This window comes from Podarcis bocagei, assembly GCF_964188305.1.
Source record: "Podarcis bocagei genome assembly, chromosome: 3".
NCBI lineage: Eukaryota > Metazoa > Chordata > Lepidosauria > Squamata > Lacertidae > Podarcis > Podarcis bocagei.
Genome location: NC_138127.1, coordinates 43,595,715 through 43,667,803, shown reverse-complemented (window position 1 = coordinate 43,667,803; position 72,089 = coordinate 43,595,715). Strand labels below are relative to the sequence as shown.

The 72,089-nt window shown below is 43.0% G+C and overlaps 2 protein-coding genes across 5 annotated transcripts; one reads left to right on the top strand and one right to left on the bottom strand.

The window, feature by feature from the left end:
* Positions 1–17,671: 17,671 nt before the first annotated feature.
* On the top strand, positions 17,672–45,116 carry ECHDC1 (ethylmalonyl-CoA decarboxylase 1). Of its 4 annotated transcripts, none has more exons than XM_081187789.1 (6): positions 17,672–17,846; positions 27,420–27,641; positions 30,003–30,145; positions 34,840–34,892; positions 36,604–36,684; positions 44,694–45,116. In XM_081187789.1, the coding sequence occupies exons 2-6, from the start codon at positions 27,422–27,424 to the stop codon at positions 45,097–45,099; spliced, it is 903 nt and encodes a 300-aa protein (XP_081043915.1). In that variant the 5' UTR covers positions 17,672–17,846; positions 27,420–27,421; the 3' UTR covers positions 45,100–45,116. The 4 variants fall into 4 exon arrangements, with proteins under 4 accessions (XP_081043915.1, XP_081043912.1, XP_081043914.1 ...); XM_081187786.1 differs by lacking the exon at positions 17,672–17,846 and adding an exon at positions 17,854–17,988; XM_081187788.1 differs by lacking the exon at positions 17,672–17,846 and adding an exon at positions 18,011–18,209.
* Positions 45,117–49,270: 4,154 nt separating this feature from the next.
* On the bottom strand, positions 49,271–64,863 carry RNF146 (ring finger protein 146). Its single transcript, XM_081187778.1, has 3 exons — positions 64,334–64,863; positions 54,235–54,388; positions 49,271–51,019 (listed from the first exon to the last, which is right to left on the bottom strand). The coding sequence occupies exon 3, from the start codon at positions 51,016–51,018 to the stop codon at positions 49,969–49,971; it is 1,050 nt and encodes a 349-aa protein (XP_081043904.1). The 5' UTR covers position 51,019; positions 54,235–54,388; positions 64,334–64,863; the 3' UTR covers positions 49,271–49,968.
* Positions 64,864–72,089: the final 7,226 nt, after the last annotated feature.

Genomic DNA, 72,089 nt, shown 5'->3' with positions numbered 1-72,089 from the left:
TTTTAAGATAAGATTAGTAACAGCAGATGAGTTGTTATTGAAGACAGCTGCCTTACTATTGTGAATAGTAAGCAATGAGCAAAGTACTAGGCATATCCTGAGTATGCTTTCAGTTCACTGGAGCAACAGGAAGCCTGGCTGTCATTGTTCATGAATGAAGTATGGAGCCTAATTGAGCCTGGAATCTTCTGACATACCCAGGTAGATGTGTGTGGGCTCCTCAGCAAGCAAGTTCACATGGAAATGTTGTTGTGGGTAGGACGTTTGAAAACCACAAATAGACAAGATAAGATATCATATTACTGTACACTCTTTCTTTCCTTCTCACCTTTCAATTTGAGCACTCTCAAGGTCCTGAACCTTGAAACTAAGGGTAAGGTAAAAAAACAAAGCTTGAAACTAAGGGTAAGGTAAAAAAAAAAAAGGTAAAGGACCCCTGGACGGTTAATTCCAGTCAAAGGCGGCTATGGGGTTGCAATGCTCATCTCGCTTTAGGCCAAGAGAGCTGGCATTTGTCCACAGACAGCTTTCTGGGTCATGTGGCCAGCATGAATAAACTGCTTCTGGCACAATGGGACACCGTGACGGAAACCAGAGCACACGGAAACCCCGTTTACCTTCCTGCCATAGTGGTACCTATTTATCTACTTACACTGGTGTGCTTTTGAAATGCTAGGTTGGCAGGAGCTGGGACAGAACAATGGAAGCTCACCCTATTGTGGGGATTCGAACCACCAACCTTCTGATCGGCAAGCCCAAGAGGCTCAGTGGTTTAACAGGAATACCCACCCTGTAAGGAAACTTGATTCAGAAAGCTGCCTAAAAAAAGCTACCGATTCATACCCTATTCAATTTGAATGACTAAATTAGGAATTCTCTGAGTCATCTGGGAGTCCTGCCTAATTCTGTGATTCTTAATTCTGGGTTGCACAGCACTTCAACTCTCTAACCCAATTTGAAAAAGAAGGGTGAGTTATAATTTAACATTCTTCCAGAGATCTGCTATTAAATCTGATACATTTCTTGAAGGAGATTATTTGCATTGGTCTGACAATGCTGTTTTCATTATAATCAGATGGATTCCAACTAAACTGAGCATCCACTCTTTGCCTGCTGGGCGGAGGTGGGGAATCAGAACCAGCCTGCAGCGTGACACAAAGGCGGAAATTCAATAAGACAAAATTGCACTGTATACCAGAGCTCCATTATTTGTAGACTGTAGCTCATGTTTTTCTTCAGCACTGAATTGGAATAGTATGGTTTGTAGTAAAACTAAGGACAATGTCATTGTGCAACAAAGTTAGGGGAATAGAATTTAGAATAAGCATTGGCACTGGCATGTGTAGTAAAGTAACGGATGCAAATCAAGGACACAATCCAGACAAAAGTAAACATATCAATGGAGAAAGAGAATGGAGAAAGAGAATGCCATAGTTTAATTCTTTCCAAGAGACTATAGTTATAGTCCTCACTCCACCATGAAACTCACTGGGTGACTGTGGGCCAGTCACCTGCTCTCAGCCTAGCCCACCTCACAGGGTTGTTCTGAGGGTTAAATGAGGAGGTGGCAACCATGGGTGCCGCCTTGAGCTTCTTAGAGGAGAAGGTGGAATATAAATGTAATAAACAAATAAACACATTTAGAAGTGTGTTTAACCTTACTGGATCGTGCTCAGAGAGTTCTGGATTAGTTTTTTGCCTTTACTATCATCTCAAGAAGGAAATGAGTTCAGACAAGCCATTAAAAGTTTTTAGTGGCTATGTGGTGGAAAGAAACAAAGCAAAACAGAAAGGTATCGTCTCATTGCGGTGGTGCGCCATTTCAGTAGGACTGTTTCCCATAACTGTTGTATAGCACGTCTTCATAATGGCTACATAGAGCTGCATACATATACTGCTAATAGCATCAATAACATTTCAGAGTCCTTGGGCGCTGCAGTCAATGCCCTGGATAAATGAAGTCAACAGATGGTCCTGCTTCCTGATCTGTACTGCATAGTAGAAATAGCTCACAGGCAGCAACCAGTTCAATAGCTAGGCCTTTGCCGTTGCCACTGCTATGGAAGTATGGTATATTAACAGTGTGTTGAAATGATGACTTTAAATATATTCATAAATTTAGCTGTTAATCATTTCTTGGGATTCAGAATATGTTGTTTACTTTATGCAGACGGCATGACGTAGCCAATCTACTTTTAATGCCATCTCTAAACCTTGTTCTCCTGTTTTAAGAGATACAAACAAGTCCACAACAGGCATTTGACAAGACTACACCACACATGCACACACAAAAACATTTCCCTTTCCTTCAATGCTAGGGGCAGCCTGTCAGGCACCATCAGGTATCAAAGTCTGATCTACAAGTTGACCAGGTGTTTTCTCTCCTCTCGAAAAGTTCTGTGCTTAGAGATTGGAACACCAAATACTGAATCCAGCCCAGGGCACCAATTCCCTTCAAAGGTACAGACTCAAATGTCATATGCACATCATTCTTATACCACTTTAACAGTCATGACTTCCCCCAAAGAATCCTGGGAACCAGTTTGTTAAGGATTCTGGTCTCACAGAACTACAGTAAACTGTAAGCTGCTCTTCATAAATAAATATATGAGTGCTTTAAATGGAAGGTGTTCATGTGACCAAAATCAGATACCGTATTTTGCGCCCCATAAGACGCTCCGGCCCATAAGACGCACCTAGTTTTTTGGGGGGGAAATAAAGGAAAAAAATTATTTCCCCCCCAGGCGCGGGGCTGGGGCAGCCCGAGCTTCCCCCGACCCCAGCCCGCAAACAGGCAGCTCTCTGCAAGCCGTGGGAGCCCAGCGGTGGTTCCCGCTGCTTGCGGAGAGATCCGCGAAGCCTGCCCGCGCTGGGATCAGCGCGGGCAGGCTTCGGGATGCCTGCAACTCTCCCCAAGCAGCGGTACCATTTCCGCTGCTTGCGGAGAGATCCGCGAAGCCTGCCGGCGCTGAGATCAGCGCGGGCAGGCTTCGGGATGCCTGCAACTCTCCCCAAGCAGCGGGAACGTTCCCGCTGCTTGCGGAGAGATCCGCGAAGCCTGCCGGCGCTGGGATCAGCGCGGGCAGGCTTCGGGATGCCTGCAACTCTCCCCAAGCAGCGGGAACGTTCCCGCTGCTTGCGGAGAGATCCGCGAAGCCTGCCGGCGCTGGGATCAGCGCGGGCAGGCTTCGGGATGCCTGCAACTCTCCCCAAGCAGCGGGAACGTTCCCGCTGCTTGCGGAGAGATCCGCGAAGCCTGCCGGCGCTGGGATCAGCGCGGGCAGGCTTCGGGATGCCTGCAACTCTCCCCAAGCAGCGGGAACGTTCCCGTTGCTTGCGGAGAGATCCGCGAAGCCTGCCGGCGCTGGGATCAGCGCGGGCAGGCTTCGGGATGCCTGCAACTCTCCCCAAGCAGCGGGAACGTTCCCGCTGCTTGCGGAGAGATCCGCGAAGCCTGCCGGCGCTGGGATCAGCGCGGGCAGGCTTCGGGATGCCTGCAACTCTCCCCAAGCAGCGGGAACGTTCCCGCTGCTTGCGGAGAGATCCGCGAAGCCTGCCGGCGCTGGGATCAGCGCGGGCAGGCTTTGGGATGCCTGCAACTCTCCCCAAGCAGCGGGAACGTTCCCGCTGCTTGCGGAGAGATCCGCGAAGCCTGCCGGCGCTGGGATCAGCGCGCGCAGGCTTCGGGATGCCGGCAACTCTCCCCAAGCAGCGGGAGCATTCCCGCTGCTTGGGGAGAGGTCCGCGAAGCCTGGAGAGCGAGAGGGGTCGGTGCGCACCTACCGCTCTCGCTCTCCAAGCTTCAGCGAAAGCCTGCATTCGCCCCATAAGACGCACCCACATTTCCCCTTCATTTTTGGAGGGGGAAAAGTGCGTCTTATAGGGCGAAAAATACGGTAAGTCCCAGCAAGCTGAACCAACAAAACTTCAGCTACAACTACGCCAGCTTGTTTTGACTATCAATATATTTGGCAATATAACTGCAAGGTGAGGAAAATGTCTGCTAGTGAATTTCTGCCTGCCATGCAGCTGGCAGAAACAAAGAAGTGATATTTACTTTCTGCAGCAGCTAAAAAATGAGTTTTAGGATCTGGTGTTCTGGTTCCTGCTCATTGCACGTACCTGTTATATTGGTTAACATTGGTTTGCATCAATGTATTTGATATAATAAGGATGTATTGAATATGAATTATAGTTAAGGTCAGTGCTTTTTTCGGGGGGGGGGGACGCAGGGGTATGCATACCCCTAAACATTTTGTGAATCTAAGTTTGGCCTCATTAAGGGGCAGTATTTCAATATGAGTAGGAAAATGAGAGTACCCCTAAACATATTTTTTTTAGAAAAAAAGCACTGTTTAAGCTGACACAAAATATTAGAGGGAAACTGTGATAACAGGGAAAGGCTGGCATTGAAGTGTGAAGGTCAAAGGTAGGGGGAACTATAGTAGCTAACTCATGCAGACTGTATATGTTTAGTTCTCTTTAATGAACACATTTTATTGGCTCAGAAATAGCCTTGTTTACTTAATAGTTGTGCTGCCAAGGTTATTGAAACTTAAAATTAACTCACCTCATGAGCCAGCCCAAGTTGGTAGGTCTTTCCTGAATTATGCCAGCAATGTTGAAAGAGCCATCTAGGTTACAGTCCCATATTAAAAATAAAAGCATGACGGAATGGGAGATGATTGTAAATAAACTACTGTGCACACATATGCTATCATCTAATGTGGTGTCAGCCTTTTCCTGTAGCAAGACATACACGTGAACCAAACACAATGTTGGGGAATGAGCAAAGGCAGCAACCTTAGTTAGTTATTCGCCATATAGTGAATCCTACTTCAGTACTGGCATTGTGGGACTGCACTACCCTTGAGGGAGGTCAGCAGGGTAGCTATAAAGATGGAGGACAAGGTGCATGACACACAGCATGGAAATGTAGTTAGAAGGGACCCTAAGGGTAATCCATGACAGATGGCCATGCAACCTCTGCTTAAAAATCTCCTGGGAAGGGGAGCTCACCATCTCTCATGGAAGTCTGTTCCATTGTCATCCAGATCTTATTGCCAGAAAGTTATTTCTGCTGTTTAGTCAGAATCCCTTTTCCTGTAAATTGAATCCATTGGCTCGGGTCCTAGCCTCCAGAGCAGGAGGAAGCAAGCTTGTTCCATCCTCCATCTTCTATACTTCTGTTGATGCAGCCTAGAATAGGATTAGCTTTTCTTTCTTTTTTTCTTTTTGTTGCTGCTGCTGCATTACACTGCTGACTCATGTTAATCTTGTGGTCTACTAAGAACCTCTAGTTCATTTTAGTGTCCCCCATCTTATATTTGTGCAGCTGTTTCTTCCTGGCTAAGTGCATAATCTTACATTTGTCCCTCTTGAAATTCAGTTTGTTAGTTTGGGCCCAGTTCTCCAATCCGTTAAGGTCATCTTGATTCCCAGTTCTGTCTTCTTTGACACTTTCTACCCCTCCCAGTTTGCTGTTATCTGCAAATTTGATAAGCATCCCCTCAATACCTTCATCCATGTTATTTATGAAGATGTTAAAACAACAACAGGCCCAGGGCAGCCCCCTGTGGCACCCCGCCTGTCACTTTTTTCCAGGATCTACATGTTAACCCTTCCTGTGGCTAATGCATGAGTAGCTTTTACATGCCCTTGATTTTAAAATCAGTTGGAGTAAGTGTTGGAAATGCAAAGAAAAAGAAGGTACTTTCTGTCATATGTGGTGGTCTTGCAGTAAGGTTAAAGCTTACTGGGAAATGATATATAATGGATTGAAAAAGATGTTAACATTTGTAAAAAAAACAAACTCAGAAGCTTTCCTTCTGGGAATTATAGGAGTAGAACTACCTAAACAGTACAGAAATTTATTCATGTATGCGATTACAGTAGGAAGAATGTTATTTGCCCCCAAATGGAAAGAAGTCCCGATGAAAGAAGATTGGATACAAAAACTCATGGACTATGCAAAAATGGCGAAATAAAGACAACACATTTTTTTTATAAAAGAATGGAAATGGTTTATTGAATATGTACAAATAAATTGTAAACAGGTATTATAATAATCTGCAATTTCATAAGAGTAAATAACTAAAGTAGGTGAATAAAATAATAAGTTAAGTTACTTTAGAATATGCAGGAAATGATAAATATAAATTTAAGGAACCGCAGAAAGAGGAGGAAGTCAGTCAAGTTTTGAAATGTTAAAATGACTGTAAAACTATTGAAATGTATATAACTGAAAATCACAAATAAAAAAATTAAAACAGAAGGAGGTTGCCAGCCATTAATCTGGCATCTCTAGCTGTCCCTTTAATGGTAGTTTGATATTCAGGGTCATAGTTATATCCATTTCATGAAGACCTTCACCCACTATAGCCCACATTTCCCTTCAAGCCCTGACTTGGGGCCAGAATAGTTAAAGGACTACGGGTGGCTATGCACACTAGGTGTCAGACTTTACATTGGCTGCCTTCACATGGAAAAGTGGGATATAAATGGAATGAATACATTTCTGCAAATTGATCTGCTGCGTTAAAGACACAAGAGCACATCAGGTGGCCTTTTTGCTCCATTAGGCATCCTAGCAATTTAACTCTTGCAACTTTGCCTGGAGGCTCTGCGATGTTTTCAAACAGAGAGCGCATAAATATAGTGTGCTTGTAAATTGGCACATGCAAACAGAAATCTGTGTCCTCTTTTCTTTTCCTTTTTGGACAATGTCATACCCTCCAACAAGGCCCAGGGGAAAACAGGGACACACGTCTTTTGGGGCTGTGATTTCAAGGGAGCCAGGTGACTTGTGCAAGAGCATAGTGCCCCAAAATGGGATGTCCCACTTAAATCAGGACAGCTGAGGGGTATGCAATGTGCAAGTGACCACCCTACTTTTGATTTTCATGAGCAATCTCTCAGAATGGATTCTTTCTAACACACACACACACACAGAGAGAGAGAGAGAGAGAGAGAGAGCGCAATTGACTAACGGAGGTCTCTGCATGTAGTTGATACTAATCCAGCTGCTTATCACAATGCTCCCCAAGTCCCATTGATCTTGATGGATGTGTGTGATAGGCTTGCATATGGTCTATTCCTTGCATGCAACAGAAATGGCTGGAGCCAGCTAGACCAATCCTCCTGAGGAAAGCCTTTGAACATCTTTTCATTGTATTCAATAGGCAAAGGGTAGAGGAGATACATACTTTGACCCCGAGTTTGCCCCTTCTTTAGAAGGCTGGGCTGCCTTTTCCTCCCAGGGCCAAGAAGACAGGAGCCTCCCTGGTGTGAGAGGGCTATATAAATAATAGCATTTATTACTATGAGACATTGACATTTCGGTCGCATAAAGAAAATGCCCTTGGCAGAGTGGTCTATTCTGAAGTATGAAGTATTGTAAGTGATAGTGGGATTATGTGTTCTGTGTATACAAATAGCAGTCACCTTGAGAAAAAGGAGAAGGTGCCAAAGATTAGCTTTCTCCAAGCGGGTGCCCCCAGGTGTGGGATCTCAACTCCCTCTGTCCCAGCAAATATGTGAATCAGTGGCCCAAAAAAGTTTACTTCTCCCTTTCCCTGCCTACTTTCCTCCTTGGCAAATGCCCCTCCTTCCCTGAGGGATTTAGCCCAGCCACTGCCTCCTGTTGCTCCTTTCCTTGCCCTTGGCTTATTTGTAGAAATGATCTCTGTGTGCGGTCCTTTCAGGATGACATCCTCCTGCTGCCTCCTGCTGAAAGGCCTGCAGAATAATGGCATCAAAGAAATAAAATGCAGAGGATGTATCAGCCAGCCTCAATTCCTCAGTGTCTATCACTTTATTATCTGCAACACTTCTGCTGCATAAATTGAATATTAGTTTCAGAGCAGACTGTTTAACCAACAGTAGAAGGGAATCAAGGCTATTTCTACTTCACATGGTATTACTGCGTGTGTAATATGAGACTTGATATCCATTAGCAATACACTTGCAACAAGCATTGTAGTTACCTATCCCTTTCCCTTCCTGTGGGGATGGGCCATAGCTCAATGGTAGAGCATCTGTCTTGCAAACGGAAGGTTCTGTCCCCAGTAGGGCTAGAAGAGACTCCTGCCTGAAACCCTGGAGAGCTGCTTGGTTCTTACTTATTAAATGCCTGCCTCATCTTTTCTCCCAGTAGAACCCAATGCCTGCTGAATGGTAGCAAGAGTTTCCAGGGGCCTTGACACTTACCCAGGGTTTGCTCCCTTGGAGAAAATGAGGCACAACGGAGGCGAGTGTCTTTAAGAAATATGGTTTATTCACACATATTTGCACCTGAGTTTTATGGAGTGCAGAACATTACACCCCCAAGTGCATCTCTTGTTGCTCCTCTCATAGTTTCAGCAAGCTTGGATCCAGAGCAGAAGCCAGCCATGCTCCCCGTTCTCTGCCTCTCCCAGCCAGCATCACGTGGCGTTCTGGCCCCTCCCATCTTCTTCCCAAAAACCCTTGCTCAAAAACCAGTTTTAAAGGACACCTTTTTTCCCCTGTGGTGACATCACACCCTCTGTTGCCCTGACAAACTCCCCCTCCCAACTCTGCTATTGTTTATTGCTAACTAGCACACAGCTAGAGGAACGGAACCTGCCTTCTTGTCTAATGCTGAATGTCTCACCTTTCGTCAGGGTAATGACTCTTCAATCGCCTGTCCTTGCTGGCACCTCTCTAAGCCAAGCTCCTGAGGAAGCTGGCTGGATTTTTTTAGGTCATGCTAAATCCATTGATCAAACCCCACATTTACTAATTTCAGCAATTGTGGGGAGAACCTGGCACCCAGGAATTTTAGGTGATCCTTGCCCCCTGCAATCCCATAACTAACAATTGGACTATAACTAAGTCCCATAGCTTTCAATAGCAATGAGCTTTGAGGCCATAATATTTCATTGAAATCCATGCCTTGTTTTGTGTCGAGTTCAACATTGAAAAACAGAATGCTGCACCATTACTCATTCATTGATTTTTGTCGCTGTGCCCGCTTCAGGCTGCCAATGCGTGAAGGGAATCACAAGAACAGAGAGCTGAATGCCAGCTTCTTGCCAGCTTCAGACAAGCCTCTGAAGTACTAAGGCAGTTTTCCTCTGCTACTTCCCCCTATACTGTTCCAAGACTTACCTTCTGCTTTCACTTTGTAAACCTGTCATTGTAACTAATGCCTCAGTGCTCCTGTTCTTCCCTGACATGACTATATATGGGAAGAACAGAGAAGCTGCCCTCTTTGTGAAATGAAATAAATGTTTAGTATAACTGTCCAGGGAGAGAAAGCTCAGGGCTTCCATGGTACGGCTTACACAGTGCAGCTGTACAGCTGCAGAGGGTCAGCACTGGGAAATGAAGAGCAGGCATGTAGTTTAATCATTAGAGGGAGGGGGGATCTGCTAAAATGTAGCAGACACAATTCTGATGAAATTGGACAGGTGCCTGATGCTGAAATGGCAAAACTCTTCTGAAAACATTGTCTTTCTGGCTGTAGAGGTTGAGCAGGCTTCAGCTAGGAAATTTGCTGCTGAACAGAGGCAACGTTTGAATTGTAGGGGGGGGGGTATTATGTATTTAGGAGCACAGTTGTATGGCACTTTTTAAAGCCACATGCACCTTGAGCATGGTGTGGCAAAGAGAAGTCACAGCAAGGACAGAATAGGCTTGCATGGCAAGTCTCCTTTAAGAAACTCTGTCTTCCTGGCACTGATATGCCAAAGTGTGAGAAAAGCTATGTAAATACAGCCTTAGGCATAGTTCAGACATAGCATTCCCAGTCCAGTAAACCATGGTTTGTCACCTTGAATACGATATATGTGCCTGTATGCTCCTTTCTCCCTTCCTTTTTCTCTTCCCCTCTTAAGCTCAGTTTAAGGTATCTTAGTTTCTTAAAGTAGTTTTCCATGGCATCCAAATAGGAAACCATTGTTTAAGACAGAGAACTAGATCTGGACAGAATTAACTAGAACTTACAGACTTTGGCTAGGGCAGAAAAGATTACACGTAAATTGAGTGTGTCCAGGGGGCTAGAGGATCCAGAATGCTTTTATGTAATCTGGTGAGATTTTATTTCCAATGCTTTGGCCTTAGATGCTCAACATTCACGATCCATGCTAGCACAGGAAATATGGATGTCTTGGTTTATATTGGTGTGCCACCATTTATTTCTCTTGTTTATTGTTTATTTGCTTTGTATACAGTATGATGTAATTATTGCAGATATTAATATTGTGCAGTTTGAAGTGACTGGATGCATAAAAACTGAGTCCTTTTGGAATGAAGCATTGTCCAGACCCATTGGATTGTTCAAAACTTTACTTGCAGAATGTTCTCCTAAACAGAACAAAATGCAGTAAATGATGCATCCAAATAATTCCAAGTCCTGCACAGGTTCATCTTCTTAGAAATAAACTTATATTCAGAGCTGATAAACCTCGCTCTCTCTTTCACAGGCTCCATTAGCTTGTATTCCAGCCCGTTAAGGTATGCAGGTCCTGGAGAGGCATCTTATTCTCATAGAGCCTGAGAAAAAAGACTAAAGGCAACTCCCTTTCAAAATGGAGATTTGCAACGAAATACCTGATCTAAGGTTAAACACCCATGCTAGTAGAGAATAAGAGCAGTTAATTATCAACCAGTTAAAGCACAGAAACCACTTCTTTAGCTTTAGTGGAATTTTCCAGTTAAAGCCTTTCAGCAATAGCCATTTCTCATTTCCGTGTCAATTAAACAAATATACTTAACTGTAATACCCTCCAACTGCACTTTTGAGTTGTTTGTCATGGTAATATTTTATTTTTTAAAAGAATTAGCTCTGACCAACTGCACTATGGAGTTCTCGATCAGGAACGCCATAGTATGGCCAATTCTAGCAGGACTTTTAAAGAAATAACTAGGAATTCACTGTAAGGACTTTGATTGTTCCTTTGCAGACATGTCTATATCTGCCTCACACCTGATGTCACATGTGGAATGTATTACCCCCTTTTTTCCTTTGCTTTGATATTTCTTACCTGTGTTCTGCAATGATTTTGTTTTATTCTGTATTTAATAAAAAAGAAAATACATAAAAAGATGGCATTTTGTCTCCCTGCTGAAAAACTATTTGCTTCAGTTTGGGGGGGGGAAACGTCACATTGTGGTTAGCTGAAAAAAGAAGCAAATGCTTCCTATTTCCTTCACATGGCTGCAATGAGGATGACAGGGAAGGAAGGAGTGCACATGCCCAAGGCTCCTTCATATACTGAAAATATCTGAACACAGTCGAAGAAATTAAAAGACCCCTATTTTGTATTGCACATTCTCTCCTCCTCTTGCACTCCTCCCCTTGTGAAAAGTACATTTTACACTGAGGAACAAAGATAATTTAGGGAAAGAGAGAAACAGGAAATGGATTTAGCAGACAAAGCACTAAAAGTTTTTCTTTTTATTATCTCATTGTGATGAAATAATGCAGCAGTGTCCTATCTTACCTGTGTAGGGTTTTTTCAAGCAAGCTGTTAAAAGTTTCTACAAACTAATAAATGATCAGTACTGTTAAAGTATATAGTGAATGAACTCACAGCGATCTGGCATCGTCAGGCTTTGCTTCCAAATACACTGTTCAAGAGCTATGTGCCACCTAGTGACCTTGTGGGAAACAACAAAATATGAATGTGCATATGTACATAGCATGGGAATCAGAAGGTAGATAATGTCTCTTCCAGAAAGAACTTCCACAAAGAAAATTTCCCTAAATATTGCCATCTAGAATGAAACTGATAATTTGAACCCCCCCAAAAAAGAATTCCTAAACAGAAAGATGGAACAGAAAGCAACAGTGATCATCATTTAATATGTATACTTGCACGATAGCTCATAGCTGTTGCATAGAACAGAAATGAGCAGAGAACATGCAAGAGCATAGATTATTCAAATGTTATTTCTTCTACTACAGAGATAGCTACTTTGGCAGAAGCCTAAGTACCTGATCCTTTGCAACGGAGCAACTGCAGACATGTAGGATTGAAAAATCCCAACCAGGTGCCCTCCTTTGGACTACAACTTCCATCAGCCCCATCCACCTCTGCTGGCTAGTGGTGGGTGGTTGTAGTTGTAGCATCTAACGTCTGGAGGGCACTAGGATGGGGAAAGAGGTTCACAGAGATGCTAATTTGCAGAAGAGAACACCTTGAATCATCAAAAAGAACTTGTGTCACTATTGTCAGCTGTTCGGGCTGAGATGTCCAGATGGTGAAGGGCAGCAGAAGCCCCCCCCCAAAGAAGAGTGGTGGGCCAAAGAGTGGGAAGAAGAAGAAGAGTTTGGATTTGATATCCTGCTTTATCACTACCCAAAGGAGTCTCAAAGCGGCTAACATTCTCCTTTCCCTTCCTCCCCAACAACAAACACTCTGTGAGGTGAGTGGGGCTGAGGGACTTCAAAGAAGTGTGACTGGCCCAAGGTCACCCAGCAGCTGCATGTGGAGGAGCAGAGACACGAACCCAGTTCCCCATATTACGAGTCTATCGCTCTTAACCACTACACCACACTGGGAAGTGTCAGGAGCTTAGCCTACACTTGAGTAGGACCCTGGTAGAGACACATGCCCGACTGGCATGTTCTCTCCCTCTGGGTCGATGGTTCAGGAGCTTCAAAAGCTTTCTTCAGCTCAAACATCACAGTGACCGATGCCACCCGACATTGGCACACTTAGGGATCCACAGAGTTTGCGCAGTTGCGTAACAGACCTCAGCAACTCAGCATTTTCCTAATCTACTTTATTTACATATAAACAGACACGGAGCACTGCAACATGGCTCCCTCTCTCTCTAGCATCAAACAGCAAAGAGAAAAAGGACAAAGGACAATAATCGCACTTCACGGAACACAGTAACACAAACATCCTGTCTCCATCACATCCCACTCTGTGGAGTCAAAACATATACTGTCATGTGAAAGGCAACAATCCCATGATTGCAATCATGGAGCAGGAATTATAACAGGAAGTAGCTCTCTCAGAACACTTGACTCATCATAGTGTAATAAGAGGTGTGGCTAAATATGGTAGGTTTAACACTGTATTGTTGCCACTCTCCAGCTACGTAAATACAGAAATAACACCCCCATCAGTTCCCAGTGACCCACACCATGCTATGGAGGGGATATCTATCAACAAGTTAATTGTAGTATGGATATATGAATTATATGCTCTGTAATTTCTATTTGTTTCAAAGCTGGAAGCTTTTAAAGATGTTTCTATTTTGTACCTCTTAGTAACATCATACATGGAAATGCTGCACATGGAGACAGAAAAGCAGCCCACCTGCTATTCTTAGCAGGTTTTGTTTGAAAGCATACGTTTAATTTATGGAAACAAAAGTGAGAATTGGAGCAGCCTTGTGGGATTTGAAGCCAGTTTCCCAAGAGCATTTGAATGTAAAAACAGAAAACAGAGGGGCCTGCTGGTTTTGAGTTAACTCTACATTTCCTGAAGAACAGTGTGGAATTCTCTGTGTGAAGGGGTCCCACTCGTTTTTTTGCAGGCGGTGTACCAACAAGAAAGAAAACCACACTTTTAGGAATGTCTGTGCACATTTGGGTCTGCCAAACAAACCCCCTCCCAAAGACTTTGTATCTTTTACATATGTGAAGACATGTGAAGAAAGATAAGAAGCTGCCTCAAACCAAGTCAGGCACTTGGTCCACATAGTTCTGTGCCATCTACACTGACTGACAGGAGCTCTCCAAGGTCTCAGGAAAAAAAACATTCCCACTCCTTCCTGGAGATGCCATCAGGAAAAGAACTTGGAACCTTCTGCATGAAAGTCAGATATTCTACCACTGAGCTTTGGTCCTCCAGAGCTTAACTGGTCCTCTTTTCTCTCTCTGCTCTTCCTACACCAAGACATCCCCACCTGTGGCTTTTGCTTCTCAAGCTCTAGCACCCGCCGCTGTCCAAAGGTTTCGTACCCCTTCTGCCTCTTTCCCTTGTTGCCCTTCATGCCTGAAACTGCTTCACTCCTGATTCACAGAACTTCCTTCAGGTTCTGCCTCAAAACTCAGCTTTTCGAAGGAAACTTTGGCACAACCCAGTCATCCCAGTGCTCTACTGTAAGTGGAATAACTCAGGCATCCCCTTTCCCCAAATGAAGACTCCATTTTCCTCTGTTGCCCTACACAACCATGTGAATTATAGACTGTAAGCTTCTAGGGGCAGAGATCTGTCCTCGTGCACCCTGGGAATGTCATTCACATTGATGGTGCTGTAGCAATCACCATACTAAATTCCACAAGTGTTGTTTCTCCTCATAGCTGCAGGATTTCTGATTGACAGCTGCCACATGTAAGTCTGGGTGTGTCAGTCCTATTCATGATTACTGTACATATGAGCTTAGCCTTTTTTGTGATTGTGATATTGCAAAACAGTAGTGCTGCACATTTAAAATAAAAGGCGGCATGGCCTGTTCTTGTGCATGTAACAATTGACTGATGTGCAAAATGATACTCCTTTTCCCAAGCATGCAAATGGAAATGACCACCTATATTCCCTACAGGTATATTGGACATGTGAAAAGTTAACAGCCCTAATCGCCATACAGCTTCATGTTCAGCTTGTATGCAAGAGAACTGAGAGTGGAGTGTGGACATTGTTCTACCCAGTGGTGGGTGTCATCAAGTCTCTATTTACATAACAATATAATCATAGTCAGTGAATCAGGAAATGGCTTTGAGAATTGGCATCACAAGGTTTCGTAGGTAATTTTCACCTGGAAAATTAGCAACTCAACCTAGCCCAAGATTTATCTTGTCCTGCATTTTGATATAAAATTTCTGGGTTCAAAAGTTTAAGGGAGCATCATTCGAAGTTTGAGCAGTACACTACTGTTTATTTCCTTGGGGGAAGGAGACATGTATGACCAAGGAGCTGTTGTACTTGAAACACACTAAAATGCTTCCATTTCAAATTCTGCAGATACCCAATACGATTATTCAACATATTTAGTATTCATATTTATAAAAGTATTTCTATACCACCATATCATAGAATATCAAAGTCGTATATTATACTATCAAAAAAGAAAACATTCAATTAAAAAACAATACAGATAATCATTATGGTGACTGACTAATCAAAAATTAAACAGCTGTAAGCTCAAAAGGATTTTAAAAAAGACACCAGAAAATAAAAAGAGAGGACAACTGCTACATCTCTGCTAGAAGAGTGGCAATGCCATTTTCTAATTGAGGCCATGGGGAGCAACTAACATCACTGCTCTGGAAGATCTCAGTGATCAAGATGGACCATAAGGTTTGAGGTGGTCCTTAAGTTATCCTGAGCCCAAGTTGTTCAGGGCTTTGTATATCAACCCAAGAACCTTGATCCTGGCTCAGTAAGCATATGAGCAGCCAGTGCAGATGCTTTAGCAGAGGAATACCATGCTGTCAGCATTTTCTACCAGCTGCAGCTTCTGGACCAGGCTCAAGGGCAGTCCCACACAGATTTTTCTCATTCTTAAGGTTACAGATAGATGGACTACAGTGACCAAGTGATCCCAATTCAGATATGGCATCTTCTCTGTACTCTTTTTGGCTAAAAACATGTTTGCTTAGACCCAGATATTTAGAATGCCAGTGTTTTTAGTTTATTGGTTTAATTTTTAATTAATTTTACTAATAATCTTAGTGTTTTATTCATTTGGTAACCTGCTTTGAGGGTTTTAGTTTTTTAAAAACAAACAGTATATAAATTTTATGAAATAAAAAATAAAGCTGGTAAAAGGCCCTCCTTATGCAGTACAATACCTATTTGGTGATATTAAGCATGCTATTCCCTGTTCTGCTGCTAGGTGACAGCATACTACCTAGAGAAACACTACACTAATTTACTGCAGTCTACGATTATGAAATGTGTTGGTATATGACAGACCCTCCATATAGCTAGTGTAATATTAACATTTCCTTAGCTGACACTGTTAGCCTTCTTGCATATAATAGGTATGGATTTCTTTTTCTTGTGTTTGGAACACCTGTGTGGATTTCAGAAGCACTTTGATTAATCCCATAATATGATCATTTCACCCCATTAAAATGGGTGTGAAAGAACAGAATCATTAAACAGTAAACAGCATTGATGCTTACCAAGTTCTCGCTATCTGAATTTCCCCAAAGTTGGCACTTTCAAAACACCAGCTCTTGTTTCAGGATCAATACTGTTTGGTTAGTCATCCACCATTCTTCTCTCTCTCTCTCTCTGTCTCTCTCTCTCTCTCTCTGTGTGTGTGTGTGTGTTACAAATTTTCAAATGGGTCTGATTTTATCCAGTGCAGCAGATTATACACAAGGATTCTTTTCTCTTCTGTGTTTTAACTAGTGCCCCTTGAAAAGAGTCAAGCTAGAGCAGAATTAGGAGTTTATTGGCTTTTCAAACTACATCAGCTGTTTGGCTGAGAACACAATTTTACTGGATGCATCAGTAAAATACTGCCTGGTTGTGGTGGCAGTCAGGTCACCTCCAGACTGTCAGCATTTTGCAGGAGGAATCCAAGCACAAACTGGGAAATGTAGGTTTGCACAACCAAAGTGGATTCATGTGCTCTGTTGCCCTTGCACAACACATCCACTTTAAAAAAATGATTTTTGGCAGTTGGGGAATTGGCAGAGAAATGCATTAAAAATGGTGGGCTGAATTAATGATTAACAGGAAGACAGATAAACACCCTGCAAAACAATGCCGGATGAATGCTCCTTGTCTGGAACGCTCATTCCAAACGAATAGGAACGAATTATAAAGAAAAATGAGATCTAATCTAATCTCTGCGTCAGCTTTCAGCACGCCAGTCAGGACGAATGCTCAAAAAACAGGTCATCTGGAGGAGGCCTAGATTCTCATACTTCCCTGGCCATTTAATGAGCAGTATCAGTGGTGCTGTTTGGTCAGTTCCTGCTGTCCAGACTAGTATGGTCCTAGCTTGAATTTTGTGGCGATCTCCACCTAGGAAGCTATATCTCGGAAAGCACAGGCAACTCTGCATTTCTCAGGCAGCAAAGCAAGAACCTGCTCCCAGTTAAACCAGGAGACTGCTGGGCTACAAGCAGGGCCAGATTTAGGTTTGCTGAGGCCCTAAACTACTGAAGGTAATGGGGCCCTTTATATGTCCAGCTGTCCTTTGTCAACAACAAATTGTCACCGGTTTTTGTGTTGAATATGTGCTATATGGTAATTTATGGACCTAATAGGAATCTAAAGCCATTTGCACGTAACAAAATATATATTTTATCATAAAATACATATTTTATGCAAGCACTCTATATATAGAAATGAGCAAACCAGTGATATTTTAGGGAGCAGGCTAACAGGTGGGGCCCATTACTTACATCAAAGGAGCCTACACAACACAAAACACTGTTGCTGTATGTAGGTTTTATTTTATTTGTTTTTTATCTTATATTTTGGAAATGTACATCCAGGTGGTTGGTTTTTTTCCCTTTAAATTTTGTGGGGGGCCCCAAGAGAGTGGGGCCCTAAGCTATAGCTTGTTTAGCTTATGTACATAAATCCGGCCCTGGAGCCTAGAAGGGTCAAGGGTCCGACTCTGAAAGGCAAAATAAATGAAAGCAGCCGGGCTATTGCGGCTCTGGATGCGTGTGCAAGGCGAAGCCACAGGGGGGCGCGTGCACGCGTGCGACCATCCCTGCAATTGCTCCACTGGAAACACGGCTGCGTGCTTCTAATCACCGATCTGTTCCTGAAGAGCAGCAGCACCGGAGAAGCCTTTAGCTTTAGTTTAAGCCTTTAGCTTGCGAAACTGAGGGTTGAAAACAGCTGGTCCCGACCCCGTTCACCGCAGGCTTGCGAGGATCTTTCCTTAGATCCGTATGTAACAAATAAGCTCTACCATTGCGCCGTCCCGTTCCACGGAACCTCTGTGCAGGGGGGCTGGTTTCCTGGAGGAACCCTTTCCCGGTCACACGAAGCGTCCCTTCTCGCTGCGGCGCTTCCTGCTGGCTGACTGCAGGTTAGTGATCCTGGCGAGGCACGTTCGCCTGAGGACGGGAATGCGGCAGCCCAGACACCTCCCTCCTCCTCCTCCTCCTCCTCCTCCTCCTCCTGCTGTGGACTAGTCTCTGCAAATACATACCCCTTAGTTGCAAGAACCCTACCGCCAGACACTGGGGAAATGAGCTTTCGATTCCCCCTTCGGGAATCGCTAATTGTTGGCTTCTTTCCCTTTCTCCTGTAATTAAGTTGCTGCTTTCTGTTGGTTGGCTTTCTCCTTCCAGTCTCCCCCTTTGTATTAACGCGTAATGGTTACATAAGTTAAATAAACCGTGCCTGGTTGGGAAAGGAGGCTGCGTGGGACTCTAGCCCGGTAGTCTAGGGTGCTTTCAGACCCACATCTCTAAAACGGGGGCGTGAGGACGCCTTTTGGTTTACTCTTGACCTGTATTTGCACGGTGGTAGCGCAACTGTTGCGACCCATCCTGGAATGCAACCATGTGGGTCCCGACCCACCTGCTGGAGACCAGTGTTAGCTGGAATAGCATTTACCCCCCCACCCCCAAAACGGAGTACAGCTTGGTCGTGGTTCCTTCTGGCAGCTTTGCACATTACAAAATTCTACATGAACGTTTATTGTGTGGCAGGTTTGTGCAACTACCACATGCATTGATAATTAGTTTGGCAGGGCAATGTGTTCTAAGAGGAATCTAGGCATTAACCTTGACTCAAATTAAGCTCTTAATATGCTGCAGGGGTGATACAGTCATCTCCTTATGTACTTTTTTATTTCCATATTTTTTTAATATGGAAAGAAGAGTCCTGGTGCCTCTGACAGTTCTTGGGCTTGTTCTTTTTATAGTGTCATGATCAAAATCTCAAAAGTAAAAAGTTTGATGTAATTTCAGAATCTGAAGGAGTTGTAAGGTTCTGACATGCTGGCTGTAACCATAAGTGTACTTATTTCAGAGTTACCCATATTGAATCTGGTAGAACTTAACAGCCAATGAAACATGCTTAGGGCTGAAAGTGCTCTATGTAGTATACTGCAATCTGGATTAAGTGGAATGATTGGTACAGGCGTGATGGATGAGTTTTGCCCAATGATTGAATTAGATGACTTTTGTAACCCTTTTGAGCAGGAATGGGGAATCTTCTTGGGAAAGTGGCATGGCTCAGCAGTAGAGCACTGCTTTGCGCACAGAATGTCCCATGTTCACCCCCTGGCATCTCCAGGTAGGACTGAGAATGTCTCTTACCTAAGAACCTTAGAAGCTTCCCACCAGTCCAATGTGGATGGATGAATGGTCTGGCTTGGTATATTTCTGTATCTAACCTCATGCCCAATGACCAAACATAACTCTCTGAGCCTCTCTGTCTGTCCCTTGGGACTCTTCCTGGGCCACACCCCATTGTCTACCACACCTCCTCTCTCCAAATGTTTATCCCTTAAATTAATGTGTCCTTGAACTCTTGGTGGCCTGGATAGAGTATACTGTGTGTGATGGAGAGAGAGATCCCCTTCGCTGCTTTTTGAGTCTGCCCTGTTAAGTTGGGATATACCTGAATAATAGACAATAAGGAGAAATAAGAGGTTGTAAGATATTTCGTGTTTAAAATGAAGAAAAGGTATTTATCTGTCTAAATGTGCTATGGAACTTCTAAGGATTGCAGCATAAACTTTCTAGTTCTCCCCTTTTTCATGGTCTCTTAACTATTTTCGCTCTTTTCCATTAGTTTAAAGGCAATTAGAGTTGATGGTACAAAAATTGGTTTTCTTCAAGCATATCCTGAGGCTGTTGCACAATCTCTCTTCCTAAAGCTTAATGTACAAAGATTTGACAGTGAAATGTCAGTGTGGAGTGTGCACAGAATTCTAAATCAGTGCCAGGCAAGAAATTCTAATTTGGAATTTTATTACCAAACTGACTACCAGTTTAATCTATACTGCATTGATTATTTCCAGATTTGCTGTGCTATGAATGTCTTTGCTGATTTTAACCCCCAGAAGTTTGAGAAGCCTCCGTAAATGTAAATATCATGCAGGGTGGGGGAATAGAGATGGACAATGACAGCTGTTAAGGCAAAAATTATGTTCAAACCTGAGTAGATTAGATCTCTTCCTTAAGGTTTATATCTGCTTCCTATTTGGGAAAATTTGCATCCATTGAATGAGCCATAAATCCAGAGATGTAACTTTTTAAAAAATGTGAGGGGTTGTTTAGGCTGATACGTGTTATTACCTAAAAACTGCTTCTAACCTAGAGAGGTGGGTGAGACACTGTGTGGTATGTAGGGTATTTGTTGTGCACTGTATAAATCCTTACTGCAATCTTGTTTAAAAAGAAGCTTTGAGATCCCAATTGGGGAAATGTATAAAACACTGTAAAGGGTCATCTGTCATGAATGCTTTAGTTGAGATTCCTGCATTGCAGGGGTTGGACTAGATGACCCTATGGGTCCCTTCCAACTCTACAATTCTATGGATTCTCTGACTACATTTGTTCTTTGAAAAACAAAGGTTAATATTGTGCAGTTTTAAAATCTTGAACATCACTATTTTCAAAGCCACCATTCCAAAGTCATTTCTCCTGTGTTCTCATTCATTCTAAGTACCCAATGAATATTGAATGTAAAATAGAAAACCTATGAAGAAAAGCTGCTTTGATAATAATTTGATAACACTGCGTTTTAGATGCCTCAAGTCTACCTAGCAACTGGAAAGGCATCCTTCCAGTGGCGCAATGTGTCAGTGTATCTGGCTCTTAACCAGAAGGTTGGTGGTTCGAGTCCACCCAGGGATGACTGTGGGCAGGATTCCTGAATTGCAGGGGGTTGGACTAGATGACCCTCATAGTCCCCTCTGATTTTATGATATGTCATCATAATGAATAAAAAAGCAGTTAAAATTTGTGAACATTATTATTATTATTTATCAACCCCCACTGGTGTGCATGACACTTTACAAAGGGCCAAAAGTCTTTTTATGGCCAACCTCTGCCTAAAGAATCACTTTGCCAACAGTTTCTTATCCTACAAATATACTGTACACTCGTAGTTTACCCGTGTGTCATTTAGCAAATATATTCAGATGCACATTTTTCCAAAATTGGGACAAATTTATATTTGCCTGTCGGAACCATTTCAAATAAAAGTGTGCTGTGTGGTTATTGGCTTGGGTTTTTCCTCTCCCCTGAGGTCATGAACATAGATTCCATGGACAGGTGCCCAATTCAGTTTTCTCTGCTTCCTGGCTCTAGCACAAAAGAAAGCCGCGACTAAGGGAGGGGAGTGCTTCTTGGTGTTTTTTTTTTGTTTTGGTTTTTTTTTGCTGTGCTTATCTCCACTAGATCCAGGTTCTGTTTTTTCCTTTAAAAATCCCACTCTGAGATGATGCAGCTATATGAGAGTGGGCACAGAAGGCATTTCTAAGGGTCTGTTGGCACATTTCCTCCAGTTTCCTGACGCATTGATTCAGCATCTGCCAACCCTTCAGGCTATAGGTCACAGTCTGCACTGATTAGTCTAAAGCATTGGACCAGAGAATCTCCCTTTCTCCTTCCTCCATCCCTTTCTGTCGATAAAGGTAGTCAACTCACACAAGGGAAGCCACCATGCTAAATAGATCCTTCAGTTGCTTGGTACCATGCTCTGTGGTTAAAGTGTAGTGCTCAACTGGGATGAGTGTGGGAAACGTCAATTAGAATTGATCCAACAGCATTGAAGACAAGAGAGGCCTGGTGTTTTCTGTCACTGCTGTGGTCTAAAGATCAATATGTTCCCACTTTGCGTCCTAAAGGACCTTCAGTGTAGCTCTAACCACTGACTTGTGTCTAGGGCACTTGAATGTAGCAGCAGGAACAGGGCTATGCTTCTTTTCCCCACCCCAACATTGCATCTCTGATTGCATGGGCTTCCCAGTTGTGTAGAGCTTGTGCCAACAGTTCTCTTTCAGACCTCTTTGCTCAACATGTGAAAGTCAGGATGAAGGGAACACAGTGTTGGGGGTTGGGCCAGTAGCACAGTCCCACTCCTGCTGCTACATATGAATGTCCTGTCTATAAGGCACGGCTTTTCTAATTGTGTTTAACAAAATCTATTTAACCACATGATTGTAACAAAACCTCCGAGTCTGGAGCTGAGCATTCAAAGCAAAGATGTATTAGAAGGAATATAGGTTTATTTCACCTTTGTGAGACTGAATTTTAACTGGAAATGGTTTGGCTATAGTGAGGGTTTTTACAGCCAACCTCTGTGACTGATCTTGCTGATGTGAGCCTGTGTAGTCAGAACAATAAAAACATTTTACAATTTGCCATAAACCGCTTCTGTAACTATGAACTGGGCATCCATTGTTGCTCGCCTGGTCGAGACAGAAACTGCTTCCTGGCTCTAGCACAAAGTAAGTACTAAGCAACAGCTCCCAGAACATTTGATCATGTGTTCTTTAAAAACTGGGTTCCGGCACCACTCTAAGAGAACAAGGGTTCATGGTGAGTTCCGGTGCCTCTTTTTCTAGAAAAATTGCACTTTGAGTCCTCAGCACTGGTTGCATTTATGAGACTTCAGTTCTTGGGCTTCCTGCTTCCATGATCCTGTGTAGTGGCCACATACAGACAGGGTTAAAGAGCCAACGCATTTACTATTTCAAAACATTTGAAAATACACCAAAGGCTTAGCCAGAACAACTCTTGAAAATCAGCTGAGACCTTTCAGTTTTGCTGACTTTAGGGTGGTGAAGATTAAGGTATATGATGCAAATATAAGAAACTGGTCCAGCGAGTCCTTTGTAAACAGAGACCAGAGGGCTACTTCTAGTGCCTTGATGTGCACTTCAGAGGGAAGAGCTGTCCGGAGCAACCAAATCGGAAGGAAGGAAGGGCTGCTACATTGTAGAGAATTGTGTGAGTGAGCAAAAGAGCGAGGAGGATGTGGTGAAGCCGAGGACAGCGAGACATGTTTAGCTCTGTGTTGGACTTTTGAGGCTCTCCTGGCAACAGAGCAGAGTCGCTTGCACTCTTTATAAAGACTTGAGGAATGAGATTATCACCCCTCTTTTATTGCCCATTCTGGGTTGCCCAGCCACTGCCACAGTGTTCTTTCTCTTGGCAGATCAAGATGAGCAGGTGACAGCAAAGGTTGCAAGGATTTTAGCTGAAGCAATCAGAATAAGATCCATTATTTGACTATTGATTTAAAACCCTCAAATGTATTTTATATAATTGACTTGATTTCTGTTATTTGTATATCGTATTGTTGTTTTATTGCTATGGCCAATGGCTGATGCAAATAAAGATTCATTCATTCAGAGCGGAGAAGCAAGATCTGTTGGGGTGTTAATTCTGTGAACCCCTCCAACCTCTGTCCAGGTTGTATATATGTGTAAATAAATATTCCAAGGATACCAAACCCTAAGTAACCGCTGGAACCTCTGGCATCTTTCACTGCTTGGAAATCAAGGTGGCATGTAACAGTAAGCCTCCTTTTAGAACAGCTGCATCTGTTGTTGGTTCGTTTTGGGGCCCAATCCAAGGTGCACATGTTGGTGTTTAAAGCCCTAAATGTTGTAGGCCCCAAATATATGAAAGACCGCCTTCTTACCTACAGACCCTCTCAAATGTTAAGATCAGCAGAGGGCGCCCTCTAGGTAGTTCTGCTGCCCCATATTTTTTTGGGGGGGGGGAGGGGAAGCAGCCCAGGACAGGGGCTTCTCTGTGGCAACCCATAAGCTGTGGAACTCCCTCTTCACAGAACGTGTCTGACGCCTTCACTGTACAGTTTACACTGAATGCTGAATATGCACCTCTTTACCCTGCCCTTTGACACTTGAGATGCGTATTTTTAGGACCCACCCTATTCTTGTGATTGTCATATCATTTAAACTATTTTTAATGCTGTATTTTAAATGCTTGTGCCCTACCTTGGTACCTTAGGCTTATGGGTGGATAATAAATGAAATAAATAATTAATAAATCTCCATTGTGGTTTATAGCTTTTGATTTATATTTGACTGAATTCTAAATAAGATATTTTGCGTGTTGTTGTTTTTTTGAAAAATCGGTTGTCACCTATCCTTCAAATGAACTCAATATTTATTTTTAGCTAGGATTATAGTTCTGGAGAGAAGGGAGATTATTATTCATTTTCAGATGAATTTATGTGGGTAGGGAAGCAAATGTGGGGGGGTTTGTATCTGGCTGTTAAAAATGTGTGCTGTGAACCATGTTGGATTCTTTTAAAAATATAGAGGCAATTTATAAATACTCAAAATAAGTGTTAGGGTAAAAAGTAAATATGCATTCATCTGAAAAAAATGGTGTACATAGATGTTCTGATGTTATCAGCCCTCTTGGGAAAGAGAAAGAAAGAAATTATTCATTTGAAAATAAATAACATCAAAAGTAAATAATTTTATTAATTAACAAGGGAGTCACTACCATCATAAAAACAACCATAAAACTCCATGTGGAATATTTTGCCTCTAACTTTTCCTCAAACCAGGCCAAGAGATGTGTAGGCTTTCAGTTGGCTAAAGAAAATCCAAAATCTCGATAGAACATGAAAGAGACAGAACAAATGAATTCTATGTAAATCTGAAAGCACTTGCTTTGCCATCCAAAAAACTGAGCACTTCAAAGTAATGATGCCTGTGGGGAAAAAGAAATGGGATGAAATTAGGGAAGTGAAATATATGTTAAGTTAGATAAAAGGAAAAACAATAAAGAGAGCAGATGTAATTTTTGGTGGTGATTGCTATCTTCATCTCCTTTTTTCTCATTTAGGTTAGGCGAAGCGTGTCTTGTTCAGAGGTAAAACTGAATGGGAAAAAAATACCTTTGCCCATTCCAGTTTTTATTGGTCTAAAAGCTGAGAACTTTTCCTCTTAGCTATTACCAGAGGGAAAGGAAAGTAAGGGTTTTGCTGGGTTATAATATAATCTCTCTTAATAACTAAAAAGCAGAAAACTTTCAGCACTTTGGTGTTTTAGGCTCATGAATCTTGCAGGGATGGGGGAACTTTGTCAGGTATTAATTCAGGAAGCCTCAGAGCCTAACTCTGAAACAGAAAGATGTTGTCTTTACAAATACTGTACCTTAATCATTCTCCTGTTTGTGGAAACAAATCAATTATCGTAGGGTAGCTTTGTGGATAGTATTTGGGCCTGAATCTTCATATCCTTTAAAGATGGCTCTGTATCGGGGAGGAGTCCCGTCCCCCCCAATGCTGCAGGGTTTGCTTTTCCTGAATGGGATTTGAAAACCTTAGCAGTTGCAGGTGAAACTAGGTTAGGTAGAAAGTCACTTTGTTGGGGAAATAACTAGGAAGAATGCTGATTTTAACATATACCTTCAGACTTACTCATCTGTCTTGTTAATGAAATGCCTAACAGGCCCTCCAAGTTTAAAAAAACGAGAGAGAAATAAAAAGTACCCAATAGCTTCTATCAGGGCAACTGAGATAAAATTAAAGCAATTTAAAATAATAAATCAAAGAACAGTGATACAAGATTAGCATTATTTAAATTGGAGATGTCAGTGGAATACATGCAAACAATGGAGTATCTGGTTAGAATAAATCCAATAGATATTTTAAAAGGCATCACCCAGGCACCATGGTTTTTCATATGAATACTTTGTGAACCTACTCGGGATGTAAAGGTAAAGGTACCCCTGCCCTTGACAGACTCTAGGGTTGTGTGCTCATCTCACTCTATAGGCCGGGAGCCAGCGCTGTCCGCAGACACTTCCGGGTCACGTGGCCAGCGTGACGAAGCTGCTCTGGCGAGCCAGAGCCGCACACGGAAACGCCGTTTACCTTCCCGCTAGTAGGCGGTCCCTATTTTTCTACTTGCACCCGGGGGTACTTTCGAACTGCTAGGTTGGCAGGCGCTGGGACTGAGCAACGGGAGCGCACCCTGCCACGGGGATTCGAACCACCAACCATGCAATCGGCAAGTCCTAGGCACTGAGGTTTTACCCACAGCGCCACCTGCGTCCCTACTCGGGATGTACATGAGTGCTAATCCCATTTTATCAAATTTGCTAATCTTATAGTAGTAACTGGAAGCTATAGGGGAATGTTTATATGTAGCAGTAGCAACTTAACAATTAAAGTTGCTGGTTTTTCTCCAGCATTCAATATAGCAAAGCCATTAAGTAGCCATAGTTTAGTAGAGAAGGTGGGGACTGTGGCTAGGGAGGGGTGCTGATGTCTGACTGGGTTCTTGGTGTTGGTATCGAACTATTAGTGGTTATGCTTTACTAGACTTATGGCAAAAAATTCAAGGGGTGACCTAGTTATCGCTGGAGAACTTCAAAACACACTTGATTGGTTTCATGTGGAATAAATCAAAGAGGCATTATGAAAATGCTAATTGGCCATTTATATTGCTGAACGCCTGCAAGATAAAATGTCAGACATTCCATAAATTAAGAACTCTATTCAAAATAAAATATTAATATCTTAATAGACATCAGACTTTCCGGGGCAGTTGTGTTTTTCAGATTAATCTATTGAAAATATCAATCTTTTTGTGCTTGACCCAAATCATGGTGTGCCAGTGACTAGCATTAGAGAAGAGGGGTGGGGTGCGGGGAAAGAAAAGTAATTCTGTGATAATACCTTGTATTGTGTGATTTGCTGTTCATGACTCCTGAGCATCACCTGGCTGTAATGTCCACATTTGCTGCCTGCCCTTTGACTTGTTTAAAAATTATTTTTATTTTTATTTTGTCTTTCAACATGAATTAGAAACAGATACAGCTAAAAAAACTAACCAGTTAGTTATAAATAGTAAAAAATAATAGCAACTATTAAATAAGATTCTATATTAAAAGCAGCACTGAATCAAAATAACATAAAACTGTTTGAAAATGCAACAAGAGAAGCAGAAAATAAACATACTTAACTGGCCATTAAAAGACCCTGCTGCAACAGCCAATTAGTGGCCAAAGGCCTGCTCAAACAAAAAAGTCTTTGTCAACGAAAGGAAAGCAGGGAGGGGGCCAGCCTAGCCTTCTGTGGGAGCAACTACCAAGAAGGCCCTCTCTCGTGTCCCCACCAAATGTGTCTGTAAGGGTGGTGGAGCCAAGAGGAAGGCCCCTCACTGAAGATATTGACACCCAGGCAGGCTCATATAGGGATATACCTGTACCTTCAGGTAGCTGAATAGGTGTGGATGACACCTATCAGCCAATCACCCATTCCCACCACCCTTCTGAGTAATACCCCTCCCCACCCTCTCACTATATATAAGGGTCTGGTGACTTCTGTTTCAGTGTATCTGAAGAAGTGTGCATACACACGAAAGCTCATACCCATATCAAACTTAGTTGGTCTCTAAGGTGCTACTGGAAGGATTTTTTTTATTTTGTTTAGATAGGTCTGAAAAATAAGATGCAGTTAGGCATCATCAACCTGGATTGATTTCTTCTCTGTGCTCCTTTCCAGAAATGACCATTTTACTATGGAAGAGTTTTCATCGAATTACTCATGGCAGATTGTTGCCACAAGTGAGTATGTCTCTCCATAGCCATACTCATGGCTTTGAGGAGGAGAAAGTAAAGAAGAAGCTTCAGCAATTTGCAGGTGGATCTGTTGACCTTTCTAAAGAAGATGATGGGATTGGGATACTGACTTTGAACAATTCAAGGTTTATGAATGCGTTTACAGGTATTAGCAATGTGTTGTGGATGGTTTTTGCAATTTGTTATGTACATTTATATTTTCTCTCTCCTCTTTGTATGATGCCCAGAGAGTGATAGCTCTTGGGTGTCTAGTATAGCAAATAAGTGAATGCTTTCTTAATTATTAATACATTTAATAATATGTGTTTGCTTCTTCTTAAGTATGTGCAAAGGCAGAAATGACTCCTTAACACTTGCCTTCAGATGTGATGAGAATTATCTTGCAATCACAGAGATTTTAAATGGGTCGTGTTCTTCACAGGGACTCTGTAATACCACACTGTAGATGTTGAAAAAGCCTTTTGTCACAACAGTTCAGTGAGCCTGAAGCCAGATGCCCCAGTTCTTTTCTCTTTGTTTTATATATCTGCCCAAATGTACTTAATTCTTGGTTTATTTAAATTCATAGCCTGGTCTTTTCCTAAAGCTCCAAGTCCAAAGCAATATTCATAAGGATTTCCAATATAGAAATGCAGGTGGATTAACCAAATTCTGATCTAGAAATTACTACTGAATGCCAGCATGGATAAAAAACCCCAAAATGTCTTGTATTGCTTCTGGAAGTTGCTCTGACATCCTCAGTGTTCCAGAGAAAGGGCATAACAGCTGGACAAGTAGTTTTCTATAGACCTGTGTGCTGTATTTGGCATTAAAGGGGTTAATCACTGCTGACCATGGAGACTGAAATATGACCACAGGGGTGGAGGATTTAGGAAATCATAGGTCAAGTCCTCTCACTGTGAATTACAGCTAGAAACTTACAACAGTGGAGACCCTGGAATACTGATACATTCTCCCATTGGCTGGCGTTTGGCCACTGCACACTTACATTCTTTCAATAGTTTGGATAGGTTACTAATAAATAAATTAATAAAGGATTCAAATCAATAAATATACCATATTGAGAATCCATTAAATCATCGGGGGGGGGGTATTAAAAATGTCAAGCCACAAGTTTACCAAGAGAGACGAAAATTCACTAGAGAAGTGCAAGGAGCATCTACATGTGAGCATGTAGAACAGTGACTTATAATGCTTTTCCTCTGGGAGGTTGTGTGTCTGTGTGTGTGGCCAGCATGATTTTGTGGTTAGTCCTGTCTCTTTTTCTGGTGGTTGTTTTTTTAAAAAAAAGATGTGTAAGCCATTATATCATGCTCTCCCAGCAGCCATTTCATGTTACGTCACACTCCACAGCATTGTTTTGTGAGACTATATGCCCTGCAGCATGTGACTGGCACCCACAGCACTTCCTCAAAATTCCAAATGTGCCCAGTGGCTTAAAAAAAGGTTGGTGGTGACCCCTACCCAGCCATTCCCCTGGAGGGACACTTGGCATTTTCCTTCAACCAGCACTTTCTAAAGTGCGTAGTAAAGAGGTGCAGCCAGGACAGAATCCTGGAGTCCCCAAAGAATAGGAGTTATGTTTTTTAAAAATAGAAAGTATAGATGCTGATAGTATAGCCTTTTCATATAGAATCATATGTCATTATCATTGTTGTTGTTTAGTTGTTTAGTTGTGTCCGACTCTTTGTGACCCCATGGACCAGAGCACGCCAGGCATTCTTGTCTTCCACTGCCTCCCGCAGTTTGGTCAGACTCATGTTTGTAGCTTCGAGAACACTGTCCAACCATCTCGTCCTCTGTTGTCCCCTTCTCCTTGTGCCCTCAATCTTTCCCAACATCAGGGTCTTTTCCAGGGAGTCTTCTCTTCTCATGAGGTGGCCAAAGTATTGGAGCCTCAGCTTCACGACCTGTCCTTCCAGTGAGCACTCAGGGCTAATTTCTTTAAGAACGGATGCGTTTGATCTTCTTGCAGTCCATGGGACTCTCAAGAGTCTCCTCCAGCACCACAATTCAAAAGCATCAATTCTTCGGCGATCAGCCCTCTTCATGGTCCAGCTCTCACTTCCATACATCACTACTGGGAAAACCATGGCTTTAACTATACGGACCTTTGTTGGCAAGGTGATGTCTCTGCTTTTTAAGATGCTGTCTAGGTTTGCCATCGCCTTTCTCCCAAGGAGCAGGCGTCTTTTAATTTCGTGGCTGCTGTCACCATCCGCAGTGATCATGGAGCCCAAAAAAGTAAAATCTCTCACTGCCTCCATTTCTTCCCCTTCTATTTGCCAGGAGGTGATGGGACCAGTGGCCATGATCTTCGTTTTTTTGATGTTGAGCTTCAGACCATATTTTGCGCTCTCCTCTCACCCTCATTAAAAGGTTCTTTAATTCCTCCTCACTTTCTGCCACTATCATAGAACCATATAATTGTGAAGTTTTCAAACTAGTTTTTCTAATAAAATGCATTCTAAAGGTGACCCTCACATGCTCCTTCTTTTGATGGCAGGTGTGATGATGCTAGAGCTACAGGAGAGGGTTGCTGAATTGGAAACCTGGACGGATGGGAAAGGGCTGATTGTCCGTGGTGCAGCAAACACTTTTTGTTCAGGGTCTGATCTGAATGCCGTCAGGGCGCTGTCCAGCCCACAGGTAAGTGATAGTAGAAATCAATTTCTCATGCACTGTTTAATGTTCTGAGCCACTTGTTCCTCAATGAAAGATGACCCTGCAAATCATCATAAGAAAACAATAACAATTATTCTGTTTTGTGTCTGGATGCTGAATGTGCTGTCAGCATTTCAGAAGTGAATGACAAATTGCAAGTAGTACAAGTGTAGGGGTTGTGTCTTTGATTTATTACTCAGAAGTTCCGCACTGGAAATCCTCCAGCTTATTCCATTTCTTCTTTAAAACTTTTTAAAATTTCTCAGGCTATTCAGAGAAATGAGACTGGTTGCAGACAGTAAGATGAGCTTGATTGGTTTCCCAAGCTGTTAAAGTGGATCGGTCTCCTTCACCTGCAGTTCAGTTAATGGGAATGAAATCTATGTGGAGGGAGACTCCTGTTAAAAGGAAGCTATTTAGACTGCATTCCAAATACAGTGGTACCTTGGTTGTCAAACTTAATCCATTCCGGGCTTCCGTTTGACTCCAGGAACCGTTTGAAAACCAAGGCGCAGCTTCCAATTGGCTGCAGAAGCTTCCTGCACTCAATCGGAAGCCGCATCAGATGTTTGGCTTCCAAGAAACATTCGCTAACTGGAACACTCACTTCCGGGTTTGCGGCGTTCGGGAGCCGACTTGTTGAGGAGACAAGCCATTCAACATCCTAGGTACCACTGTACCCACTTATCTGGGAACAAGCTTCATTGAACTGAATGGGACAACTTCTGAGAAGATTTTTGCAAGGTTTATTTTATTCCTCAGGCAGCAATCCTATGCACACTTGGAAGTAAGTCCCATACTGGGATGGGTTTCTGAGTAAACCTGCATAGGATGAGGCAGAAATTCCCAGTATCAAGCTGGTTGTTGTTCTTGGCCACAGAGGATATTTGTCCATTTTATTCCCTGCAATCACATCTCACTCATTGCAAGAATTCAGCCACAGCCTTTGTTTAAATAATGGCAGGATTAATACTAGGTTTTAAAAAAGGACTTGGATCCATAAAGCGACGTAGGACAACTAAAAGCTGTCATTAGTGCTGAGTAACCTGTCCAGTGCTGTAACATGTCAATTCACAGCGGTTTTCAAGCCAGCGTTGAAAAGTGCTCTCACTTTCCTCAGGGCGAAATGAAATGACTGGCTTTGTTTATTGTTACAGCAAGAATAAAAGACAGTGCTCTCCTAACTGATTGCTGTATGTTTCTATCCTTTGGAAATCTCATTTCCAAAATGTGAGAAATAAAATAAATTTACTCCTTGGTGTGAGTCATAAACTTGTGCAATTACTGTGACCCAAATTTGGTTCAATAAAATTGTTTCCTGGGTTTGTTGGCATGGACCACACATTGTATATTCCTCACAGTATGAAACAGGGAGGTCTGACTTGATTTGCTTAAAACACTTTCTCAGTAGCAGACTTAGCTCAGTTTTTTCAGGGTTTTTTTTTTAAAGTATTTGTTAAATTCCATTCTCTGAAAGCATGTCAGACTTCCCAAATCACTTTGGTAATTAGCTGTATAAAGTTATCTCACATTCTATGTCCCATTGATCACAACAGGAGAGCTAAGCATGTGCTGTAATCTCTCCTTTTTGAAATTCCTTTCACTTGGCTGAATTCCCTGATATCCAGCATTAGTCATTTTGAAATCAGTGGCTTTAAGCCTACTCTGAATATGACAAATGTTGCATATCACCCTCTGTTTAACTACAGTGAGAGGTTCTTTTGCTTTCTGGTATCTGAATCATAGGAGGGTTGTTTCTAAATAATGGCTCAGAACTCCCAGTGTCTTTCAAGAACCTTGAGTGTGAGTTTTCAGACTATATCTTGCCTGGCAGTAATTTATTTTCACCCTTGCTTGATGTTTCTCACTGCACATTTTGAAAATAATTACAGTAAGTCCTACATTCTGGGGATTGCACCTAAAGCCAAAATGCATATAGTCAAAAACACGTTGGGTACAATGGCAAGAAAAGTCTTTTCTTCCCAGATGCCTGCCTCCTTTCTTCCCTTCTTTAAATTGTTTAAAAATAAATAAATTGCCAAGTGCTTAAAGCTCACAAGTTAAATGTGTGTGAGTTGCAGGCTTATTGTACAGCATATTACAGGGTCGCAAACAGGTTTTGTTGTTGGGGAATGGTGTTGCCCTGTGGGTGTTGAGAAAATACGAAAAATGTCACTGGTCTTTTCCAGCAGTGGTGAAAAGGCCATCCCTCTGATGACTTGGCTACTTGGCATTGGTTAGCTTAACACAGCATTGCAGCAAAAAGGACTGGGGAGAAGCAAAGTTCTTCTCTGGGAGTTCACATGTTTGTGTGGTCTCAGTAACCCATAGTTTAACTTATTGTGCGGTGCAGAGCAGCTAAATGTTAACTGGAAATCTTCTCTGAAAGAACTACCCAAACCACTGAATATGTCTTTCTGTAGCAGCCAGTTTTGTCAGAGGAGAATGTTTGATATGTAAGATATGGCCATGAGTGGCTACCTACTAGTCACAACGGCTATATATGCAGCCTCCTTTCACCTGCCTATGGACTTTCTAGAGGAATCTGATTGGCCACCATGGGAAATAGGATGTTGAACCAGATAGGTGCTTTTGGTCTTATTCATTAAGGGCTCCTCTTCAATCTACTAGGCTCATTTAACTGAAGCCAAGAGCCAAAGCCTTTTCAGTCTCTGCCTTCCATGGCATTTAATTAATAAGATATTAATAATGGCCTGCACTCACCAGTCCGCCTTCTGGTTGCCATTCAAGAGTTAGCACCAGCTGACAGTCTTACTTTGTAGAAGCAGAAATGCTCTGAGATCATTAATGTGGCTTTGTTTTGAAACTTTTCACTATGAATAGTTCCTCTTCCCCCCCCTTCCCTTCCATAAACACAGGCATCTTTGTATTCATCAACATTTTAGACTTCTCTTCTGGCCTGCTTTGTGCACTGCTCAGGGTGTTTTTTAAGTTAAATAGTGAGATCACTGCTTAGGGTGGAAAATGTCTTTGTTCTTCAGCTTTATTCAATCCTATTTCATTTATGAATGGAATTTGTATTCCTAATTATATTATTGATATATAGGGTTTGCTATCTGCCTTTCACCCTGAGCTGTCTTGCAGTGTCTTACAACAGTTAAAAAGTGAATGCAAGCCAACAACAATACCATGTCAAAACTGCAATAAAATTGAGAGAGAGAGAGAGAGAGAGAGAGAGAGAGAGAGAGAGAGAGAGATGTACAGCCACTCAGGCTATCTTTAGGTAGATGAAGAAGAGAACAAAAATATGTGCCAAATAGATAGAAATAAAAACAGAAAAGGCTGAGGGTCTCAAATTCATTTTTTAAAAATGTTTTGCAAAATAAAAAGCCTCTGTATTGTAAAAGCTAGGAATTGGCATCTAGAGACTGCAGAGTCCCTATTTCAGCCACTAAGCAGTGTACAAAATAACAAATGCAATATGCTTATATAACAAACAGCCTGAGAAACTACAAGATAATACAAGATAACAAAAAGAAAAACGCCCAAAGCAAAAACACAGCAGCACATTTTGAATTGTCTTTAGTCAGGAGCCCCTTCCCTCTTCAGCCTCTCCCTTGCCAAGGCACACCCTGACCCAAAATGCAACACTCGCCTCACTGTTCACCATCCCACCCAAATTCTGTACTACATCTGCATAAATCATATAATACGCACTAATTTAATATCGCCCAACCCATACTACATCTTCACCAGCACACACAAGCACACCATTAACCCAGTCACTCCCACTTGGTCACCAAACACTTTCTCCAGTCAGTCATTCCACTGGGGCCTGACAATGTGGACAACGGGCTTGTAGCAATGCTGACTTGCCCTCTTAACCCGCTTGGATGGGAGGAAATAGTGGGTGGTCCAGCAAGTGGTTAATGCATCGTTATGTGGCAGGGTGGTGCTGCAACCACTCCTAATAAAGCCTGCCCTGGATCCAATGGCAGGCAACACCTTCCACCTAAATGCAAAGACCTCTTTTATTGGGAAAGTGCTTAGTACAGATGTTCTTGGATGAAACCAATTATTCTAGCCCTTACCAGTTTTGGTAGAACCTGGTTTTGCAGCCCAGTTGACCTTGCTAGCCCTGATGGATGACCATCGGAGAAGGTCAAGTGACTCTTGCTTTATCTTTCAGCAGCATTTGAGACCATCAACTATAGATTCCTCCTGAATTAGCTCTGTAGGTTAGTAGTTGCAGATGCTATTCTGCACTGGTTCTGTACTTACCTGCAGGGCTAGTTCCATAGAGTAGCATTGGATGACTATGTGTCTAAGGAACATGAGAAGAGCTCGCTGGATCATGCCAGTGAGCCATCTCATTTAGCATCCTGATCTCACAGTGGCCAACAGGATAGATTCCTGTGGGAAACCTGTAAACAGGACCCGAGCACCAGAGTTCTGGCAGTTATGCTGTGGAATGTCCCAGTGCTTATTTTGTCTCCAGTGCTATTTAGCATCTTTATGGAGCCATTGGTAGCAGTCAGTAGCTGATTTGGAGCACAATGTCTTTGGTACAGTTTAGAGTACAGAACCTAGGCAAAACGTTTAGGAAATTTATTATATGTAAGCTCAGTTGGAATCAGTAGAACATTCCAGAGCAGCTATTCCCTTTGGGCATTTGTGTACCTCAGGATAATTTTAACTGTTTTCCTCCTTCTTTATAGGATGGGATGGACATGTGTATGTTCATGCAAAACACCTTAACCAGACTCATGAGGTTAGTGTGTTTTGTCTGATTAACTTTTAAAATGTTCAACAACTTGAATTGTAGCCATAGCAAAAAAATAAATAAATCCAAAAGTGGCATTTCATGTTTGCATGTTGCATAATTTGTAAGCCTGGAGAATGTTGGAAACTAAAACGTTGGTTCTTATAAGCAGATGACATTTACAACTCTTGAAGTTTTCCGAAATGACAACAAAGCCTTTGGTGGTAGGGGCAGGGACATATCACCCCCTGAAAGTTCTGCCTCAATTTCTAGAAAGTGTTGAAGTCATCTCTTAAAAGTTGGCAAGCAGTATGTCCACAACCTACATAGGGGTATGGAAGCAACATGTGCAGAGGAGGAGACTGTTAGTTTAATCCACCATCTGTTCCCCACCCCCACAAAGGTTTCTCTCTCTCCAGCATTTCTTAAGGCTCTCTTAGTAACTGGGAAGCCGTATTTCTCATGCCGCTATTGTTTTGGATTATTTCTGACCTTCAGTTTTATGAGGGCTTTTTTTGTAGAATGACCTAAGGACTTCCAGATGAGAAACAAAAGTCCATCCTTCTCTGACATTTAATCCTGTTCCCCATTGTTTCAGACGTTTCTATAACAGAATGCAGACTTACTGCTGCATAGAAGAATCACTGCCCAAGGTCACACGAGAAAAAGGTGACAGAGGGTGAAAGACCGTGAGGCAAACTTGTGGGAGAGGGAGCTTAGGAAATGAATTCCCCAAAATTCGTAGCCAGTAACCTCTCAGTCCCCAGTTCTTCACAACACATTTGAAGGAATAGTCTTATAACTGAGTTTCATTATCAGCTCATGTCAATGTTGGGGGCTGTAGCTTTCATATACTATTTCTAATTTTGGCCTCTTGAGAGCTCAAAACCACACTAGCCACATACAGTGGTACCTCGGGTTAAGTACTTAATTTGTTCCAGAGGTCCGTGCTTAACCTGAAACTGTTCTTAACCTGAAGCACCACTTTAGCTAATGGGGACTCCCGCTGCTGCTGCGCTGCTGGAGCACGATTTCTGTTCTCAACCTGAAGCAAAGTTCTTAACCTGAAGCACTATTTCTGGGTTAGTGGAGTCTGTAACCTGAAGCGTATGTAACCTGAAGCATATGAAACCTGAGGTACCACTGTATTAGCTTTTGAGTTGTTCTTCTAAATGTGTCATACAGAATAAAAAAGATTAGAAAATTTAACAGAATGTCTGACTCTGGTTATGTGAAACTTATTTATATATGCAGAGATAAGGTAGCTTTCTGGGGGGCGGGGTGTCATGACAGGGCACCATAAATGGACAAAACTAAACAGGTGCCAGTCCTCCATAAAGTCTGAAAAACATAAAAGCTTACAATTCCCCCCACCACCCAGCAGTCTTCACAATGTGTGCGCACTTTAATGCTTATTTTCACCTTTTTTAAAATAAATAAAAAATATTAAAACGTAATTTTATTAATCTAGATTTTCAAGATAGCCTACAAAAGAGAACCGTAAAACAAATATGAAGCAGATCTCTGCTCTTTTTTTGGGGGGGTATTTTTACTGTTTCTATGATAATTGCTTTTGTTTCCGATGTTTATGTGTCATGCTTACGTTCCAAGACAAACCATTGTTTGTCTTGGTTTGGAATAGCATGCCTTTGGATCATTTAACCCTTTGACTGTAGTTGTAATTTTGAATGGTTTCTTTCTTGCTCCCCGTTTTGTGTAGGCTACCTCTGATTACAGTTGCCTTAGTCCAAGGGAAGGCTCTGGGAGGAGGAGCAGAACTCACCACTGCATGTGACTTCAGGTAGGGTTAAATGCATCTCTGAGCAGACTTGGGACCCTGTTCAGACATTCTTTACACATTTGGATTGTTCCCAGGGAAAGAGTGGCAGATAAAATCTCATCTACTTCATTCTCCTAGCACTTTTCTTTCATGCTGCCGTAGCATTTTAGTATCGTGGTTTTTTTTTTAAACAATCCTTTGTGCTGTTTGCTCTTGGCTTTAAATAGAATAGATTGCCTTGAGTGTATGTTGATAGAATGGCAATTTAACAATTTTTTATAAATAAAAGGGAATATTTTAAGGGGAACGCCTACACCCATTTGAGTGTTTTGTCCTATGTTGTGAAAATGTTGGATTACAAGGAATCTTTTTAACTTCCACAATAAGAGAACTGGTTACATAAGAACATGAGAAGAGATCAGGCCAAAGTCCCACCTAGCCCATCATCCTGTTCCCTCAGGGGCTTTCCAAATGCCTATGGGAAGCCCGAAAGAGGACATGAGTACAACAGACCTCTGCCCGCTCATTATTCCCACCTACCACTATACAGAGGGATACTGCAGTGGAACATAACCATTTTGACTAGAAGCCATTAATAGCCATATCCTCCTTGAATTTCTCTAATTCTCTTTTAAAACCATCTGAATGGGTGGCCATCACTACTTCCTGTGGCTTAGTCAAGCAATTTCACTACCCCCTTTCTTTATATTTGAACAGCTCATTTTGGAGAAAAGCCTGAGAACAAAATGCCTGTCTCTTTAATGGCATAGATTCCCAATTACATAGTAACTTTTCTGTAGCATTGCAAGCTGAAACGCCCCACCCCCCCACCCCGGATTCTGTCTACCTGAAGTAATTAGGAAATCTCTCCCTGCTGTCACCTTTTTACTTCCTCCTTCCTAGCTTGTTGAGAAGTATCAACCTTTCATCCTTTTAGGCATCCCTTGTCAAGTCCCCATGTGCCTGTAGTGATTGTCTGAGTGCACATAGCCATACCTGAATAGAGAATTGTATCTACAGGGTTTAAAAAAACCTGGTCATCTCCTCAACATCATGGGTAATCCTTGCTCTGTTGTCTAGTGTGGGTTGTTTAGACAGTAAACTGTTTGCTTTTCTGCTTACGCTATCTTACCTGTTCTCTCTCTCCTCTCCTTATACCTTCATCTCTTACTTTAATAAAAAAACTTCTTCATTTGAAACCTGGGGGTGAGGTGCTGACTGAATACTTCTGACAACCCAGGGGTCTTCCCCCTGCATGTCAGACTGCTCTTTCAGACTGCATGCATTGGTGGAAAGCAGGGGAGGGCGAAACAGGCTGACCTGAACAGCCAGTTTGGTACAGTAGTTAAAGCATTGGACTAGGCTTTGGGAGATCAGGGTTCAAATCCCCACTCGGCCATTAAGCTCACTGGGCGACCTTGGGCCAGTCACTGTTTTTCAGCCTAGCTTACCACATAGTTTTGTTGCTAGGATAAAATGACAAGCGGGGAGAACTTCTCCCTTGGGGAGAAAGTGGGATAGACACTTACTAAATAAATAACAAACTCACTCATTGGTGACAGGAGAGTTAGCCAGTGGTTGTCCCCAGTGCCATTTTTCTAGAACACTTGTTCTCTTAGAATGGCAATGGCGCCCACCTGAGAGGTGCCAGAACTGAGTTCCGGCAAGTTCTGGCTGAAAAAAGCCCTAGTTGTCCCCTCCCAGGTGGTGAATTAACCTGTAACTCTTGGGAGTTCCTTTTTCTGGTAGCTGGGGTGGCAGGTGGAAGTGGAAGTGTCACAGGCTGGTTTTGCTCTCCAGGTGGCTGGGCATTCACCATGCTCATGTGCTGCTGGAGGATGAGCTAATGTTACAGGCATGCCAGAAGAATGCCGGCCATTTGGAGTTCAGGCCCAGTTAGCTTGGCCACTGGTCAGGGGTACTGGGTGTTCATAGAATTGTAGAGTTGGAAGGTACCCCAAGGGTCATGTAGTCCAACCCCCTGCAATGCAGGAATCTCAACTAAAGCACCCATAACCCATGGATCACTTCCTCTACCTGCCATCCTCCTTTTGTGTTCGATTCTTGTGCTAATGTCAGCTCCTTGTGTCTGAATCTATGTAATTAGGCAGTTGACATAAAATAATTTGGCCTCATACTACGATCAGGTTGTATGGCATGGAAAAAGAAGTTGAAGAGCTCTGTGCAGAAACAAATTTTCAACTTCTTTTAAGGGGGGGGGAAGCATCAATTAAAAATAGCTTTGCATTTAGCCACACAGTTTAGATATTACTGTATAATTACAAGCATGAAATACTGTATAATTACAAGCTGGCCTGAGGTGGGAAACTTCAGTTTGATATCTCATGTTTAATGCTTCTGCTAACTGATGATATGGCTTTAACTTCAATCACTTTCGAACTCCACCCAGTGCTACTAGCAATGATATAGAAAGGGGGGGGGCGGAGAATAGGGCATTAACATAGGTCTGATTACTACATTACATGGCTGGCTTTTCTGCGGCTCTGTCTCACAGTGCTCTGGTAAGGGAAGAATAAAGAAATCCGAGGAAGATAGGGAGAAACTTGCTGGCACACCCTCTATGTGAACGAAGCCCTCAGGTCCCCCTTCTCTGTTGCAGTTCAAGGGAGATGCAGAGCTGGGAAGCAGAAGTTTGTAAGCTGGAGGTCACTTCCACTGATCACCCTGTTCTGGGAGAAGGTGACCTTTGAACTGGACTAGAAAATAAAATGCTGAGCAGGTTTTTATCCTGAATAACCTACACTTACCTTGTCTGGATAAATGGAGGAGGCACAGCCTAGACCTTTATAGACACTTTAGGTCAGAAGGTCAGCAGTTTGAATCTGTGCGACAGAGTGAGCTCCTGTTGCTCTGTCCCAGTTTCTGCCAACCTAGCAGTTCCAAAGCACACCATTGCAAGTAGATAAATAGGTACCGCTACAGCAGGAAGTTAAACAGTGTCCCGTTGTGCCAGAAGCGGTTTAGTCATGCTGGCTGCATGACCCGGAAAGTTGTCTGTGGACAAATGCCGGCTCCCTCGGCCTGAAAGCGAGATGAGTGCCGTAACCCCATAGTCGCCTTTGACTGGATTTAGCCGTCCAGGGGTCCTTTACCTTTACCTATGATATTCTTGAAGCAGACTCTACATCAGTAAAGTCCTCCCCCACCCCCACTCCAGTCAGTCTAGAATACTGCCAGAGGTGTCTGGGATTTGTAACTCTTGATACTTCAACAGGCCTGAAAATGTGGGAGAGCTTATCTCTACACATCTCCTAACTAGACACTTACCGTATTTTTCGTTCTATAGGACGCACATTTCCCCATCCAAAAATTAAGGGGAAATGTGTGTGCGTCCTATAGAGCGAATGCAGGCTGCGCCGCTAAGCCCAAAGCCAGAACAGGAAGACGGAGCACTGCGGAGCGCTCCGTCTTGCTGCTCTAGCTTGGGGACGGCTGCGTGCAAACCTCTGCAGGGCAGCGGGGTGCCTTCACCCCGCTGTCCTGCAGAAGCTAGCAAGGCTGTTCCCAAGCCAGAACAGCGAGACGGAGGGCTCCGTTTCGCTGCTCTAGCTTGGGGACGGCTGCGCGCAAACCTCTGCAGGGCAGCGGGGCGCTGCGCTCCAAAGGCTTCAGGGATCTTTGAGGCTGGCGGTGGGGGAAAGCAGCACTTCCCTCCACCTCCAGCCCCACAAGCTCTGGGGAATGTACCTTGAACGCACCTTGTTTTAGAGGGGGAGAACAAGAAAAAAAATTCTCCCCCTGTTCTCCCCCTCCTATGGTCCGGTGCGTCCTATGGTCCGGTGCGTCCAATGGAGCAAAAAATACGGTATGTTGAATTTTATATTTGCAAAGCAATTTGTACATGGGCAGAATACACACAGCTTTGTTGTGTGCATAAGTGATACCAAAGTAGATTCTGAGATATGTGGCTCCATCATACTCCCCTCCTCTCCTCACTCCCCCTGCTTGCCCGTGAATAAAGCTTTGGAGCTATGGCAGATCAAATTCTTGCATTTTCTAGGTTGCTTCTCCTTCTCTTCTAGGAAAACTGTAAAAATCATTAGTATTCCAGACCATGCCACTTGAATCACAAGTCATATCATTAGAGAGGAACACACAGGCGTTGTTATGGTCTTTTTATTTCTTCTTTTTAAATCCAGAGCAGCGGTCCAGTAAACAAGATGGTTTTAATGCGAAATGAAGTTTCCTCTGTTCACAGTTCTCCTTTCTTACAAATATATGGCCTAAATTTCACACCGAGCATTCACATATGAGCTCTTCTTGAGAAATGTAAGCTGACAAAACACTGCTGCGAGCTTGGTGCAGTGTGTTCATGTGAGCCAATGATGTGCTCACAGAAATAAGGTGCAGGCTAAGAAGCAGAGGGATCGCTTTATGCATGAAGTGTGAGGGATACTCATTGTTAATCTTCCATTGGTCAGCTGAGTTCATGATATCTGCAGTGACCTGCAAAAGTCAGACCGGCCTTTTAAATCATTTGCATTTTAAACACGTTTTTAGAGCTGCAAGCCGTGGAGGCTGTCCTGTTAAGAAAAATGGGCATGACTCCACCTAACTCAGTCTGCCTGACCTCAGCCTGTCTCAGATCTACCCGTAGAAGGTGGGGATTCAGCCTGGCTCCCTTTGCATTCAAAGCATGGGCTCCACTCCTGAGCCACAGCCCTTCCCTTAGGTTTAATTTGGTTGTGTGCTGGTCAATTTCCATCCTGCTTCAAACAATGTGTCTGATAGCTCAGTTGGCTAGAGCATGGTGCTGATAAGGCCAAGGTTGCAGCTTCAATCCCTGTATGAGACAACTGCATATTCTGGCATTGCAGGGGGTTGGACTAACCTGTGGGTCCCCAGATGTTGTTGGACTACAACTCCCATAATCCCTGACGGAGCCTTGCTAGCTAGGGGTGATGGGAGTTGTAGTTCAACATCTGGGGACCCACAGGTTGAGAAGAGCTGGACTAGATGATCCTCAGAGTCCCTTCCAGCTCTACAATTCTATGTATATAGCCCAGAGTTGCCATTTTCCCAGCAGCATGGACCACAGTGTTTTGGATTATTGTCTAGTTGCTGGTGTTTTTTTCTGTTTGTTACCTATTAATAGCAATAATCCAGACAAATCTCTCCATATTTGAAAGCAGATTCAAGCAGATACATATTAAACAGGGCACTCTCCAGACAACCTTAAAAGTCCATGTTCAGTGCAGAAGATTATTTGTCTGCATGACTGAGTTCTGTGTAGCGCACGTGATAATATTGGCTTATGTCCACATAATGTTCTTCCTGTGTAGGCCTGAGAGGGAAGCATGGAGAATGGTGGCAGCAGCTGCTTCTTCTCTCAAAAATTATGCCTTCCATGTTCAGGTTGTTACAGCATACATTCCTTTAATCTTTTTTTCCTGTTAAAATCAGTGGGAGAAACTCAGAGTTCTGCCTACCCAGCAAATAAAACCAATGTGTGTATTGTTGCTCCTCCAGAAGCTCTCAGTCTGCATATTGTCTCTGTCTTCTGCATAATCCGGATCTCAGCCTCCTTCTTCCTTCTTCATAACCGCCACCCCTGCTGCTCACTTTCTTCTTCCCCTCCGTTATCCACCCCTCATTCCTTCCTGCTTCCTGACCTATGTGTGACTGTCTCTCTTTCTCCCCCCTGATATCCGCTCTGACTGTGCCAAGGTTTTATCACCACAACGACAGTACGCAATAAGGTAAGTCCATAGATGTTGTGGAAGACGTGAGCTGCGAAGGCCAGCGGGTGCTGCTGAGCAATTTACTGTGGCAAGCCTGTTCAAGTCTCTGGCCCTATTCCAGCAAAGTACAGAAGGAAGAGACCAGAGGCCTGCCTGGTCTCGCATCCTGTTCTCTCAGTGGCCAACCAGATGCCTGCAGGAATCCCTCAAGCAAGACACGAGTGCAGCATCAGCTCTTCCTAATTGTTCTCCCCAGCGACTGGTAGTGAGAGGCACACCGCCACTGATTTTGGAGCTAATATATAGTCATCACGGGCAGGAGTCTTTGATAGTCTTGTCCTCCATTAATCTGTATAAGGCCCTTTTAAAGCTGTCCAAGTTGGTGGCGACCACTATGTTGTGGGGTAGCGAATCCTATAGTTACCTGTGTGCTGGGTGGAGCACTTCCTTTTGTCTGCCCTGAAACCTGTAACATTCGGCTTCCTGAGGTGTCCCTGAGTATTGTGCGAGAGAAAAAACGTCTACCTTCCTTCTGCACACCATGCATAATTTTGCACATATCATTTTCTCTCTCCCTTATTTGCCCTATTCCCCCCCCCCAAAAAAAGGGGTCGTGGATGTTGTGACCTTTCCTCATAGGGGAGTTACTTCAGCCCCTTTATCATTTTGCTTGCCCTTTTCCAATTCAGCTAGTAACTGCACTAGTTTTCCTCTGCAAAGTGGCATTAACCTCAGCTTCTCTCTCTTATTTTTAAAGCACAATAAAGAGCATTCACATGAGACGCAAAAAAAGGCAAGGTCCTGACCATTATAGGAATTGCCATCTCTCTCTCTCTCTCTTTTACTGAACTATAGAACAAAATCTCGTTTTTCTCTGTTGATTTCCCCATCACTTCTTGATTCTCGTGCTGCCTGGATTCTTCACTAACATGTGAATATTTTGAATAAATCTACAGACTTGGACTAGGGCTTTGAAGAAATCTACAGACTAGGACTAGGGCTGACAATTTGTGCATATTTACTTGGGAGTAAGCCCCATTTAGCATATTTGACATTCCTTTTTAAAAAAAAATAAAAATGGGACCAATGGAATCCTGATGACCACAAAAGTTTGTTTAGCTATGAAAGCCCAGCAAAACATGGGCTGCTTCATGGCAAAACAATCCCTCCCAGTCTTGCCATCTGATTTCAGCCCCATGCCCATAGGGTTTTATGTGTGTTCATTAAGAGCTTTAAAGACTGTCTAGGCAAATCTAGGGACGTGGGTGGTGCTGTGGGTAAAACCTCAGTGCCTAGGACTTGCCTATCGTATGGTCGGCGGTTCGAATCCCTGTGAAGGGGTGAGCTCCCGTCGTTCGGTCCCAGCTCCTGCCCTCCTAGCAGTTCGAAAGCACCCCTAAGTGCAAGTAGATAAATAGGTACCGCTTTATAGCGGGAAGGTAAACGGCGTTTCTGTGCGCTGCGCTGGCTCGCCAGAGCAGCTTCGTCACGCTGGCCACATGACCCAGAAGTGTCTTCGAACAGTGCTGGCTCCCGGCCTCTTAAGCAAGATGAGCACGCAACCCCAGAGTCGGTCACGACTGGCCCATACGGGCAGGGGTACCTTTACCTAAGAAAATGTAGTATAAACACTGACAACTGGAAAGCAGTGGCCTGCGAGTGCTCCAGTTGGAGAACAGCCTTTACCAAAGGTGTCATGGACTTTGAAGACACTCGAACTCAAGGGAGAAACGTGCTAAGAGGAAGGCATACTTGGCAAATCCACACCGTGATCAACTCCCGCCCCTGAACCAATGTCCACACTGTGGAAGGACGTGTGGGTCCAGAATTGGCCTCCAGTCACTTACAGACTCATGGTTAAAACCATGTTTATGGAAGACAATCTTACTCGGCTACGAGTGATTGCCAAAGAAGAAGATATGTGTTCATTGCAACTCCTCAGACTGAAGTCGATGAAAATGAGCATAGGTTGTCCTTAAACAACCCCTGACCCATGCTGAGGTGGTAATAAGAATCTGTCCTTGCATATTTCTGATCTGAAAGGTAATATTCAACCTAATAGAAAAGTGCTGGCTTCTCATTTTGGATTAAAGGTTGTTGTCTTCCCTTTCAAAGTGATCCATTTGTTTTGCCTTACTTTGGATTCAGTCTCTGCAAATTGCTTGCTTGATGTAGCATTAGCCTGCCTAACGTTAGAAAACACTTACAGTCTGCATCTTGCCATCCGAAATTGTGCTTTGCATAGGAATGAGGCAGAGAGAACTGAGATGGCTTGACTGCTAAGCTTCAGTATAAATTAACAACTGAATACTTGTTTCTCACTGACAGGTTAATGACCCCGGAGAGCGAAATTAGATTTGTCCACAAGCATATGGGCTTAGTACCAGGCTGGGGAGGAGCTGCCAGGCTCGTACAAATCCTTGGCAGCAGCCCTGCCCTCAAGTTGCTGAGTGGTGCTGTAAAAGTGGATCCAGAGACCGCCCTTCGTATTGGCCTGGTAGAAGCCGCGTTGTCCTCGTCTGATGAACTTGAGTCACTGGAAGAAACACGTACATGGCTCAGACCATACACAAAGGGCCCTCCTGCAGTAATTCAGGCTGTGAAGAAAGTGGTTTCTGCAGGACGAGAGCTGCAGTTAGAAGCTGCCTTGATGACCGAAAAAGAGATTTTTGGAACTGTTTGGGGTGGGCCTGCCAATTTACAGGCTTTGGCTCAGAGAACAAAACATAAATAAATGACACACAAAAGAAATGGTTTTGATCTTTCTTTTCCAAACAAACAGCTGCTGCCAAACAGGGATTTGGGAGAAACTGTTAAGAATCATATCAACTCAGTGGGCATTAACTTTCTGGGACATTTGATTATAAGCCCCCTATACTCTGATCACAGCTAAAGTGGAGATTAGGGAAATTTGTTCTTGAATAATAAAAGAAATGCTGGGAGCTTAGTCCCAGGTAGGGTAAATATATATTTCCCTTCCAGCAACTTGCTGCATATTGCACATGGAGGTTGTATGCATATGGAAGTCTGCAAATCAGCCGGCAGACATTTGCATCCCGGTGAGTATGCAAATGTATGTATGTTCCTCTCTCTCATAGTAAGAGCTATCATACTTGGAGTAGTAATTAAACTTACTCTTTCAAAGCATCTTCACTGAATGCATTATTTTCATGTGCATTATGTTATGTACGGGCATAATATTTTGAAAGGCAAGTGCAACGTTTTAGCCAAGTTTATCCTTGCAAAGACCTGAGATGGATGTAAGATGATATCCTTTTCAAATGGATTTGATTGTTGTTGTTGATGTCTCCAGTTCAAAGCTCTTGAACTTGTCCAAGTTTGACACAGTTTGATCAAAAATAGGTTTAACCTAAAAGCAACTTTAGCCCTGTGTACATGTACACTGAGAATTGGCCAGGTCAGAACTAAAATAAGTAACAGTATAGCTTTCCTCAAACTTCATCTAGGTGGTACTCAGTGAGCTCATACACTACATGCACAGCCCCAAAGCTCCTGCCTTCAGCTTATTAAACTATCTCAAACTTACACCAGAAAGGTAAACTATGTTCGTTTGTTGCAGCAATAACAAAGGATCTTGAGGCACCTTAACAACCAACAAATTTATTATGCCATAAGCTTTCATGAACCCAAGTCCACATTGTATCTGATTAAGTGGATTTCATCTACAAAAGCTTATGCATTTGTTATTCTTGAAGGTACTATAAGATTTTGTATTAAGTGCAAGAACATCTCACCTTCATCTTAGGTCTTTGTGTAGATAAAGTTTGCAGACACATTGTTAAATGTAAAAGGGATTTTCACACAATCTTATGCTGTATCTGCAAATATCAGTGATGGTGTCTAGGCATATATGGATCAAAGGCATATTTGATGGATTTCCTGGTTAACTTAATTGACCTTACCTTTTTCAGCCTATACAAGAAAGCATCTCCAAGATGACTTGCATCTGCAAACTTTCAATAGCATTCCAAGTGCCAAAACCAGTATCTAGCTGCTTTGTGGAAACAGTAAATTGGTTTTGTTTACAATATCCCTGATGCATTTAAAGCTGTAGTTTCTATAGTATAAACTTCCTCGTATTTGTGTTAGGACTGCAAGAACTTTGAGTCAAACAAGTCATTACTTCTGTTTGTAATACTATTATTTGTAGTTCTTCCTTTCTAATGATGACCCTACTGTTATTCTTGTTATGTCACCTGGGAGGCGGGGTGGGGAATAGACCTTATCAGAGCCAGTAATGATAAGCAGTTGATCCAGCAAAGAGGAGTGCAGATTTGTTTTGTTTTATTTTTGTTCTTTTTGGTGATACACTCGGCATACAAAGCTGTGACAAATCAGAAAGTCTGTTACAGCAAGACATTTGCAGTGGTGGGTGAAACATGGCAACCTCTTGACTCAAGCTTTCTGCAGCACAGCTTTTTCATAACTCAATTTATCAAGAAAAACTGAAGTGCTCATAGACAGACATACCACTGGTGAGCACATTTCTAACCTATTGAGTGTAATACTGGGAAAGAATGTATGTGCTTCTCCTGAGAAAAGCAGGTGCTCAACAGCTAACAACTGAGCCTTGGAGACTCTTGGAAAGCAGCAAGCGTCCCCCCGCGCGCACTGACCTCCTAGCTTGGAGAATGGTGTGATATGAAGTAAGACCCTGCTCATCTCTCGGCATGGTGAGTCATAACAAGCATGATTTTTGGCTTGTTATCAAGGCAAGCCAAGGATTGCGAATCCCTGCTGGAGGCTTGCACAGAGAATCCAAAATAACTGCAGCTAGGCTCTCTGAATTCACTTAATTTATAGAATCATTCCTGATGAAAGTGTTATTAGAGCCGTCCTTCATTTTGCTTGATACAGCAGCATTGTTGACATGAAGGCATGGTGCTAGGGTGCAAAAGCAGAGCATGTTCAATATCAGTATATATCAATGTCCCGCAGCTATGTGAAACACATTGATAGCTGAAAAACTGGCAATATGTTAGAGGCAGTGCTATTTTTCTAGAAAAAGAGGTGCCAGAACTGACCATAAACACTTCCCACTTCTTAGAATCACAATGGCAACCACCTGAGAGGTGCCAGAACTCAGTTCCGTTGAATTCTGGCTGGAAAAAAGCCCTGGTGAGGTATACTCTTCCTTGGAGCCCTCTCTTTTCCTGACTTAAAACATCAGCTGCCTTTTATTAAACTAGTTCACATTATGGGACTAGGATAAATTATTTAAATTGCTTTATTGTGGATGGGGAACTGTACTTTAAAGAGTATCATCTCTTGTTTTTAGTACATATGGAGATAGAGTATTTTTTCAGAGCTGCAAAAGATCCATGTGCAAACAGGCTGATTAAAATGAGGTTTGTACTGTGATGTTTATGAAGGTAGCATCTATATCCAGGCCCCTATTTATGTGTAACTCAAGTAGTTAGCTGCCACTTCTGATATGGGGATCACATGGATGTTAAGCTTGAGAACAGACCAGGGAAAGAATAGCTTTGTGCAGAAGCACAAACTTAGGTTTGTGTTTTTGTTGAAGACAGTATTACCAGAAATGAGTGATAAATAACAACCAAATGATACACAGTACCCTGGCACTTACAGATATGCATATAAAAAAAGATATTTCTATTTTGTGCAGTAGCTATTCAGCTGTGTTTAATGGATAGGTCAGGAATCTCCTTCATGCTGCCATGATTGTGGCTTTACTATGGAGGCCTGCTTGTCATTTACTTCATGTATAAATGGTACTGAGTTCACATAGCTAGTTATAACACTTGTTGATACTTTACAATGTCTATGCAGGTTAATGTTAAATGTGAAAGGAGGTAGTGCTCAGTGGCGGCCACTAAGAATTGAAGCAAAGACTGAACCTAGAATGAAAGACTGGGGGAGTTCCAGTTCTTAGCCTTCCATTTTCAGTACTGAACACTATTGATAGTCAGCTATTGCATATGTTAATTGCAAAGGAGCCATCCATAAAATCACAGAAACCAGTGCACTGACAGAAGTAGCTTTCTGAACATTTGACAGTCTGATAGCAGAAAACAGTATCTGCAAAAGGGCTCTCACTACAAGGTGCCTATCCTTTGCATATAACGTGCAGGCTATCTTATTCTAATTGCCAGGTGTCTTATTATGTAGGGAAGGTAGGATCATTGTGTTTTCTTTTGCTCTAAATTGCACGCATCTATATCCCCTCCATATATTGTTTGAGCTACAAAGCTAGAGGGTCAAAGCCAAAGGCTATGTAAGGAGCTAGTAGAGGTATAGCTCTGTTGATGAACAAAATGGGCTATGGGCAAGACACCCACACTTCCAGTGGCCTCCCAAGACACCCACTGGAAATTCCAGTGGTGTTCTTAGTGACAGTGTAGGGCAAAATGGAGTGTTCTACAATAGCTGTGAATCCACAGGACCCAATGTTCCCTTTGTCTCCTGACACCAAATCAGCTTTAGACTACCACCCACCCAACTGCAGGGCTATGGATGTGATGGTTTTTCCACCAAGTAATCTATCCACACCGCACGAAAGGATGTCTTTGCCCAATGTTAGCAATAGTACAGAAAGTCTGTGAGAGGTGTATTTTCACAGATGGCACTTAACCAAAATAGCAAGCTGTGGTTTGGCTTTCTGCCTATCTCACTACATTACAAATTTCTGCAGATTCCCTATCCTGGCAGATTAGGCAAGGCAGGAGAAATGAATGGGTTTTTATAGAGCCATATATTATACCATTTTTTTTCAAGCACTGTGTAATCTTCAGCACATTGTGTTTCATGTTGATTTTCAGCACACAAAGTCCTACAATTAACCAAAGGCAGTGTCTACTCCTCCTCTGATAACTAACTTCAAGATGACATGGGTGCAGACCCATGTGGAAACAGAGCTCAGGTGGTTGATAAAATGTAGTTTATTAAATTATAAATTTTGTAACAAAAACCAGACGGAACAAGAAAACAAACAAGCTACAGGGACTAGACGGAAGAGCCGATGAAGACACCATGAAGTGTTTACAAGTAAAACTCTGCAACAGAAGTTATTTTACATTTCATTCAGGAAGATGATTGCTCTTTGTTTAGTAAAACATCTGAACTTTAGAAGTCACACCTACTTTATGTTAAAATTAAGCATCTGGTTCATACCCCCAATTCTTGTTCCTTTCCAGTTCGCTTTAGTTTTCCTTCCATACATCAATCCATGAAGATAGTAAAGATACTTAATGCAATGAAGAATGATGACATTTCCAAGTTGTACAGTGAATATACACTGGTCAAAAAGGGGGACAGGGTTTTACTGGGGATGAGCATATACTACAAAATAAAACGTGAGACATTTACGAAACTGGGTATTGCTAAGTAGCTGTCAAACCATTAACACACCCCAGGGTTTTGTTATTTTTCTTCAAACATTGAATCTTCCAGCCAAGACATATTAAGAGATTTTCTTACAAGTTCAAGGACCAGGCTTGGTTTTCCCTTTCCCCTCCTCCCACCCTGAAACACTTTGAATACATTGCTAGGCTGGAATGCAATGCCAATACAGACAAAATGTACATATACAAGACTGAGTTTTCAAAACATGGCTCTAGATTCAAACTTCAGTTACTGTGCACTGTCCATCAGGCCTTCTAGACCTTACACTGGTGCTTCCCACCCCACTCCCCACCACTGGTCTATCCAAGGCTGGCTGACTTGCATTCAGATGTCTCTGCTGAGCAGAGGATACAGGCAACTGAAGTTGGGCAGACACATCCTCACTATCGCTGCTAGCATCCGATTCTGTTTCCTCAATGGAGGTGTCAAGAACTGGCACCCTACCAGAAGACGATGATTCATGGTCTTCCTCTCCCTCACCCCTATGGCTCCTTTCAACCATACTGTCTCCATTTATTTGCAAGTTGGCAAAAGAGTTCTCTAGAGTGCTTGCATCAGGTGATGGCGTTGCAGGGCTTGTCGGTTGACCATCTAGTGAAGGAAGGGGTCTAACAGAAGCAGTTGCTAGAGGCTGCCCAGCAGCAGCTCCTAGAGCTGGTGTGCTGTCTGCACCATCAGCAGAGCTCTCTCTTGCTAGATTGATAGCATTAGAGTCACAGTCCAACCTAAGCCCAGCCACTCCCTTCTTTGGAATATCTATTATGTCCCGTTTTATTTTCCTGCGACGTCCATGCTCATTTCGCCTATACTGAACCATGTTCTCAAGATCTGCCACATACAAGAACCCAGCAATTAACATTTCAGTGCTCTTTTTACCTTTGGAAAAGGCATCTTCCAGCTCCCTACTGGTACGTTCATCATACTGCCACCATCCATTTCTGCCTTCATAGTACCAGGCATAATCCCCATTGCCTCTACTGGCTGCTTTGAGTTCCTCAGGTGACAGTAAGGTTGGCTTATCAAGAAAGTCCTCCGGGATCTCCTGACGACAGAGTGCACATCTCTTTCCCAGCCAGGAAGCTCCTTTCACACACAGATAACAGAAGACATGTTTACAAGGCAGACTCACAGGGTGGACACATGTTTGCAGACAGATAGCACATTCAGGGACCATGAGAGATGGTGCTGCACCGGAACATGATTCATTTGTCTTCTTGTTCGTGGGAAGCATGTTGATTGAGTGATCGATCTCACCGCAACCGGCCATCCTAGGGAACAACAAAAGTATCATAATTTGGCAGGACCTACTGCTAGCCTACTTTGCTTAACCACAGGACTTTATCCTAAACAGTTTATAACAACTGAAAAAAAGCTACAAAAATGTACATAAACAGCATCATATACAGACAAAACAAAATATCAATCTGCAATGACAATCAGTGTGCTGCAGAAAATATGGGCTGGAAGATCTGGGTTCAAGCTGCTGCCTGCACATGAAGCTCACCCTACAAGAATGAAGTAAATGAGCAACCTAATATATATAAAAGATAGGATGCAAATATGATAGTTTACAGTACCACACTAGAGAAAGGGTGAAACAAAATTGCATATTAACGTTTCAACACCAAGATAGCTGTCCTCCATAACTACTTTGCCTCTGATCACCACTGCTAGTGCTTAGTTAAGTAACATTGTGGAACTTATGGAACATTGTGCTGGGTGACTACTGCTAAGCCCTAGGAATTTACACTATAGGGTCCTATCTGGTCCCTCATTAGCTGCATGAAACATTCAGCGCTCTCGCCTCTGATTGAAGTTAGGCAATGAAGTTTAAAACTGATACTTGAGATCACGGAGGGGGGGGGGAACCGACCCTGGATGATGATGAATAAACTGAGAATATGTAAATGGTGGTAGTAGTTCCTATGTGTCATCTGTTCTGGATAGGGGTGCCCACAGATCCATCTTAATCAATGCAGGGCCAGTATGGTATAGAGTACCTTCCACCAGCTATGTCAGATGCAGCCCCTGCTGGAGAGATACAGCCTACCTACAGTAATTTTGCTATACTACTACAGTACCTTGTGCAGGGGCTTTCTGCTCAGAAGCTGCCATTAGTATCTTAGCAGCTGTTTTTGGTACTAACCAGGACTCGTTGGGATCATATCTTGCCTGTGCTTAAAGATCTCTACTGGCTACTGCTCTGTTTGTAGAGCCAATTTACTGCACTGGTGCTTAACTTTAAAGCCCTACAGAGGTTGAGACCTGAATACTTGAAAGAACATGCTTCTGCATCAACCTGCCCATGCACCAAAAGTCTTCTCTAGTTACCCTGCCATCTCAGGTAAATGGCAAGTAGAGAAATGACCTTCTTATTGCATTTTATTTACTTGAATTCCTTCCCCAGATGGGCCTGCCTGGCGCCCAATTTAATGTATTTTCAGTGCTATAAGCACAGATCTCCTTATTTCCCCATACTCCCCATCCAAGGAGTTTATAACATCTGTATTACTGCAACTTTTTATTCTTGTAGGCATTTTATTTGTTTGCAGCATGTTGCTTAGATTCAGTAGATTGTATATTCTGCATATGTGTATAAATAAAACAAGTGTTAATCATGCTCCTTGCAATTTTTGCTGAGATGACAGTGAAGTGAACAAATGTCATGGCTTTTTGTCAAAGAATTAATGAACCCATCACAATCTGTACAAAAGAGTGTTTGGCCTTGGTCAGTCTTGACTCCCTACTTTTTACATATGGCACAGCACAATATCACACATCAAAAAATTGGACACAGTTAAGTCATAGGAACTGGGTCCCAAATCTTGATTATGTGTTTGCATTTCACAAACACAAGGCCAGAAAGATATTTGAATAAAGATTTTAGCTCAAGTCTACTGTATTTATTTAACAAAATTCAGTCAACAGTTGCCTGATCCATCTAGGATGTCTGAACATGTGACTTCAGGAATAGAAAACCATGGTTATCTGCTTACGTCAGTGGTTTTCAACCAGTGTGCCATGGCACTCTGGGGTGCCTTCAATGATGGTCAGGGGTGCCATGGCAACACTGGCCTCTGGCCTTCCTTCCCTCCCTCCTCTGATGCCCTCTTGCATCTCTGCCTCCCAAAGGCTTGCACAACTGTTTGTTGTAGCAGCCCTGGCTATAACCTCCACAAGCAAATGGTCCTCTGGGGCTGGCTTCCCAGGTAAGGTGCAGGTCTCAGGTTCACATTTGGCCAGTTTCCATTGAGCCACTAAGGCTGGGGGGCATCCTCTTCCCAGACCCCTGTAGGAAAGTGTGAGGAGGCACCTCCCTTTGGGGAAGGGGGGGGCAGCTCAGAGACTATGGGCAGCAGCAGCGGCTGCCCAGAAGACTCCCAAGGAGAGGGGAGAGGAGAGGAGGCTGAGGGAACACTCTACAAGGGAGGGTGTTTGAAAAAGGGTGAGAGGCTGCCAGCTCTGCAGGCAAGGGGTGACATAACTGGGATTCTGAGCCCCACAGGGGTACCACAGAAAGAATGCAGTTGGTCAAGGGAGCCGTGGACTCAAAAAAGTTGAAATATTCTAGCTTATGTATTCCGGATTTTACAAATTTCAAGGTGAGATTTTGTGTGAAGGTTTGTGCAACACATAGACTAAGGCTGCAATCCTATATCCACTTACTTGGGTATCCCAGCAGGTTGGGAAACAAAGTAGAAAAAGGAGAACTTGGTACACCTGAGTAATTCCACAATTAAAAAGTGACAGCATGCATTGAGAGCCTCATAATACCCATTAACAGTACAAAAGCATTTGTTTAGCAAGGGAACAGAGTTCAACAAGTTTAGGCTGGCCCCTGTAATCAAACAAAAACATGAGATTGCCAGAAACATTTATTTATTTTAAAGATTTATAAGATGGCTCACATTTTAAAATATTGGAGTAGTGTATAGAAAACCAAAATAAAAAAATGCACCAGAAACACAGTTAAACATTCCTTACCTACTCCCCTTTACCACCTTCTTATGAATTTACTCAGAAGTAAATCCCTGCATTCAGTAGTGCTTAGTGCAAAGGAAGAACTTTTAAGGATTGCAGCTTTAGACCCCAACCTCACACAGCATCTTCACAGATGACCAGGGACAATCCCTTTCCCTCTCTAGCATACAGCTGTAGCAAGGCAGAAGCGGCTTCTACAGTACTGGCCTGCCCACTTACTCCAAATACCTCAGCTGCTCATTTTCAAAAGCCAGCCCACCCTTCCCACCTGAAAACAGAACAAAAGAATGGAGCTTGTTTTGGCACTGGGCAGCCAAGGTTCTCAGAGTTCCTCAGCCACCTACTGACAAAACAGCTAGTTTTAACCTCTCTCTAGCTTGATGTCTGAGAGGGGATGAATTTTTACCATGCACTTGTAGTTTACCGTATCAAGTACAAGTCACATTTGAAATGCCAACTCCATACTTGGACACATACAAGATCTACATCACATTGACCTTACCTTCTTTTTTTCTTCTTATCACTCTTCTTGGAACATATTGCAAAATTAAACCATCTTTATATGTATCTAATCAGAGCTAAGTGCCTTGTTTCCCAGTTAACAACTTATTCTTCTTGCATGCTGCTTTCTGGACATGGGCAATGTCAGCGTCCCACTGCAAGTTAAGGAGAAAATAAAGAGCTATCAGACTTAAGAGCAACCAATTATTTATATTTATGAACTATAAATATAATACAAATATATTTATGAACTATAAATATGAACTATATTTATAAATAGCAGCTTTCTGTCCAACTAGCCATGATAACACACAATGATAATAGTGGCTTACAATACAAGTACAAAAAGAGATGGGGATGAAAATAAGCAAATTTAGTAATCAGCTATTTTATTGTAGAGCTGAAGGAGACCCCAAGGGTCATCTAGACCAACCCCTTGCAATCCTGCCCACAGCCATCTCTGAGTGGCCTGTATCTGCCAACATTGTGGCTAGCAGCTAGCCACACTGACCCACTGTGTCATAGACAAGGATGTCAGAATCAGTGAACAAAACAGTTCTGGGAGAGATGGAGCCAAATGGCAGCTGGTCCCAGTCAGTTCAATGGATGGCATTACGTACACCGTCTTGCCTCTCCTGCTGCTTCAATGAGACAGAACAGATGTGAATGGAATTGGTTCTGGGAGCAGAGGAGGCAATGGCAAAAGTTTCAGTTAAGCCAATAGCCTTCCAGCTGGAGGTTCTTCCACAGTGAACTCAGTTACTCAGTTATTACATCTGAAGCATTTTCTTTTATTTCATAGATATGTTCTCTTAAGTCATTTTAAGATCAAAGTAGCAAACAGTTTTGAGATCAAAGAGACTGTGTAGGTGAGTGGTTCTCGTGTCTGAGAAACTGATCAGCTCTGGACAGGTTGCACTCCCTCTGAAGCAACAGGTTTGCAGTCTGGATCTATCTTTGTTACTGGAGGTCCATGCAACTTAAGTGGCTAGAAGTGCCCTTTACCAACTGCAGCCTGTACAACACCTACAGCCAGGGAGAACTTTTCCATAGTAGTTCAAGCATTAAGGTAAAGGTAAAGGGGCCCATGACCATTAGGTCCAGTCGTGACTGACTCTGGGGTTGCAGCGCTCATCTCGCTTTATTGGCCGAGGGAGCCGGCATACAGCTTCCGGGTCATGTGGCCAGCATGACTAAGCCGCTTCTGGCAAATGAGAGCAGCGCACGGAAACGCCGTTTACCTTCCCGCCGGAGCGATACCTATTTATCTACTTGCACTTTGACGTGCTTTCGAACTGCTAGGTTGGCAGGAGCAGGGACCAAGCAATGGGGGATTTGAACTGCTGACCTTCTGATCAGCAAGTCCTAGGCTCCGTGGTTTAACCCACAGTGCCACCTGCGTCCCAGTTCAAGCATTAGTAACCTGAGCGATCGACTTACCCTATATATCTACCTGACCACTTTGATCTGCAGGACTAACATCACAAAACAGTCATTCTGCACTTGTGAGAAATCAGTCTTTAGGCTTAGCAGCACCTGCACTTTGAAACTCCCTGCCTATTGACATCAGGCAGGAGGCTTCACTTTACTCTTCTCAGTACCGGCTAAAAACATTTCTCTTCAGACAAGCCTATCCAGATATGTAGAACTGACATATGTTTTAATCTATTTTTATTGCTTAACCGCTTATTTTATTTCCATTTTGAATTTTTAAAAGTACCTGATTTAACTTTGTATTTTCTTGACAGTTTTGATGTTTGCCAGTAGAACTGCTAAGTGGTTTACAAAAATAAAACGATCAAGCAGTATACAATTAATTTTGCTAAATAAAATAAAAATCAATCAATTCATGCTGGCAATTAAAGTAAGCTGCTCTAGAATATGTTAGTCCACTGGAAGCCTGGGGAACCAGTCTGTTGAACGTCAAAAGCCATCATATTATTTCTTGAATATTCTATTGGACTATTAGGGCAGGATATTTTGAGGTCTGCAGGTTCCAGGGCAAAGGCACCCAAAATTCAAATCCTACCACTTAACCTAATACAATGCTCTCCTTTCTCCTCATCATATTTAGACATCTCTCATGGCAAACCTCAGACTCACCCCAAACTGAAAGGTTCCGCTTCACAGCATTTACCAGTCCTGTGCAGTTAAGAGTTTTAAAACACAATGTCTAGACAGCTATCTAACCAAGATGCATTACATTTCATTTTCTGCTAGAGAGGTTACACTGAAAGGCACTTTTTATTGAACTTGAGGATGCAGAACTTTCAATTGCCTAAGCAGATCTATTTAAGTGAAATTTTACTGCATACATTAAATTCATCTCGTATGAATACAGCTAAATAAAGTCAAGAAATCGACAAGTCCTGTAGAGAGGTTAATGGTAATGTACATAATTGTAAAAGAGCTTTGGGAAGATTTTGGCTGAACTTCCAATTAAAACTTTTGAGTAATAACCTCTGCACTGAAGTCCCTTGTGTGCTGCATGTAATTGTTTCACAACCTTTTCCCTTTTTTAAAAAATAAAAAGGCTATAACCAGGCAGACAGGTGTCATGTGATTTTTCTTTTTAAAACATTACTTTAGGGCAGACACACACAATTCACTTGGAGTGCCACTTTCAGATTTCTACTAACTCATGAGAGCCAGGTGCTATGTTAACAGTAAAAAAAAAATTAAGTTAAAATTGTAACTCCGTATGTTTTTTAATCTATCATACAACTTCCCATTTCTCTCTGCACCTCACAGTGGGCTCTCCTCTCTGCATCCACACAGATCTGCCTGAACTCCTCATAGTGCACTCTCTTGTCCCCAGTATCTTACCCCTTTTTCTGTATCCCACAACTGTTCGTTATCTGCAACACTGCAGGTTCCTGCACTCCCAGATCTAATGTAACAGTACTGTCTTGCTGAAGGCCCTATTTTTCTCAACCAGGTCTCAGTTCTGCCTTTATTCACTGTCTTGTTTTGCTCCATTTCTTTCTCATCCCTGATCCCTATCCCCTTCTTCCAGTGTTCTGCTTCAGAAGCATACTAGCTTTTCATTCTCCCAGAAATTCATATGGTAAATGTGCCTCAGGTGCTCTGCAATGTAACTGGTGGCTGTATGAGGCTAGAAAAACTGTCACAAACTCTGTAACATGCTTCTAAATTCAGGAAGAAACAAGGTACATATAGTCATTCTCCCATCTCGAATTTTGATACATACTTGCAGGCCTTGTTTCCCCAAAAAGCACAGGAAAAGGTTGCAAACAAATGGCATTTGGAATTCCCCCAGGAGAAATAAAACCAGTCCACTTGGCCTTACGTTGTACATCAAGGTTAATACCATTAACCACCGACAACCTCATAAGTTGCCTATCAGACAGAACAAATTTGTTCTGAAAAATGTTGCAGTGCAACAGCCTTTGAATCATAAGTGCATGCTACTTGAAAGTCAAAATGTTTTCCACCTGCAAGGATAAACCAGCCTCCAATGGACAGAATGGAAGGAAGATGGATGAATAATTAAAAGATTTATCATAGAGTTAAGAAAGTGTGCTTTTTATTGAAATAAGTATGTAATTATCTTTAGGAAACGGACCACAGTATAATTATAAGATTGAAGTAATGATATTTTTAAAGGCTATAAATGTTTTAAAGGCAAGTTTAGAAAATGATTTCACTCAATCACTGCATTTAACCTATGATGCACTGAAGATCCAGTACTTACAAACTCTCCTAGCAAGATTAAAATACTTCAATTACATGTTCATCTATCTTTATATAAAGGAACTGTGTGCTTTATTTTGTGGACCACTGCTTATTTACTTCCACTCACTAAACACTGGTTAAATCAGGAAAGTCTTACAGCACATCTGAACATTCTCAGTCTTGGAGATTGTCAGGATAGAGGGGTTGACAAATAGGGATTAACCACCAAGAAAGTGTAGGACACAGAGGAAGAGGTGTATTAGATACAGGTGAATCTCAACTTATTGCTGGGGTTACATTTTAGGGACAGTGCATAAAATGAAAATCACATATAGTCAAAACACATTGGGTTCAATGGCGAGTGGGATTCCCAAAGTCTTCATTCCCAGATGCCTGCCCCCTTTTAAAATTTTTTTGTCAAGTGCATAAAGCTGAATGTGCACAAGTTAAACGCACGTAAGTTGTGAGTTACTTTTCTGCAGTTCCTAGGTCATTTGGTGACACCCAGAAAAGGTAAGCTATTCATCTATTAAGGCATGAAAGGGGCACAAATGAGCAATAAAATAGGTCAGGAAGAGAGAAATAAGAAGGCTGAAAACTAGAATGGTGCTATATAAATGCAACAAAAGCATCTTAGCTAGTAACCTTGGGAATGTAATTCCTTATTGTCAAGTGAGCTGCTGTACAGAACAAAAGTTCTTCCTAGAACCCCAAAGTTTCCCTTCCCCAGTTGACACAGAAAAACCAAATATGACTGTGTAGCTCATTTGAAATTTCACAGAAAAAAATGTGTTGGCAGATGAACTTCAACTAAAGTAATTCTCTTAGATCTAAAGTCAAGGCATTACACTGAAAACAGTATGGAAGATAGAGAGTCAAGACACCATCACATCTAAGAACCATCAACATAGCTAGGTTGGGCACAATCGTATACTTCTACTATTTGGACACAGCCATGTCGAATCACAATGCCACATCTATAAAGTATAAAATACCATATCCATGAAAACACAGCCACTTCCACAATCTGGAGGAGACAAGTATGAGCAAGATGCTTGTATGTGCATAATTCAGACACATTTCAAAACACACATCTTTATGTGACTTATCTTCCACATTAAATTGCTTTCAATGGGATGTATATTGAATATGCTTGTGGGGGAGGAGTTCTAAAATAGCCTATTAAATTAAATTATAATGACATAAGGCATTGCCAAAATACTGTATGTAGATGAGAACAAGAAACTGAGGGCATGCACCCCAAAATAAGCTTTAGGTCACCACAAATCATATATTCACACCTCCAGGCGAGGTGACCTTAATGAGATAGAACTATATTGACTCCTGGCCAATTCTTCATTTGGACAAACCCCATGCCGAAATACATAGAAAATAAGCAAGGGGGTGGGTCTGTGGGCCACTAGAAATCAAACAGATTGAGAACACTGACCTCTATAACACAGCAGTGAACTGTATCTGGACTAAAACTCTGGATGCTAAACACATCAAAGGTCAATAATAGCCAAAATATGAAAAAGGAAGAACAGGGTGGGGGGGTTATCCTATAAAAAGCTTTATGCCACCTCAAATAATACACTCAAATGTCCTGGAGATTGTACCTATAAATTAGCAAGGAACAGGGGTGGGGTGGAGTAAGCACTCCCACAACAATCCTTGGACCACCCCCAAAAATACACTCAAACCATCTTGAGTTAGTTTATACCCCTTTTGTAGTTATTGGTGTGAATCCATACACTAGAAAACATATTGTGCCCAATATGAAGCCTATTAGAGTCTATGCCACCTTATACAGGACATATATCTTGAGTATGTTTTATATTTATATAGGACAAATATATTATGGGGTACACAGCCCCCAGTTCCTTATTCTCTTCTACATATTTTGACTATATTCTATATATTTTGACATATTTTAAGTCATCTTGTAGAAGACACTCTCCTGTACCACTTGAGGTGAATCAAAGTTTTTAAAGTTCCTTGTGCTTATAATATAATAATGCCAATAATTGCTGAAATAGAGAGAACAAAGTTCAGCTTTGGGCCACTATAACTTATATATCTACATCTCCTGGAAACAATTCTCAATGAGACTCTCAAATTTTATTTTATGTCATATTGTAGGAAACAGTCTTCTTATTGTGGAGTGCACAACTCCAGCTCCTGTTTACATATTTTGTCTGTTATATGATAAAGTGATACTTTTGATAGTGTCTTGCACCCAAATTGCTGGAAAAGACACAATTCATTGCCACATCAAAAGGACACTATTCTGGACATGTGTATGATTTGTGGTGTCATGAAACTTTTTTGGGAGTCCATGAACTTTGGCAATAAATAATAAATAATAATATATTACATCAGCCATTCTTAAAACACCCCCAATCTTACAGCTTGACAAACTTTTTGCAAATATATGTGCCATGATTCATAAGAGGTACTGCACAATGACAGCCAGCAGCACTTCTGGAAAATAGCTTATGCCAACCTGGACATTTTGTCTATTCATTAGTTTTCCTTCCAAACTATGACTTCTATGTCATACAAGTGAAAACTGGCATCTGTAATTGCTTTCCTACAAAAGTTTATTATAGGGAGAGGATTAACATCCCACTGAAAACAGTGCAGTGCGAATAGCACCTGCACTCAGGTGCTCACTCTGATATTTGCCAACTTCTCTAGATCAAGGGCACTGGCATACAGCTAGTGGACCCAGTGAAATCCATGAGATTAGAGTCTCTCTCTTTTGAAATTACTACTGTCTAATATCACTGCCATTAAGTCCCCCAATATGAGGCACTACACTCATATAGGATGCTCTCATCCACCTTATGCTCCAGTCTAAGCACTTACAGACCAATAGGCATTAATAAAAATATGCTATCACTTTTCTCAGGAAAGAATGCATAAGATACCAGGAGTTGTTTGCACATCTGCATTTGATAAATGACTGTTTTCTTTGGATATGTAGGTGGTGCTGTGAGTTAAACCACAGAGCCTAGAACTTGCCGCTCGGAAGGTCGGCAGTTCAAATCCCCGCGACAGGGTGAGCTCCCGTTGCTCGGTCCCTGCTCCTGCCAACCTAGCAGTTCGAAAGCACGTCAAAGTGCAAATAGATAAATAGGTACCGCTCCGGTGGGAAGGTAAACAGTGTTTCCGTGCACTGCTCTGGTTCGCCAGAAGTGGCTTAGTCATGCTGGCCACATGACCCGGAAGCTGTATGCCGGCTCCCTTGGCAAATAAAGCGAGATGAGCGCCGCAAACCCAGAGTCAGCCACGACTGGACCTAATGGTCAGGGGTCCCTTTACCCTTTAGTAGGGTTGTAGGTACTTTTTTAAAAAACTATCTTTCATAAGGATATGTGTGTTCATCTTTTTATGCACAATAAATTTATTTGCATATATTTTGAGTTGATATTCCTTGATACCAACCTGATTTCCCATTTGCAGCCACAGTTCCAAAGCTGAATATCATTGGGTATCTCATCTCAATTTTCTAAAAAGCTTAAAAATAATGTGCCCTATTTTTAAAAAAGACTAAATTGATGGAACATGTACAACTGAAAGGCCTTGTGGACCAAGAGGCATCAGGAAAAACATGCTATGGTATTTCTCTAAAACAGAATAAATTTCAACAATCACAGTCAAATCAATTTATTACTTAGTAGGAGCAAAAGCAATTTGCCCTCTCATTTCAGCAGAAACTGATTACAGAACCAGAATGTTCAATTCTAAATTCAGATACAGAATATATCCTACTGTGATGTGTTCCAGTGGGAAAATACTGGTTCCATTTCAATTCACTTTATTGTGCTGCTTACGGAAGTTCTTAAATGTTTTTTGGTTCTGATCATGTATTCTCAGTGGCCACCAGATTTTAACCCATGTGTCTGTTGTTGTGTTGTTCTTCATTTGGACTCTGTCATCTATATCAAATATGAACAAAGCGAAAACATAGAAGCCCATCTTACTTCTGGTAAAAAAAACAAAAAAACTATGTATAAAGCACATTAAAGCATCCTAATAGGCACACTGCATATAATTATTATTCCGGCCTAGATTACCCAATTTGCTGCTGTTCAAATATAAGATCTCCTTACTATCTATTCCCAATAGTATTCCAGATTCAGCACAGAAGCAATCTCCTGTGTTTGTTACAAAGTAGACCAGGAACTTATTTTCACCTCCCATTTATACACAGAGGAAACAGCAAGACTCAAACTGACTGCTATAAAGAGCAGCATTAAAAGCACTTAGTTGTCAGATTTCAGAGTTGTGAATCATGGAAGCAAAGTACTTCTGGGTGCTTTCTATCCATGTTATCTCATTGCAATTTAACTTTAAGTAAAGAAAAAGCATTGAAAATATTATCAGGAGTCTTGTAAAGTCATTGAGAAAGGCTGAAAGAAAAAGCTAGATACAGTACCCCTAACATGAGGCCATGTTTTCATGTTAACAATATAAATTTAGGATCAGGACATGAACTATCAAACCAATATTCTCAATCCAAAGCTAGTGTTATTGAGCTTCCACTTGCATGTCTACTGTTCTGAGGTGCAAAAGATGAAGGGTGAAATGGTACAAATCTAGTTATGGGCCAGCACCTGTGGGCTAACATGCATTACTGCATTCAACTGAGCTGTGTTGAGTGCAGTGCAAGGGGCAGCAATGGACATGAAGCAGCATACTGCATCTACAGTTACCTGGATCAGGGCACCTCTGATGTTTTCAGCCATCTCTTATGGGCTACAATGAACCACATTCAATGATTTCCAGGTCAGGATAGTCCTCTCTTCATTTAGTATTTAATACTTCTAGGACTTATGAAGCACCTTTACATACTCACATTGTCAATGAGTACACCTCCAATTACATCCATCAACATTAAAAAAGCTATGGCCTAAGTAATTTGTCCAGCAAACTGTATCATTTCACTTTTTTTAAACTTCAAACCTCTTGTTCCAAAAGCTGTGGCTATGTTACCTGAAAATTACATATTTTGAACTATTTCAAATTGAGCTAGCTTCATAGAATAGAATCATAGAATGATAGAGTTGGAATAGACCACAAGGGCCATCGAGTCCAACCCCCTGCCAAGCAGGAAACAATTTGATCTCAATACAAAAAAAATGTGGTTGTGACAAAAATACGTAAACAAGGTTAGATTTTGATACCCTATGCAGCAGCTACTACAGTACTTAAATGTAAAGTTTTCCAACTGCAGTCCTTTCAAATTAGAAACAATTACCAATAGGCCCCATGGCCAAATACGTATGTTTAGCAAAGCATCTCATTTTCTCTTAACTGAAAAACATTTTGAAAAAAAGTAAAATTAAAAGCATACAAATGACACGGTCATTTAAAAGCATTTGTGTACTGCTTTTCAACTACAGCCGTTCTCTCAGTTTATAACAATATCATATTCATACGGATTATTTTACCCCTCACAATGACAGTTCCTGAATATCAGCTGCTGTCAATTGTATCAAGCGATGGTATCATGTGGCTCTTTGTTCTAGTCCCCTCCCCTCAAAGGTGGCGCAGCAACGGGAGAGCCAGGGCAGTGTGTGTTTTTTCATACACCCCCCCCCCCCCCCACTGTTCATTTGAGAGGAAAAGCACAAGTGGAACAATATCTCTTTCCACCAACCAGTATTTAAAATCCTGGAAGAGAGCTTTCCACGGTAAACAACAATCGGCCCAACAAGAAGTTGTCATCGCACATTATTATTATTATTATTATTATTATTATTATTATTATTATGGGTATCAAGTACGACAGCCTTTCCCCAAATTCTGCCTGGAGGGGGAGGGAGTCGGTTTTTTGTTTTACGCTTCCCCCCACCTCCAGGAAAAACAACAGCAGCAACAGCGACTGAGGCTATGTATGAGAGAGGAAGAAAAACATCTCTAGGAAATAAATGCGCAGTTGACAGCAAGGATGGCCAGGCGGAGAAACACCCCCCTCCCCATAACACTATTAAAAAAGGAGGAGGAGGAGGATACCCCACGCACCTCCCCAGTGTGGCTGCGCGTGTCGGGGGCTGGAGGGAGGGAGCTAATGGCTCCCCAAACAAGTCCGAGGGGAGAGGGAGACGAGAGGCCGGAGCCAATAGGTGACCCAGAGGGAGGGCTGACGAGCGAACCTCCTCTCCCCCCCCCCAAAAAAGAGGCCGGCTCGTGCACTCGGGGCGCGCGGACAACGACGACGACGACACGGGGCCTTTGTTCGGGTCTGCCGCTGCCCGGAAGAAGCGAAGCGGCCGCGGAGAGGCGGGGATTTGGCGCTGGGGGGGGGCGAGCGAAGAAGGCCCCGGACACAATAGAGCCGACAGCGCCGACTCCTCCATCATCCCCCGAAGGGCAGCGTTCACTCGCGCACTCACCTCCCTCACGGGAGTCGCCTCCCCGCTGTGCCTGATCCCTCCGCAGGCGGTTGAAGCCGAAGGAGCAGCGTCGTTGCCGTCGCCACTCTGCTCCCGCCTCCTCCTCTGCCTCCTCCTCCTGCCGGCCGTCTTCTGCCTTTCTCTCTCTCTCTGCCTGGCGATTAGAGACTGCTCTGCGCCGCCGCCGCCCCCCCCTCCCTCCGCGTGAGGGGCAGCGAGCAGGCGCTCGAGCTCCGGAGACGTCAGCACGCAAGGAGGGAGGGGCGTAGAAGCGGCGCCGGAGGTGGGAGGAGCCAAGGCTGAGATGCGCGGCCGGAACGGAAAGGGAGGGATGGGGCTCGCGGGTTGGTGTGGGCGCTCTAGCGCCCCTTGCGGATGAGGGCGCGCAGGTCACTTCCCTCCTTTGACGAGTGAGCGGGTGAGGAAGTAGGACAGTCACCGGCTCTGTATATACAGAGTGTGTGGGAGCACCAGGATGGCAGCTGTGTTGTGTGGCAGGTGAGAGAGGGTTTCGCTAGAGCCTCAAGCCTGGCAGGAGAAATCAGTGGCAATATAACCCTAAGCCAGTAGGGGAACATTTCAGTCCGCCAGGTCACGCTGTAATAATAATAATAATAATAACAGCAACAATCGCAATAGGAACAAAGTCGAAATAAATATAAATAACAAAATTGTCCAGTAGCACCTTAGAGACCCAACTAAGTTTGTTCTGGGTATAAGCTTTTGTGTGCATGCACACTTCTTCAGATACACTGAAACAGAAGTCACCAGACCCTTATATATAGTGAGAGGGTGGAGTGGGGTTTTCCTCAGAAGGGTAGTAGATGGGTGATGGACTAAATGGGTATGGTAAATAGATTCAGGTAGGTTGCCATGTTGGTCTGATGCAGTCAATTGAGTCTGGTGACTTCTGTTTCAGCGTACAGTGGTACCTCGGGTTAAGTACTTAATTCGTTCCGGAGGTCCGTTCTTAATCTGAAACTGTTCTTAACCTGAAGCACCACTTTAGCTAAAGGGGCCTCCTGCTGCCGCCGTGCCGCTGGAGCATGATTTCTGTTCTTATCCTGAAGCAAAGTTCTTAACCTGAAGCACTATTTCTGGGTTAGCGGAGTCTGTAACCTGAAGTGTATGTAACCTGAAGTGTATGTAACCCGAGGTACCACTGTACTGTATCTGAAGATTTTTTATTTATTTATTTCGACTGTGTCAGACCAACACGGCTACCTACCTGAAAATAGGAACAAAGGAATGCCACTGGGAGACTCGAGCCTAAAACTGTACATTTGCAATTCATCCATAAGTTAAACGCCAAGGATAAGTTAAACTCCAAGGATGCAAGCATAACTCCTGGTTAGCAGCAGTGGGGCAGAGCAGCATAGCCCCCTCACAGCATCCATAGCCCCACCAGCCAGGGCAGAAAATATGGGAGAGGGGAGAAAGCTTTTTACTACACCAGTCCCTAGGCTGCTGCAACAAAGAGGCATCATCATCATCATCATTATTTATACCCCGCCCATCTGGATCATCAGTCCTGTCACAAGATAGCATCAAGGCCAGATGAGATCCAGCAGATTCTGTGTCAGCTCAGCACTGTCTCATTTCCCAAAATGTGCTGATGTAAATAGCTACAGTGGTACCTCGCGTTAAGTACTTAATACGTTCCCAAGGTTCGTTCTTAACCTGAAACTGTTCTTAACCTGAGGTACCACTTTAGCTAATGGGGCCTCCCGTTGCTGCTGCGTGGCCGCTGCGTGATTTCTATTCTCATCCTGAATCAAAGTTCTTAACCCGAGGTACTATTTCTTGGTTAGCAGAGTCTGTAACCTGAAGCGTATGTAACCTGCAGCGTATGTAACCCGAGGTATCACTGTACTGTGCTTATTTTGCATACATTCTCTACCTAATTAAACCATTGCTAGCTATTCTTTTTGCATTTTCATTTCCTCCTGACCCCACTGCAAAGAACTCCCTGCACCCTTGCAACTATGTTACATCCCTGCAATTGAGGATTACACCTCATGCATTTGGTGAAGCAGACACTAGTCCATGAAAGCTTGTTCCATAGTAAAAATTGTTAGTCTGTAAAGTTCCACACAATACTTTTTGTTGTTTTTGCTGTAAGACTAACATTTCTAACTCTGCCTAAGTCCCACTGAGTTCAGTTGGGTTTACTCCCAGGTAACTGGGATGAGGATTATAGCCCAATGCAGCTACTCCTCTGGAAACGGCTTCATAATGTAGACATGCCCAAGCCCAACACTTCCTTTATGGTACAGTGGAACCTTGGTTCTCGAACGCCTTGGTACTTGAACATTTCGACTCCCAAACACCAAAAACCCGGAAGTGTTCTGGTTTTTTAATGTTTTTCAGAAATCAAACGTCTGATGCGGCTGTTGGCTATTGTTTCTGGGGCACCTGCACCAATCGGAAGCCTTGCCTTGGTTTTCGAACATTACAGTAGTCGAATGGACTTCTGGAATGGATTATGTTTGAGAACCAAGGTACCACTGTATTTCACTGGCATTGCCATATTTTCAGCACTGTAGTCTTAATCATACCTATCGTATGTGTGATTACCTGATGTTTTAACCACACAAAATATGACTTACTCCATCTTGCACATATGTCTGATTGGTCATGTTGGATGCAGGCTGTTGGGCTTGATGGATCCTTGGTGTGTTCTTGTATTCCATTGTTAGAACATGGATGCACAAGAGACAACTCCAACCTTGAAATGCTAAATAAGCTAGCATCTGTTCTTTCAGGCCTACATGCCCATATTTCCCCTTGCGCCTCATGGTTCAGCTGCCATAGTTACATGTGTAATTGTCTTCTGCTGGAACAGCACAGCTTTTGACTCAGTGCACAAGCTGGCAATTACCCGTGTTATGCCAAGACAAGGGGACTTGAATGTGATCATGTCGCAATCATCCAACTCTCAGTAGAAGATATGGCTGTGCTGTTAAGATAATGAATATTTAAAAGCTAACATAAGGATAACAAACATAAACCCTTTACTAACCTTACTTCCGCTCTTTAGTCTAAAGACAATAGCAGGGGCGCCGACTTATAAAAAATATTGGGGGGGCCCATACCGGGGTCCTGCCGCTGGTTCGCTCGGGTAGCCGGGAGAACGCAGTTCGAGGTGGCGGTGTTGGGGAGAGACCCTCGCTCAGGGCGCCACGAGACTTGGCGGCCGGCGGCCTATCTGGGGGGTTTTGGAGCGTATTTCGGCGGAGCGATTGGGGAGGAGGGGGCTTGTTGCCGGATTCTTCAGCTGGGCCGGAGATCCGCTGCTGGGGGGTCCCTGGGCCGAGTTGTGAGCACGGCCTGCTGAAGGGAGATCCAGCCGATTGCGCGACGGGGACGGCCGGGGCTCTCCGGCTAGGGCGCGCGGCTGGCTGGCTGGCGAGGGAGCAGGTGGGGAGGAGGCGGGGGTCCTCACTCTCTTAGGAAACGCACCCGCGCGCCCGATTGCCACGAAGTCCGAAGGGTGCGTGTGTGGAATTAAAAAGCAAAAACGAGATACGGGCAGGGCAGGCAAAGAGTTTTCTGCAAGAGGATGGAGGGCAGGTTGAAGAGAAAATCACTCAGGATGAGACAGTCAAATCAGCCATGATAAAATGGGCTCAGGATATTGGGTATAACATCATGTTTGAGGACTGGGAAAGGTTATGGACCACCGGAATGAAATTCACGGCATGTAATGCCTTGAAGGAAAATATTATGAAAATGATTTATAGGTGGTACATGACCCCAGTCAAGCTTGCAAAAATATATCACCTGTCTGATAATAAATGTTGGAAATGTAAGGAGGCTGAAGGGACATTCTTTCACCTCTGGTGGACTTGTCCAAAAGTGAAGGCCTTCTGGGAAATGATCTATAATGAGTTAAAAAAGGTATTTAAGTATACCTTTCCCAAGAAACCAGAGGCCTTCCTCTTGGGCATTGTTGGCCAGAAAGTGTTAAAGAAGGATAGAACTTTCTTTATGTATGCAACTACAGCAGCAAGAATACTTATCGCAAAATATTGGAAGACACAAGATTTGCCCACACTGGAAGAGTGGCAGACGCAATTGATGGACTACATGGAACTGGCTGAAATGACTGGCAGAATCCGAGATTTGGGAGAAGAAACAACGGAAGAGGACTGGAAAAAATTTAAGGACTATTTACAAAAACAATATAAGTTGTATGAATGTTAAAAATTTACATGATTCGGAAACTATAGCTTCAGCAATTAGATTTGGGAAACAGGAAATTATATTTTAAGTAAGAAAAGGTCAAAATCTAAGGTAATACTATGTTTAATTTAAGATATAAGTAACTGATGAAAAGTATGTTAAATTTAGAGGTATAGTATTTGAAAAGTACAAAATAAGGTACGAAACAAGGTAATAATTTGCTGATATCTTTATTATAAAGAATGCAGGGTAAGGGAGATGCGAGGAAGTCCAGTTAGTTATATAAAAAATGTGTTGAATGGTTGGTTTTCTTTTCTTCTTTTTCTTTTTTTCTTTTTCTTGTTCTTTTACTTTTTTCTTCAGTGTATGTTTCTAACTTTGTATTTGAAACCTTAATAAAATATTTATAAAAAAAGAAGAAGAGAAAATCCTTTCGCTTTTCTGGGGCTCAGGGAAGTCTCAGAGCCGGAGGTTGGGGAAGGGACCCCCTTTGCTCTGCCCTCTTCTCCCGTCTTAGCCGCGCAGCTGTCCTCCGCGGCTGTGGAGCGGCCCTGCGCCGGTGCCCAGCCCCTCTGGGCGCCCGCTGCGCTGCCAATGACAAGCGGGCGACGTCGCGGGCGGGGAAGGCGTCGCTTTCTTTCCCGATCCTGCATCCTCCCAGTCTTCCAGCCCTTTTTTGGGTTGGAAGCTCGTCTCGTTCGCCCTTCTCCTTTCTTCACCCTGCGCGCAATTTTCCTCCCTCGTCTCCCTCCCCATTTCTCCTTCCTGACTGACTGACTGACTGACGGGCTTGGGCTCGGGCTCAGGCTCCGGGTCGGGCTCAGGCTCGGGCTCCGGGTCGGGCTCAGGCTCGGGCTCGGGCTCCGGGTCGGGCTCAGGCTCAGGCTCGGGCTCGGGCAGCCACAGCGTCGGCGGTGTTGGCGATCGGCGGCGCGGGGGGATGGCCCTCCCGGGGGAGCCGGCGCTGCTCAATGGGGTTGCCAAGGAGACAGGCCGGCCGCCCCCCTCCCCCGGCCCGGCGCCCCCCGCCGCGCCGGTGCCCGTTATCGAGCTGGTGCGCGCCGGGCGCCCTATAAAAGCCGCGGACGCGCCCACCGCCGCCCGAGATTATTGGGGGGGCTGAGCCCCCCCAAACGAATTTTTGAGGGGGCTCGGGCCCCCTCAAGCCCCATGGAGTCGGCGCCTATGGACAATAGCAGCATTTTTTAAAAATGTTCTTCATTAATAAATGCAAAGTAGAAAAGCATGTTTCTAAAAAGAACTCTGAGAAGAAGATTGCATTAAAATTCGTGCTTTAAATTCTCTATTATAAAGCAAATGTAACACAGTACTTAACTAACAAAATAGCAGTAAGCAAACTGTACTGGTAGAAATCATCATCATCATCATCATATGCCACCCATCTGACTGGGTTTCCCCAGCCACTCAAGGCAGCTTCCAACATATTAAAACACAGTAAGACACCAGACATTAAAAACTTCCATATACATAATATGCATGAAATATTGCCCTGAGCCACAAGTACAGTGGTATCTCAGGTTACAAACACTTCAGGTTACAAACACTTCAGGTTACAAACTCCGCTAACCTGGAAGTAGTTGCTCTGGGTTGCAAACTTTGCCCCAGGATGAGAAGGGAAATCGTACGGCAGCGACATGAGGCCCCATTAGCGAAAGCGAATCTCAGGTTAAGAACAGTTAAATTCTTAAGGGTTAAGAACGGACCTCCGAAACGAATTAAGTTCGTAACCCGAGGTACCACTGTACACACACAGAGACAGTTAGGTTGAGTCGGGACTGTAAACAGTGAAGTCAGAGGGAATGAAATGCAGAAACTACAGTCAGTGATAATTATATTACTAGCAGAGGCCATTCACATACAAAAAAAACCCACGTTGTTAAGCCAAGTAACACATGTAGGGTGATTTTTTAAAAATTATTTCACGTTGAACCTTTTAATTACTGTTTTTCAAATTTTGCTCTGAAGTTTCTTTTCAGTATGGCCACTTTCCGGTCAACTATGAAGTGTCCCAATTTCATGCTTCTAGAACACTCTGTAACTGACCTTAAAGTCAGTTCACAGTGAGGTTTCCAGATCACAATGAGAGTTCTCAATTTATTCCATTTTTGAGTTGATTGGCGGAGGGGTGGGATGAATCTAGAGTGTGCGTTCCTGGCATTTGGCAATTCGACAGATTAGAGATTCTGCTGATTTACCATCCGCCTTGCTGCCCAGCAATCTCCCTGCCTGAGCTGACAGAGCTGGTGTAGGAAATGATGTTGAGGATTCCCAGACTACTGGTTTTAAGGGACTTCAACATCCATGCTGAGGAGGCTGGCTCTTGGATGGCTCAGAACTTCATGGCTGCCATGATGATCATGGGGCTATCCCAAGTTGTCACCGGCCGAATGCATGCCACCGGCTAGCCCCACTCTGGGATTTTTCCCCCTCAACTGGGCAGGAAGAGGGTGATCTGAAAATGGGTTATATTGACATCAACCCCTTGTCATGGTCAGGCCACTTGCTGTTGAGATTTAGGCTTTCGGCACCCTTTCCCCTCCGCAGAGGCAAGGGACATATAAAGATTGTCACTTGCATATGCCATGACCTTGACTCCACTGCTATGGCAGATGAATCTCAAGAGGTGTCCGGAGCACTGTCTAGTCCTATTATGTTGGATGAGTTTCAGTTAGTAAGGCTCAAGGATGTGGACCAAGGTGCTTGGATCAGTCATGGATGCTTTAGTTGAGATTCCTCCACTGGAGGGTGTTGGACTAGATTACCCTTCCAACTCTACAATTCTATGATTCTATGAAAGGCCTGAGTAAATACAAAGGGCGCCCAAATTCATACAAGGAAGGTTCCAGGTGTGTCTCCCTGGGGAGAACATTGAAACGGCCTGTTCTTGTGTGGCCACCTTCCACACATTCATCAGAGAAGGGCCTCTGATCAAGACCACAGGGTTGATAGGAAGCTTGGAGTGGGGGCTTTTCTGACATTCTATGGGAAGACTATGGCTTTTGGTCATATGGAAATGTTTGCATTTGACTCCTTGGCTGAATAATGTTTTCTGTCCCTGCCCTATTTATCAATAAGCATGGCAAACAGCTGTTTCTGTATTGGTATCACGTCTTTTGCCAACTGTGGCTTAGTGGCTGGGGGCTTCAGAGGCATGATACAATGATAGATAGATATAGATAGATGATAGATAGATAGATAGATAGATAGATGATATGAGAGAGAGAGAGAGAGAGAGAGAGAGAGAGAGAGAGAGAGAGAGAGAGAGAGAGACTTATTCAACTGTTTTTTAAAAAAATCCTGTTTGCATTCTTCAAAGAAATCTGTGTGTTTCTAAAAAGAGCTGACAGGAATCTTTCATTTATCAAAATTAACACTGAAGTTCTGTCTGGAAATATCAGAGTTTCAGTCTCTGGAGTGCTAGTTAACACTTTGCATCTCTCTGGTGACATGAGAGCCATGGCAGGAGGGGCAATCAGAGCATGTTATCAAGGAGCAACACTGCAAAGCACCTGAGCTTTTCTTTTAATGAATCACTATTATATTATACAGT

Excerpts from the sequence above, each read along its gene's own strand:
- ECHDC1 (XM_081187789.1), top strand. The coding sequence starts at position 27,422 with ATGACCATTTTACTATGGAAGAGTTTTCATCGAATTACTCATGGCAGA. Across the intron at positions 30,146-34,839 it reads GGGCGCTGTCCAGCCCACAG|GATGGGATGGACATGTGTAT; the intron begins GTAAGTGATAGT and ends CCTTCTTTATAG. Across the intron at positions 36,685-44,693 it reads ACCACTGCATGTGACTTCAG|GTTAATGACCCCGGAGAGCG; the intron begins GTAGGGTTAAAT and ends TCTCACTGACAG.
- RNF146 (XM_081187778.1), bottom strand. The coding sequence starts at position 51,018 with ATGGCCGGTTGCGGTGAGATCGATCACTCAATCAACATGCTTCCCACG.